Source organism: Mercurialis annua, linkage group LG1-X (genome assembly GCF_937616625.2).
Source record: "Mercurialis annua linkage group LG1-X, ddMerAnnu1.2, whole genome shotgun sequence".
Classification (NCBI taxonomy): Eukaryota; Viridiplantae; Streptophyta; class Magnoliopsida; order Malpighiales; family Euphorbiaceae; genus Mercurialis; species Mercurialis annua.
The window spans coordinates 60,892,262-60,954,067 of NC_065570.1; the positions used below are offsets into that span (position 1 = coordinate 60,892,262).

The following is a 61,806-nucleotide window of genomic DNA, read 5'->3' on the forward strand; positions in this document are numbered from 1 at the left end:
AATAATAACAAAAAGTGAATCATAAATAATCTGTAAGCATGTCCATCACCCAAAAGTTTTTTCATTGAAGTATTCTATTGAAAATGTTAAATAGCTCAGTATCTTAAGCTATCAAAAGTTTTAATTTACGGTATTATATTTTTATTACTAATTAACGCAGTTCTTAAATTTCAATAATTAGAATATATCTAGATTATACTTTTACAGTGCTCTCTTATCTTGTATTAATAAAATTACTTTTTTATCAAAATAAATTGATTCAATAGTCACATGAATGTTTATATGATAAATTCTTTTACTTTTAAAACATACATCACATTAAAAATTTCATATGACGCCATATAAGATCTGACATGAGTGCCACGTATGACTGTCATATGGCACTTTATCTCCTTTAAACATTAAAAAATTCATTTAGTAGGATTTTAAAAAAAAATTAAATAGACGTTTACGTGATTGTTATTTCGGTTTAATACAAAACAAATATTTTATTTTTATAAAAAAAAGGTAGCTGGAGTATATTTTAACTATGAATTGAAGTTTAAGTATCTTGATACTGAAGCAACAGAAAAAATCAGTCACCGTACGAAAGTGTATAGAGTCGATAAATACTCACAAAAATCAATGAGCCATAATTGATGTATTTGGACAATGTGTGCATAGGTATGCAATATGCATTGAATAAATTTTAACTATTTATTAATTGTAAAAAAAAAAGTTTTAATTCATCCGAAAATTAAAATTTGTGAAGGGCCAACTATTTGAAAAACTGTAATATTTTCTTTGTCTTTTTGTTTCCTATAATGGACAAAGGACTACCGCTTTATAATGAATACTATATAGTATAGTAGTAATAGTAGAGACTAGAGAAGAGTAATTAAATTATGCATCAGCAGCATGTGGGTTATGCGTGGACGTTGTCTATATAGATCATATAAATAATTATTTAATTTATAAATTTAGAATATTAAATAAAATTACTACTTTATCTACTTTAATTTATTAGTTTTTTTATTAATAAACATAAATATATTATTTTATATATTTAACTATCTAGTAAAAAATAATTCATTTTATTTATTTATAACCAAACTTTTAGTGCATTTCAACTAGTCAATTAAATATATTTGAAGAGAAAATAAATTATTTTTATTTAGGATTAAATTTAAAAAATACTTATTAAAATTTGTAAAAAATAAAATATTTGATTTTTTTTTTCCAAAATAAAAGTTAAAATTATTATTTTTAATAAATCGAGGCATAAATGAAAAGATTAAGCTTAAAAAAGCTGAGGTTCGCCGGTGGGTCATGTCAATATTTACTAAATCCACCAATAACTCATTTAGATAACCCAACCCATCGTCCAATCATTTTAGGGTTTGTGATGTTGCATGCATCATGCATGATAATGATCAAAGTTGGAAGTCCAAATAATTTTTCTATATATATCACATAATTAATAAATATAATATCTATTGCTACTTGCATTTTTCCCTCTTCAATCGGGAAACGCCTAATGGTCGGTTGAAACTTCACTATAAATAATTGAAAAGGCAGAAGAAAAGCAAAGAAGAAGAGAGAAATTAATTGGTATTATATCCAATCATGGATCTCTATCTTTTGCTATCTTCTTTTTGTGTTCTAGGATTGGCTTACTTGTTCAAACAAATCTTGATTCCATCATTTCAAGTGAAGAGACAGCTTCATGTTCAAGGTATAAAAGGTCCTTCTCCTTCTCTTTTTTATGGAAATATGTCTGAGATGCGCCAAATTCAATTCGAGGTTAAGAACCAGCAGCCTCCTACTCATCATCAGATTGTAGCATTAGACTACACTTCTATGGTATTTCCTTATTTTGAACATTGGAGGCGACAATACGGTACGTACGCTTTTACTAGCTCTTACTCTTATAATTTATGTTCGTTTTTACGGATTTCAAAATGATGAACCATAATCGAAACTGTTTCTTGACTGCTGATTACTACTTATTTTTTATTATTTTTCTATTTATATGGTATGTTTCTACTAGCTCTTAATATAATAGTTTATATTCATTTTTACGGATTTCAAAACGATGAACCGAACACCCATAATCGAAACTGTTATTTGATGGTGATTATTTTTGGTTGTTTTTCTATTTTGATATTATTATTATTTTTATCTTAAATCTTCTCGCTTCGTTTTCTTTTTTTTTTACTTTCTTTGTTTATTTATTTTTTGATTCTGTGTTAGCGTTTGACTATCAAGTCTTATTGGAAGTCTGATCTTCCTTTTCGATCTGATGTCAAATAAAATTATTTTTTCTGCTACAATAGAACCAAATTTGAGCAACTATAAGATTTTTTTTTTGTTACCTGGGGTTGATAATTTATAAATGATTGCTATGTATATCTATAACATACGATTGGGGACAATGACTTGCAAATAATGCGTTATATATGGTACAACATAGAATTGGCCCATATAATTTAATAAAGTTCACATTTGATTATTTCTTTTATATTTTGATTTTTGTAAGGGAAAACGTATATATCATTACACTACCACTATAAATGTTTGGACCATCCAAGATGTAGCCTACTCGTTGACATTGAATTGTTTACGATAAATAATTTTCAATCCATAATTGAGGAAAAGATATTGAAAGCTACTACTAATAATAAAAAAGAGATCTTCAAAAAAATAAAAAAATAAAATAATTAGGTGGGAAATGTGAGAGGAAATATGTATACGAGGTCCAGGTGGATAGAGCTGTCAAAAGAAGGGGACCGAGTAGATTCGGTCCAGTCCAGAAATAGCCAGAATCAAAGTTGGCCCATTAATTATTGTTTCATTAAATATGGTTGTTACATTATTCTTTGTGGCCCATACATCATTGGATCACTGTTACACCCAATTATTGTTACATTTATTTTCGGTCAAAATTTTGAAACATTGATAGTATATGATTCTGGGTATCTTATCAAAATATGACTGTTTGTAAAACTACACTCTCATTGATTTTTTTTATGATCATTAGTAGATTTTTGATAGATTATATAAAAAGCGTGTTTTTGTAGAAAAAAATTAAAAAAACAATCAGAGCATATTTTTATGAATTTTTTTTTAAAAAAAACATACAAGACATAATGTGCTCTATAATTTTTGGTGTGACTAGGCTAATTAATGATGAATATGCAGGTTCAGTATACACATATTCAACAGGATTGGAGCAACATGTGTATGTAACAGAGCCAGAATTGGTAAAAGAATTGAACCAGTGTAATACTTTGAATTTGGGGAAGCCTCGTTCTGTGACGAAGAGATTTGCACCCATGTTTGGCAATGGAATTGTGGGCTCTAATGGCCATCTTTGGGCTCTACAGAGGAAAATGATTGCACCAGAATTTTTCATGATCAAGGTCAAGGTAATAAATATGTGGAATTTGAGTCAATAAAGTATATTTTATTAATGAATCCTAAATGAACTTACGTGGATGTGCCGTGGTTGTATAAATTACTATCATATTTTAATCATACAAAACACACGTCACTTAGAGTTCCACGTAGCATCATATTAAACTTGGCATGTGTGCTATGCTACTGCCACATGGAGTATAAAAAAACTGTTTATGTAAATGATTTTGTATAGCCACGTCACTGTTATCTCAATATATTTTGATGGGAACAGAAATTTATTAACATAGTGTTAGAATTATAGTTGAAGTATATTTTACTTAAATTGAAGTTTAAGGACTGCGTTGGGAGAGGAGAAGGTTCAGACGCTGTCAATGAATTTGTTCCAATTTTTCATATGTTGAAAAGATTCTTATTTGTGATAGAAAAGATATCTATATATTTAAGTCAATAAATTCAAAAAAAATCAAAATAGTAGTATAATATTGAAACTTGGAGCATGTATTGCAGAGCATGGTGGGGCTAATGGTGGAATCGACAAAATTATTGATAGAAGAGTGGAAGCAGGTGATTGAAACCCAAGGGGGTCTCGAAGCTGAAATTACAATTGACAATGATTTGAAGGGGCTGTCAGCAAATGTGATTGCAAGAGCTTGCTTCGGTAGCTCTTATTGCAAAGGCAAACAAATTTTCTCCAAGCTTAGAACTCTTCATACAGCCCTTACTGAGCATGCCTCCCTTTTTGGCTTCTCTAATTTTCGGTAACTTCATCTTCCATACTTATGGTTATGTTTGGTTTGACGCTGAATAGAATAGCTATTCCGTATAAAATATATATTTTTTACTTTACTTCATATGATTATATGGAATAGCTATTTCATTTTAAAAGTCGAAAAGAGTTATTCTATTCTATGAACCAAACATGACCTCTGTTTTTTGTTTTACAAAATTCATTCATTTTACTTGATTTATAGTAGTCTTAATCACTAAAAATATTGGACATTTTCAAATTTTTTATATTTAATGGTCCATTTTTTTAGAAAGGTCAATATTAACTTAATCTCTCTAGCTACTTCAACAAAGAAAACAATTTTTTTATTTATCACCAAATTTAGTTTTTCTTTTCTTTTTCCGTTCGAACGGTACTTTTTAAAATTTATGACTAAACTTTGTTAATAAAAATAATACTACAAGGTATAGGAAGACAACCAATAACTTTCGGTCAGAGGCAACTGTTCATCCCTTTTCTTTGTTTCCAACCCTATCTGTCAAGTAGCGATCTCAAAAGAATTTATGATGAGCAGTTGGCTATTTTAATATTTTAAATATTTGAAAAAATATAAATAATATTATAATTTTTTTGTATTGTCCACCTTAAAATTTATATTCTATTAATTTTACTAATTTTATAAACTTTCAATATAAACTTGTCCACCCTATAAAAAATTTATGAGTCTGTTGCCAAGCATACGAAATGAATTTTCCAATACTAATAATTGAGTGATGAGTATTGTATTGATCAATAAAATTTAAATATAAATAAGAATACAAATAATTTACTTATTAAAAGATTTAATTAATTTCTTGTGTGTCCATTATGATTTCAGGAAGAACTATAAGGAGATCAGCAACTTGCAAATGGAGATAGAGAGTTTAATATGGGAGACAGTTCAAGAGAGGCAGAGACAAAATTTAAGTGAAAAGGACCTAATGCAATTAATACTTGAGGAGGCTGTGAACAATAATAATGGAGAAAAGCTATCAGCAAAGCAATTTGTGGTAGACAATTGCAAAAGTTTGTATTTTGCTGGACACGACACAACTGCCATCTCGGCCTCATGGTGTCTCATGCTTCTTGCTTTACATCCGGAGTGGCAATCTCGGATTCGAGCTGAAGTTTCCCAATGTTCCGATCACGGATGCCTAGATCCAAATTCGCTATCCAACTTGAAAACGGTAAATGTGGTGTTTTTTAATATTCGTATATGTTCTAAACTGTCCATTAATTCGGCTTGAAGGGAGTAGTAATTGAATTGGAATTAAACACGAAAGATGATACCAAGAGCCACATAATTATATTGGATTAGTAAATTGACTATCTTATTGTAATGTTATGATTGTGTATAAATAGGTGACAATGGTGACTCAAGAGAGCTTGAGGTTATTTCCACCGGCAGGATTTGTGGTAAGGGAGGCACTTGAACAAGTCAAAATTGGAAACATCACCATACCAAAAGGTGTATGCACTTGGACTTTGATTTCAACTTTACATAGAGATCCAACTATTTGGGGAGAAGATGCTAACAAGTTCAACCCCGAAAGATTTGCCGATGGAGTCTCTAAAGCTTGCAAGTATCCGCAAGCTTATATCCCTTTCGGCTTCGGGACTCGGTTGTGTGTTGGTAGACACTTTGCTACGGTCGAACTTAAAATTGTTATCTCCCTTATTGTCTCCAACTTTAAATTATCATTGTCTCCTGATTATGTTCATTCTCCTGTTTTTAGAATGCTTGTTGAACCTCAACATGGCATGCAACTTCTAGTCCAAAAGATTTAGAGAGCGGATCACAAAATTTGAAGTTGATATTAATATAGTATGTGTCTGCTTGTATATAAGAACTTGTCGTTGGTATGAAAATGTTTTGTCTTTGGGCCTGTTTGGTTCAGTTGTTTCTTATAGCTGGTGGCTGTTAGCTGTTGCTAATAACTGATAGACCATAAGTGTTTAGTGAGATTTAATTAGTTGTAGCTGTTTATATATAAAATGACCGTAAAGGGCATAATTTTTGTTTTTATTTATTAAATTATGAATATATTATATCATATATTATTTAATAAAAGTATTAATAATTATTTTTTATAAGAAGTAATATTTAGTTTAAACTTATTTAGATATTTTTTTGATAAATTTGAAATAAACTTTTCAAAAAGATATTAAATTATATTTGGTTTAATATAACTGAAATAATTTTATATAATTTATAAATGATTAGAGTATTTAAAAATAATTTAAATAATTTTATATATATAAAAATGATATATTCTAATAAGGGTAATTTTGTCTAAATAATGAAACAGCTATCAGCTGTTGGCAAAAAGCTCCAAAATGGAGCTTTTCAAACAGCAGCTGCTGGAGGTTTAAAAAGCTCCAAAAAAACTCTGAAAAATTTCTCACCAAACACTTTGGTGGAGCTTTTTGAAAAGAAAAAGCCAAAAGTTCCACCAAAAAACTGAACCAAACACCCCATGCATGTCGTGGTTATATCTATTTTTTGGGAAATTATTATTGTTTATTTAAGGTTGAGTTACACATTTTTTTTTTTTTGAAATATAATTTTGGAGTCTAAGAAATAAGAGAACGCATTTGAACATTTTAACTAAGTTGAGGCTATCTTAATATTTGCATCATTTTTGTTGCCAATAAATATAAAAATAATCTCAAAATTTAAAAAACATAAATATTCCATGAAGAAAAACTTTCAAAAATTGAAAGATAGCCGAATCTGCATCTTTTTTTTGGGCGGATCTAATTGCTGAACTGGCTGAACTTAACAAAAAAAATTAGAATTAACTAATTTAAAGACTAAAGAAATTTGGATAGAGTTAGGCCAGGATTTTTTTTTTTTTGAGAAAAAAAAAATCTGTACCAATTAAAGCATTAAAATGCTCTACAATCACATATGGCTAAAAACTGGACCAATTTCAGAGGAAAAAAAAAACCAATTACTATATCTATAGTATAAAGTTGAACCTAAATTGTGGGATTCCCTTTATACCATTGCTAATTATATAAACTTCAATGAATAACAACTTACTTTAGGAGAAAATTTTAGATAGACTCAGTCTACTCCGTCATCCGTAAACTATACCTATTACATTATGACACTTTATTAAAATAATGGCACTATCGTAATATTACTATTCAAAAGTGTAAATAAGTAATAAAGAAAATTACGATGGTGCCACTATTTTAATGACGTGTCATAATATGATAGGTTAGTCTACAGATGACGTGGTAGACTGAGTCTACCTAAGAATCTCTCATTACTTTAAATGCCCTTATTAGCAAGTGTAAGGGCTTTTATGGAGTCTTTTTGTTATTTCCCATTTATACCCTCATCTATCCTTTTAATCAAATACTATTATGTTGCCCTTTTTGGAAAAATATAATGGTCCCACATATTTGTTGATTTTTTGATTCCCTTTATGCCCCTTTTAATTCTTTATATTTAATACAAATTACATTCCCCCTTATGGAAAAAGAATAACCATCACATATTCAGAAACCAACAAAAACCTAAATAAAAATATTAACATTTTATCTTAAAATTTTCTTTTTATCCCATCCCAACCTTCACCTATGCCACCTTTGAGTTTTTTTTACAGTGCAACATAATTTAATAATTTATGTTTCAAGTAATATAAAGTTAATTTTTAATTTATAATTTGAAATTGGATAGTTTAAAATAAATATAGAATAGTAAATTACAATTTATTGTTTAAAATTAACATTAAAAAATGACATAAAGGTATAGTTAACAATAAATGATGCTGATTTTTTCTTAGCCAAAAAAAATTTCTCTTTCGGATTTGAAAAGAAAATAAACTGAAAAGTTGTGGCTGAGAAAAATAAATAAATAAAAAATATTTATATTAATATTATTGTTATTGTTAAATTTATGTCTCTACTTATACAACTTTAATGTTAATTGATGCTTAATTGCCATATTAAAATATATTTTCTTAATTTCATAATTTTTTATCCGTTATTTTTTCGTTGAAAAATGGCTCAGCTGAAGCAAAGCGAGGGTTTCGTGCTAGTTAAGAATGAAAAATAAACATATACTTTCCCTCACTAATATATATATATATATATATATATATATATATATATATATATATATATATATATATAAGTGCTTGCTATATATATTAAATTTTTTCTTCATCATATAAAATTTATGGATCTTCCATTGGGTTGACTAGATAACATATACTCCCTCCGTCCCACTTAAGAAGGGACATACCCCTTTTACACATAAATTAAGAAAATATTAATTACTCTTGGTTTTTCTTATTTTACCCCTATTAATTATTGTCTTATAGTTTGTGTGAAGAGTATTAGCTTTAATTATAGAAAGAGAAAATAGGGGTATAAGAGAGAATTCTTTGTAAAATAGCACAAAATTCATGATTTGGCCTTTTTATGTAGGACAAAAAAAATTGAGATATGTCCCTTCTTAAACGGGACGGAGGGAGTATATTTTTCAGCACTAAATACCTGAGATGGTTGTCTATTCAGATATTATCCAATTTAGTATATTTGATCGGATATTCTTACTACTAAAATCAAAGAGGAATGGTCGCAACATGCAAATTTATTATTGCTAATCTCAAGATTAAAATAGTAAATATTCTTTGCAAATTGAACCAAATTGATGGCTTATATCTTATTGCAGAAAGTTTCAGCTTTGCTCTCTTTTCTTAATTTTGCAGCTGACCAGAAATAAGAATTTACTTATATATTTTGATCCTAATTCTGGTCAATTTGAATCAATTCTAGCTATGTGCTATTTCAGTCATAATTGCAAGTGAAAGAGACTCATAACAAATTTCATATTATTAGATGCAAATTTTTAGGTAAATAAGAAAAATTGGACCTATAAATAATTTTGTTTAACAAATATTTTATGTTGAATTTATCATTTTGCTAATTAGAAGGTATTTTGAAAGATATAGGAAAAAAGTTTGTATAAACCTAGTTCGCCACGTAGGATTACAGATCATCTGTTAAATGCATGACACATGACGTAATTAAATGCGATATCCAATTAATAAGTTCACATAAGTATTTCTCAAGATACAGGGCATGGTATATTTCAAGTCTAGCATGTAGATAGTGTTTTCTCTTTAAAATGCTGCTGTTTTTTTAATCAAAAAACTTTCATAAAGCCTATCTTAGTATATAAGAAGATGTTTGAGTAAGGTATATGCAATACTATTCACAAACAAATTAAAAGTAAAATTGCATAAATGTTTAGCTATAATTATGCTATGAAATTCTTCTTACTTGTCATGAAAAATACAAGTAAATTTCATAAAAAAAAGACATAATGAATTTTTAAAAAAAGACAATAAAAATAAATATAGCAAAAAAATAACTATATTTCTAACTAAATATCTCTATCATTGTTCTTTACTCGATCAAGTTAATTCTGTTTTATTGTAATTATAATCTTTTTTTATTCAAATGATATTGTAATTAATAAAACTAAATAAAAATATAGAACATAATTAATATTTGCTACCATCAACATAAAATATATTATTTGTTATACCGTGAATGGTGGCCAACAAAATAAAAAAATACAATACATACAACTATCGATTTCTTTTGCTCTTTTAATTAATAAAACTAGATTTTTTAAGAGAAAAGACAAATGCGATTCTTATTCTGCCAAGTGGCAGTTTGCCACGTAGCAAGTAGAAGACGTAGTGGCTAACAAGAAATTTCCTTCGCACAAGGGAATCGAAAAATTATTATTAAATGGCATGAAAAAAAATCAACTCAAATTAAAAATCGAAAGAAATTGATAAATTCAATTGAAGATTATTTGTATATAAAATTTAATTCTTGGTGTTCTTATATGATTTAACCACACTTTTTAAATTTAGCATAAAATATCTCAATTTTTTTATTTTTTTAGCATAAAAAGTCTAACCTTTTATTTTTGGGCATTTTATAGTCTAAATGTCTTGTTCGATGTCGTTTTAGTTACTTAAAACGTTCAAAACTACATCAGATTTTGCGAAAGAACACCTAAAATAACACAGGTTTATAGGATGAGAAAGTTTAAAAAGGTTGAAATATGAAATGCCGCGTTTAAAATAACGTGCTTAAATCACGAAAAATGCAAAATGCCAATTTTTTGATACAAATAACCTTTTAATTTATTCGATAAAAAACTAAAATTTCACTTTTTTGTTTGGTTTGAATTTTGAACATAGATACATTTTATTTATATTTCCGCAGATAAGTTTTCAGTTTAATTTGATTTAGAAAAAATATAATTTCAAGAGTTTATATTTTACTTAGATCACATGTAATACAAACCTCTTTTAATATTATTATAAATTATGAAAGCTACACTTCATTAATGAAAAATCGACTACAAGAGTCTCGCTTCTAGCCACACCGATTGGGCTAGAATGTTACAACAAAAGGCCTCATCTCTAAGGGATTTCTTGGCTAAAGAATGCGCCACCCAATTACCGTTTCGTCTAATGAAATTAAAAGAAACAGCACGAAAAGTTTTAACTAAATTGCGACAGTCTTGCAGAACCACCTCACACGAAGGTTCTATCGCCACATCCGTGTCCATAGCTTGAATGATGTTCTTGGCATCTCCTTCAAAGACAACGTGTGTGATCTTCATCCTTAAAGCTAAGAGGATGGCTTCACGTAGAGCGAAAGTCTCAACTAAACTTGGGGAAGTAACATGGCGGAACATTCGTGCATAGGATGAAACAATTTTACCTTGATGGTTTCTCACTACGCACGCCCCTACCCCTCTGCTTGTGGCTCGATGGAAAGCTCCGTCAAAATTCAGTTTAACAAAGTTCAAAGGTGGTGGATACCACACCACTGCATTCATGACTGGTCTAGGAAGATTCTTAGTTCTTGTGAAAGCTTCTAAACAGTCCGAATAGCATTTAACTGCTACCTGCAAAACCCGCGGAGGGTCGCTATCCTCCCCCCTGAAAATGAGGCTGTTTCGAGCGAGCCAAAGTGCCCAACAAATCCAGGCAGATTTTGCAAGTTCATTCTCTGAACCTTCATTACTTACATATCTCATGAGGAGGAAAAACCAGAGTTCTTTAAGGGAAGTAAGGAGCCTATCCTTTAATACTAGTCCCATGGATGAACCCAGCCAAACTGTTCCTGCAAAAGGACATAGGAAGAGGGCGTGATCAATTGTTTCCGCCTCATAGCATCTTGGACAAAGACTCGTGCTAGTGATAATCCTTCTGTGAATGTTGTCATTTACTGCTAGGCCATTGTTAAAAGCTTTCCACAGGAAGCATTTCAAATTTGGAGGAATCTTCATTTTCCATAGAACTTTCCAGTTAAGGTCATTTCCCCTTGGCCTCACAGTTGGACAACTGGAATTCAGATTGGACGAGTTGGCGAAAGCGAGATGGTATGCAGACTTAACTGAAAAACGACCTGTTTTTGTGTAATTCCATAACAAATTATCACTTCCACCCGTGATGCTAAGAGGGAGTGAGAGGATGGCGCTCGCGTCAGTAGGTGAAAAAACCGAATTCACCAACTCTTCATTCCAAGAGTTTGCATTTGGTCGAACTAAATCCGAGACATTTTGGATGTGGTCGGGAATAATCGTGCTAGCTGAGACTGTGAAAGGGTAGTCATTAGGTATCCATGGGTCGTCACGTACAGATGTCTGCTCCCCGGTTCTGATTTGCCATCGAAGACCAGTGGCTAGAACTGAACGACCTTTCAGAATACTTTGCCATGCCCAGGAGCTGTTCGAATGAATATTTGCCTCAAGAAAAGAGCCGTGGGGATAGTACTTACCCTTGAATACACGGGAGATTAGAGTTTCCGGCTGATTTAACAAACGCCACCCTTGTTTGGCAAGAAGGGCCAAATTGAATTTCTCTAGATCTCGAAAACCCATACCCCCGCTTTCTTTCGGTTGACACATCCTCGCCCACGAAACCCAATGCATACGCCTTTCATTTTTCCTTTGGCCCCAACAAAAAGTTAGAAATAATAGAATTGATCTCTTTATGAAGACTTTTGGGGAGGAGGAAGCAAGACATGGTGAAGACCGGGACTGCCATGGCAACGCTTTTTATCAAGACTTCTCTCCCTCCATTTGACAGTAAACTGCCTTGCCAACCGCTTACTTTCCGACGAATTTTATGGCTGATTTCTTTGAAGGTTTCACTCTTGGACTTTGATACCAGGGCTGGAAGACCGAGATATTTATCTTGGCCTCCATAGTTTGCGACCACGAGATCGAAGGAGAGTTGATGCTTCAGTTCGGTAAAAAAAAAAAAGCTACACTTCATACCTTTAGATAAAAGAGAATTTTTAAATATTAAAATTTTATGTACCAAAAAATTGAATTTTTTTTATCTACAGCAGGTGCCTAAGAGATGCATGAACCGAACCAATCAAATATTAGCAAATTTCATATTTTTTACTCATTTTTTATTTCATTAATATTTTTTTAACTTCTTATTTCATTAATATTTGATTGTTCTGGTACAAATTTTTTTTATGGGATAGATTGTAGATAAGAATTTTCTAAATTGAGAATTCCTCACCTATTCACAATTCATGAGAGAGATGTATATGAAATAAATTAGAAGAAAGAGATTAATGCACCTTTTGAACTTATAAATTGTAATATAAAGTCATTTAACTCACTTTTTATTTTTTTGAACAACTAATTTTAAAGTTTTTATTTTTAAGTCAGATTAGCTCATAATTGTATTTTTAAACCACATAATTTAAATCAGAATTAAAAAATTTTCTAATTGTTGCGATAAAATTATCATAAATCTATTTTTTGCAATAAAAATATAAATTATGGAATAATCTGATCAAAAATGGAAGAGTTTTGGAGTTAATTGCTCAAAAAAATAAAAACTGAGTTAAATGCATGTGTCACAAGTTCAGGAGTTGAACTTTTATTCGAATAAATTATATAGCAATTTTTCAAAATATATTATATTAAATGATTTTGAAGTAACTTTTTTAATTATGCAAGCTATTCCATCTATGTGATTATCCCATAAAACAATTGTGTTAAAGATAATCCCACATTACTTATAAGAACAAATATAAATGAGTTTATAAGTGTGAAGGTTCAACCACCTATTAACTAGTTCTAGTTATTAGGTCATGGTTGAACCTAAACACTCTCATAAGCATGTGAGTGAATTGTCACATTTTCATCAATTTATAATTAATTACTCCCACCAATATTTCTAATATGGTATCGGAGCGGGTCTGGCCCGGGTTCTTAATTTGCAGGTTGTCCGTCTGGATGTCCAGTCCCAGCGGCCCGGTCCGGTGTTGCCGCTGCGTATTAAATTAAAATTTCAGTGTCTGGCCCGGATTCTTAATTTACCGGTTGTCCGTCTGGATGTTCATTTCCAGCGGCCCGGTCCGGTGTTGCCGCTGCTTGTTAAATCAAAAATTTCAGTTTCAGGTTTCAGGGGGAGTCAATTTAAAGTGACAACCGGATGTCCAGTCCCGGTTGCACTTGAGGGGGAGTGTTAAAGATAATCCCACATTGCTTAGGAGAAAAAATATAAATGAGTTTATAGGTGTGAAGGTTCAACCACCTATTAACTAGTTCTAGTTATTAGGTCATATTTGAACCTAAACACTCTCATAAGTATGTGAGTGGATTGTCACATTCTCACCAATTTATAATTAATAATTACTTCCATTAATATTTCTAATAAATTGTAATGATGTTATTGATTTGAATTTTAAAGATATGGGATATTGTTTTTATAGTTAAGAATTTTGCAAGAAAAATTTCAATCGTCGGAGATACTAATGCTTTAGAGATCTGGGAAAAAAAAAGAATTCTAGCTAATTATACCTGTTTATGGTCGGGCTAGCCGGGCCTATCGGGCTTTTTTCAACTTTTAAATAAGATCAAATGCTGTTTGAATTTGGACCAGGTTTTGTTGTTACTACTCAAACCCGATATTTGTATTTTATTTTACGGGCTTAAGCGGGTGGGACAACATATAAAATCAATATGCAAAAGGTATAAGAAAATCCTCATAGTTTTCACAAAAATATAAATCAGCCTTTTTAATTTTTTTAGAGTACAATAAAGCCCTCTTTATTTTCAAATAAAATAAATAACCTCTTTCATCCAACATAATTAGAAATACTCGTTAATGACTGACATGTCTCTCATAATCATATAGAAAAAAAGTTCAAAAATAATTTTAATATTTAAAATATTTACTAAAAATTTGAGGGGGTAAGTGTCCCAAAAGTAAACTAAAAGGATTTATTTATTCGATTTTAAAATAATAAGGGTTTAATTGTTCAATTTTAAAAATACGAGGGCTTAATTATGCCCAGATAAAGTAAAAGGGCTGACATGTACTTTTGAAAAAAACTCGAGGGCTTTTTTTTAACCATCTACCAAATTAATAAAAATAGGACATCAAATAACAGCCTGTAAAGTAACCGTCTTTTTCCGTGCTCACGCTGGATTTGAAACAAACTCAATGTTAAAGTCTGACCCTATTGCTGATACAATATTGTTATTTAATTTTTGAAAGAGATTATCAAACTTTTATAATTGTAATTATAATATTTTTAATTTAGATTTAATTTTAAAAATTAGGTTTTAGTATACAAAACATAAACATGATGATTATATGACCTATGTTGTACAATAATCATCATTGTAGGGTTAAATATATTTACTCTTATTAAATAATAGTTTTATTTTAATAAAAATGAACTGTAGATTTTTTTTAGTCTAACAATTATCAAATTATAAAAAAAATTATAAAACAATTGCTAAGCTATAGTTTCTTTTACAAAATAGATATTAGCTTGTTTCCTAAAATTTGCCTCATCTACATTAGTAAACTAGTGTCCAGATGAGCAAGCTAGTGTTCATATTAGTAAGTCGATAACTGTTTTATAAAAATTACAATTTGATGACCATTTTATAAAATGATAATTAAATAATTGTTTTATAAAAAAGTTATATTTTGATAAAAAAAAATCTAAATTTTATAATTTAATAACCTCAAATGTATTTAAATACTATTACTTTATTTTCGAATGGCTCATTTCAAATTATCAAATTATATTTCTCACATTTCAACAGGGATAGCCAATTAATACCCAGTGTACTTGCCCAAAAAACAATCGCTTCGTTCTGTCGGACAGGCATTATAATTAACATAACATGCTAAAATTAAATAAAAATACATTTACACAACCAAAACAAATTGAAGAAAAAGAAGAAGAAAACAATTACATTGGCTGGGCTTCTTATCTTCTTTATAATACAATTTTTAATAATTGTAAAATCTTTTTAACATTTCCACTCAAAGGTACCACTTCTCCTACCTCCATAACTTTACAGTTGATAAATTAATTTACCTCAACAGATCTACTGCATAAATCAATTCCATTTTATTTTTTCGATTTGCAGATCGAAAATTATGGATTTCATCAAGGTTTTTGACCAAACTGTCCGCGAAATGTAAGTAATTTTTTTCTCCTATGGTTCTTGTTTTTTTGTTGTTGTTTGGAGATTTATCTTTGTGTTCTCCATTAACAGAAAGAGAGAGGTTAATCTTAAGGTCTTGAAGGTTCCTGAGATCGAACAGAAGGTATTAATTTTTATTCTTATAACAAGATTTCATTTCATTGTTGTTTGGTAGATTTATGATTGAAAATTTGTAAGTTATTGTTAATAGTAAAAGTAAATGACCGATCGGAGTTAAGATCTGATCATGATTAGTTAATGAATAACTAATGCTATTTTTATTTTTATTTAGTTCTTGATTTTATGCTTGAGATGATTACAATTTAATTTAAATTCTGTTTAATAGAAGTTCCACATTTGGGAGTATTACTTGTTTATCGTAATATTTTGAATGATTGGATGGCATTGGACTTGTCATCTTTGTTAGATCTTAGGCCATGTTTGGTTCATGGAATAGGTGCGGAATGGAATAGCTATTCCGTATAGAATGACAATTCTTTCCTTTGGTTCATGGAATAGGTATTCTATGAAATTGCTATTCCATGATTTTGTGGAATAAGTACTCCTCTCAAAAACTAATGAATGGCTATTCCATTTCTTATGGATTAGCTATGCTATGCCTTAGTCTATCTTTTGGTTCATGGAATAGCTGTTGAATGGAATAACTATTCCGTATAGAATGATTATTCTTTGCTTTGGTTTATGGAATAATACAGAATGCCTTATGGAATAGCTATTCTATTCCGTATAGAATGCCTTATGGAATAGCTATTCTAATTCCGTATAGAATGCCTTATGGAATAGCTATTCTATTCCATACTATTTCATTCCATGAACCAAACTAGCATTAGGGTTGATAATGTGATTTTATGTTAATCTTATCTTTATTGAGCAGTTTTTCGTTTATTGATGAAAAAGGTCTTAGATGCAACTGATGATGCTCCTTGGGGTCCTCATGGTACTGCTTGTGCTGAAATTGCGCAGGCTACTAAAAAATTGTGAGTTTGAAAAAGTTAATTGTTTTTTTCTCTTGTTTTGTGTTTAAGAAATTTGTTATTTTGTGAAAGCAATAATGACATGTTTCTCTTGGTCTATTAGCACTGAATGCCAGATAGTTATGAATGTTCTATGGACAAGATTGGGAGAGACGGGCAAGGATTGGCGTCTTGTTTACAAGGTAAATTTTTCAATTTTTAACTTTGTATTGTGGAAGCTTGAATAGTATGAGTAGAAGCTGTTTTTTGGACATCCCTATCCTTGTTGTCTTGTTGACCTTTCTGATGCCTGTACTCAAAATATGTGGACTACTTTGATCAGGCTTTGACTGTCATAGAATATTTGGTGGCACATGGATCTGAACGTGCAGTTGACGACATAATAGAACATACTTTCCAGTTATCAGTGAGTTCTGTTTGTCCTATTTATGTTTGAAGTTCTGTTCCTTTTTTGTTCATTACTATGGCGTTGGAAGTTAAACAATTAGCTGACTTGTGTTTTCATCTATTTCTGCTGTATTGGCAAAGTCACTTACAAGTTTTGAATATGTTGAGCCAAGCGGAAAGGACGTTGGACTTAATGTGAGGAAGAAAGCAGAAAATATTGTTGCACTCTTGAATAATAAAGATAAAATACAAGAAACCAGAAATAAAGCTGCTGCTAATCGTGATAAGTAAGTAATAAAGCTGCTGCTAACCGTGATAATTAAGTTTAATTGTCTGGTAACAGCATTATGTTTTTTGATTTTTTGCACTTCTGGTTAATTCAGTGTTGCATGCTGCTATATTTAGGTATGTTGGTGTTTCATCTTCTGGAATAACTCATAAATCAGGTTCAGCCTCATATAGCAGTGGCAGCTTCCAAAGTAGCAGCCGTTATGGAGGCTTTGGTGGTACAAGGGATAGTGATTATTCTAGGGAAAGTTATAAAGACAAGGATCACTACGGGCAGGAAAGGACTGAAAGGGATGCATATGGAAAATCACATCAAGGGGGTACTGGTGATGATGGGTACATCAAGAAGGGTTCTATACGTGCCGGAAGGTTTGGTTTTCTTTCATTGTTTGATTGAAACAACATTTACTAGACATGATCATGTTCTTCTGTGGACATATATAAAGATATGAATATATGTGGTTATGGCCCTTATGGGCGAATAGGTAAGTTTTTTTATATGATGATGTATGTTTACTACTGTTAATTTTGATGCTTGGTAACTGTGAGCTATATATGTGTTACGAAATACTTTTGTGATCCTTGTCTTGGTTCCAATGTATTAGTCATTTTTGACATAGTAATGTTTTACGTCTTATGGTGTGCCATTTTCTGTTTGTTAACATTATTTATAAGGCAAGTGACACCGCATACCACTATGTTCCATGCAACACTTATATGGACTTGGCTCTGATCTTTTTGTTACTTTTTCTAATTGGTGATTGCTTTCCTTTTTTCCCCTCAGCAGCAGCAATCAGAATACTACTTCAAAGTCATCATCCAAGATAAAAGATCCTTACATGAAAACTTCAGTTCCTTTTCAAGGCTCAAGTGCCCCAACAAGCAATTATGGTGATGATTTTGATGATGATGATTTCGATCCAAGGGGAACTTCCAGCTCCAGTGAGTAAATTTTTTACTTAAAAAAAGAAAATGCTGGGGACTTCTACACTTGTTACTTTCTTTGGTGTATATTTTACAATGTTACATGTATATTTTCGCAATCATTAGATTCATTACTATTTTAAACCTAATTGTGTCATCATATCAGTTCCTATTAGTTATCCTTTAATGATAGACAGTTATACTGTGCATTATGATGTGTCATCATATCAGTTCCTATTATCCTTTAATGATAGTCATACTGTGTGCATTATGAAATTCGTGTCTGATTGTAGTTTTATTAGTCCAGTGCTTTCTCTTTAAATGCTTATTCTTAATGTAGTTTTTATTTTTCCTTTTTGACAGAGTCGTCTGCCCAACCGTCTAACCAAGTTGATCTTTTTGGACAAAGTTTAATTGGGGACTTCATGGATGTACCGTCATCTGCTCCCCAAGAAACATCAGCCATGAATGGAAACTCTTCAGAGGTTGATTTGTTTGCTGATGCAACCTTTGTATCAGCACCATCCCAGGCTGAAAAGGCAGCGAGTCCTCAGTTTCAGGTCAGTTACCTTCCTGTCTTTATATCCAAAAATGATTTTGAATTATGATAATCTTGATCTAGTTCCCTTATACATTTGAACCTGGAGAGCTATTATGTCATTAAATATGGGTGCCTTAATGCAGGGATTTTCTTAAAATTTTAAAGATCTGGTCTACTTCTATGAATGGATATTTTTTCGGCATCCATGCTATAAGCTTTTAGTATTTTATTCTCTCTCCCTCCTCTCTAGGCTAATATTACTTGCAACCTTCCGCAGATGCTTGTTTAGTTGTTATATCACTTGGAGTATCCAATTGAACAGGCAATTTAGATTTTAATTAATTCAGTTTGAAATACTAGAGATGTGTGATTATACTTGCACAAAATTTGAAATATTACAGTTGTGTGATTATACTTGCAAAAAATTGAAATGCTCGAGGTTTATGATTATACTAGCATAGAAGTTGAAATATAGGAGGTACGGGATTTTACTTATAGAAAATTTAGAATATATGTATTCTCAGTAGGTCTAATGTATTGTTCACTGATGGTTTTGTTATGAGCATTTCTGCAGACTCCAGTTGATTTGTTTGCTTCCCTACCAGCTGTCTCTCCAACTATTGATTTATTTCCTACTCCTGATCCAATTGTGCAACAAGAGACCAAGGCTCAAACGTCTAACTCAACAAGCAATAACTTTGTTGACCCTTTTGCTTCAGTTCCATTGAACAATTTCGATGGATCTGATCTTTTTAGTGCATTCTCTTCTAGTTCCAATTCAGCTTCTGCAGAACCCACACAAATTTCTATAAATGACGAAAGCCTTAACAATTCTTATGTGAATGCTTCAGAAGTGAGGTCTCCAGCAAAGAAGGATTCATTCCAGGTGAAGTCTGGAATATGGGCAGATTCGCTAAGCCGTGGGCTGATTGATCTTAACATATCTGCTCGTAAGTAAATCTCTGTTTACCATTACTATTTGCTTTAGTTTATGGACAACCTCCTTTTCGATGAGGAAGTAGGTGTGTGCAAAAACCGACTGAAACCCAATTTTTAGACCGAACCGAACCAAGATAGTAGTGCCATTCGATTTTTATTTTAATTTGGTCTGGTTCGGTTATGATTTTTATAAATCCAAACCTAAAACCGAATATATAACATTTTTAATTTTGCTAAATATTACTCAGAAATCTAAAGTGTCCAAACGATATATCTAGTTATGGGCTTGTCTACAGTCCTGGGTTTGAAACCCAAAGTCTTCAGTTTTATCTCTTTTCTCTACAAAAATGAAAAATAACCACTGGGATTTGAACTTGGGACATGACACAGCATTTAAATGGGCTTCACCATCACACCAAGGTAGGGGTGAGCATTAAACGGTCAAAACCGAATAACCGAACCGAACCGAACCGAATTAATCAAACCGAATTATAATTTGAAAATATGGTTCGGTTACGGTCCGAATTTTTAAAATTTTGACTATTCGGTTCGGTTTACGGTTTTTACAAAAAAATAACCGTAATAACCGAACCGACCGTATTTAAAAATTACGTTGTTTTAAACTTTCATATACTCACATTTATATATTAAACTTGTTTAATTTTATAGTTTTATAATAAAAAAATAATAAATATAGATTTAATTTAAAGCACATGTACTCTCTAGGTTAAATTTTTCCATTTTTTTATTTATGTTTTAAAAAACTGTTTTTTTTTTATTTCTAAAAACCATACAAAAAATATTACGGTTTTCGACCGAACCGAACCGAACCGTAATATTTCGGTTTGGTTAATACGGTTTTGATATAATTTGGTTAATACGGTTCGGTGACCAAAAATTTTTAAAAAACCGAACGGTTTTGAATTTTTGGGCGGTTCGATGACCGAACCGACCGTTGCTCACCCCTACACCAAGGGAATTCAACTGTCTATTTTCAGTATTAACTGTCTATATCGGTTATCAACCAAACCGAACCAATTTTTTCTCCTCAATTCAGTTCGGTTTTTTAGTGGCTTTAAAAACCTATCAGTTTTAGGCTTTATGGTTGGTTTGGTAACCGAACCAGTGGATGCACACCCCTATGAGGAAGGGTTTTGTTTATCACAGGGAGAGTATTTCTACAATTCGAACTGTTAAACTTCCAGTTCTCCGAAGGTGCAAACAGTCTCATAGTGCTAGCAGTCGCATATGTTTATATTTGTGCTTAGGGTTGAGTAAAACCGTACCAACCATTAATTTGAACCAAACTGAATTGAAAATTATTTTGGTTTGGTTAAAAAGATTGATTTGGATACGAATAATTAAAAAAATTGAATTTTGGTTTTAGCTTGGTTTTTACCAGTGGTTAAATGGTATAAATAAATGAATACATGTATATATAAATATATAAATATAAATTAGTAAATTTTAATTTAATTACCATTATAAAATTTTATCTAAATTCGTATTTTTAAAACCAAACTGAAAGAGTTGTAAATTTTGGTCAATTGAACCAAAATTATAAATAAATATTTGGTTCGGTTTGATTTTTAGTTGATCCCTTAAAATAAATTTGACTTTAGATTTTATTAAACCGAACCAAACCATTCTCACTTCTATTTGTGCTATAGGGCATCCAGATGCCATTGCTACAAATTCAAAGTTTAAATGCCTATTTGAATATGTTGTCTAAAATGCATGAATGCATGGAGTTAGGGCTGTTAAGTTGGGAAGTTATCTGATTATTTGTGATGATTGGTGTAGTTCACTAGTGACTTGTCTCAAACTTGAAGGATGGGTATTGTTTTAAAGAGTTAATCCAGAAATCTCGCATTTAGATAGGCGGATAATCCTGACTAATTTGTTTCCATCTCTTGTGTTGTCAAAGGGTATATAGTTGTATCATGAAACTTTACTGGGCACTTTCTCTCTTAACTGCTCGAAACCATTTATGATGACTTCTAAATTGTAACTTGGAAAACATTTTGCTTAAACTTGCATACTTGCATCTGCGTGAGAACATGCTTGAAGGCCTGACTGTAACTATTTTTGTCATTTGATCTAACTTGTAGCTAAGAAGGTTTCACTAGTAGATGTTGGTGTGGTGGGTGATCTGACTGTTGGACACGATGAGAAGGAGAAGGGACCTTCAACTGCATTTTACATGGGAAGAGCCATGGGAACAGGGTCTGGTCTTGGAAGATCACAACCACGGCCAACACAGTCACAGCCAATTAGCGATGATGACTTCTTCTCGAGTCTGGGGAGCCAACAAAATCAATTTGGTAGTTTTCAGAAGTGAAATTTGCTATTCATGTGGGATTTTGCTCCTAGTTAATATTCTTTGCCCCATTTGGCTAAAAGACAATTCAAAGCATTGAGCATATTAGTATTCTAAATCTTGTTCATACATGAAAAACAACATTGTGATACTGTGAGTGGAGTTTCTTGCTTAGGTTATGCTTCAATTATTTGCAAGATGGTGCCTCTGTAAAGTTTACTATAGTTCTGGCGATCTGGCTGTTTGTTGCGGACCTTGCGGCTTATTGTAATTTTGTTTCTTTTCACTGGTTCTCTTGTTTCTGTGGGTTTTAAAGATGGATAAACTGTTGAATTCATTGTTTATTATCACTTTACTTTTACCATTATTTTCTTTAGTATCATACGTGTTTGTTTGGACCAAAATTTGAACTATACTTAGATCTACGACGTAAGTGGCAATTTGTCCCTTCAACTTGTAAGCAATGAACAATTAACATATAAATTAATTTTGTTGGCAAATTAGTTACGAACTTATTAATTATGGATCATTAATCCCATTTTGGCAATTTACCCCCTCAACTTGTAAGCTAATAGTTCCTTAAATTGACAATTTGCCTCCTCAACTTGTAAGCTAATTTGCTCAAATGGGGTTAATTGTCCATAACTATCAAGTTCGTGACTAATTTGCACACAAAGTTAATTTATATGTTAATTGCCCATTGCTTACAAGTTAAGGAGGCAAATTACCACTTAAGTCCTTGATCAACTTCTTGCCTCGGACACACTAGCATTTTAAAAGTTTAACGCTTTACCTGAAATGGAAATGAGAATCATTCTTCGTACTCCATAAATTTATATATCAAGTCAAATTTTAGCTATTTTAATCAAGAATAATATATTTTATTTTTAAGTAAAATAAGGACAATATACAATTTTTCTTTAATTAATATAAAATTAAAGAATAATATTCTTAATTAATTAAAACAATTAAGTGCGTGTTTAAGACTGGATGACCCATAGCTCATTTACATTCAACCATATGCCAATCTTAGACTCACGATGTGCCTTGGCAGGCATAAGATTTTGCCGATAAATACCAGCCAAGCTCGAAGGTAAAGTAATAACATCAATAGGTGTAGAATTTTACTCTACCGATTTCTCGTTGGATGAGTTCGACATTTTAACATCTGTATGTAAACAGCATCTATATAACAAAAAACAATGAGAGTCTGGGAGGTAATGCCTTCAGAAAATTCTAATACGGGGAACTTAAGATTTCCAGAAGATTCAGTTCGACATGAACAGCAGAATAAGAGAGGAGAGGAGAAGACTCGCAACCAAATACGCCCGTTCTAACATTTAGCACAAACCGCAAACAGACGTTTCCTAATAAATTTCCAGCATCCTCCCCCTCAGGATGGCCTCTGCTTTTCTCACCTGTCTAATCGGTCCAATTATGAATACCTGTAACAAAAATACCTGCATTAGGTACTAAAATGAAATAAATCAATGTTAAATTGCATATTTTCTGAACTGCAACTACTCTTGCACAAAAACTATAAATTCTACTCCCTGTGCCTCAATCTATAACAAGATTTCTATGCCTGTTGTTTAGAATAGTCCAATAAATAAATAAAGTCTTAAATATAGTCTATACCCTTTTATTACATTTTACTCAAAATACATTTCTCAAAAGATATTAATTAACGAGTGTAAAAGAGGAAGAATAAATCAAACATATTCCATATATGGAAGTTGTCAATTAGAATAGGATATTCAGAAAAGAAAGGTTTGTCAAGTAGATCGGAACAGAGGTAGCATATTACAAGGGATGTTAAAATGTTAGACTTTAACATATTTCTCAGTCATCGTCCTAGTTTACCGCACAGATAAGGAATGCAAAACAAATAATAAAAGAACTGGCAAAAGTATCCGCAACTAGATCAAGTGACAACTGTCAGTCAGAAAAGCTGAAAGACTTACCTTGTCAGGTGGACCCTTTGAACCTCCAATGAAAATTTCAGCACTGCACATAAATGACCTTAATGTAAGGAACAAGGTAAGAAATTGCTAGATGAAAAAACATAAAGGAGCATATGAGTTTGAGCCAGAGAGAGATATAAGAGTGATCTACTTGCAAGATTCCTTTATCGACAATATAGTGGCTCCTCGTTTTCCAATAATAAGCCCCATCTTCCCAGGAGGAATGTCGAGAACTGAAAGGATTTCTTCCTCTGGGGCACTACCATCGCCTATAACGTCATCTACACAGACAAAAAAATAACTGTCAGTTTTCAGTTCACTGTAAAACATTTATTTTCCAGGAAAACACCGGCAAAAACTTACATTTATTAGTAAACAATGCATGATGGTGTTATACATTTTCAATGCTTTTGTATAAACAATATTTCTCAATGAAGAACCTCATTTAATGTCAAAGATTGAGAAGAGAAAACCAAAGAATCGAATACACTCCTAGGTTGAGTTAGAAAATAGAACCTGCAATAGGCGGGATAGGTGGCCAGTCAGCACAGCTATTGTCAGTGATGCAGAAACATCGACAATATAATGCACCACGAACTGCTAGATACCGCAGTGATCTTTGATTTAGTTTCTTTATCATTTTATGATAAATGCAAAGAAGAAAACGAACATCATCCGTTGCTGCTCGGATCATTAATTCCGATAATGGTCTGTATGCCCAGAAATTAGGATCCTGATGACAATGTGGAGGACACAACATTCATGAGAAATTACAAACTAAAGGATACAGCACTACTCTGTGTCGTAGTGACACAATTAGGTGTCAGGCTACAGCATATTGCTTGATTTCTGTCTGCCAATTGGGATCATATATGGAAGAAAACGCTGCTTTTCTTTCTTAAGTCTCGGATGAAATAAGATCACTCCACCTAAAAGCTAATACTGGTCCAAATTCCAATGACACCATTCCAAATTATGCAATCTATAGCAGCTCAAACTCAAAGTTAACCGGTGTTTGAGAGAAAAAGAACTGAACAAGGAAGAAAGCGTCTCCAAGCTAGTAAAAATAACAGCTTACTACTATGTCTTTTAACCTAGGAACTTTAACAATAAATCAGGGACCATACAACTTTATAAAATTAAGATGAATGCAACCTAGATAAAAAGACGTATTAGCTTAGATAATCATAAAAAAAAAAAAAGAGAACTTCACAAGAATAACAAGATGTTTGGATTAACCTGTCGAAGGAGAATACGGACTTCTTCCTTCTCTAAATATGACATACCTGCATTCAAGTGCTCCATTTGTTAAATCCAAGAAATAAGGTGAATGCTATGCAAAAATCACAATTGACTAGTTTGTAACATTGGTTGGGCCACAGCACACCCAATCTACTATGTCCCATCCTATCTAAAGCATGAAAATTACAAACATCTCCCGGCATACAAGTTTTTTATTCTTTCTCAAATAAAAGAACAAAACTAATAGTCGTTGCAATCAATAACTGAAACAAATAATTTCAAGTTTAGGTCAAGGAGAAGAGAAAGTAAGATTAGAAGAAACATGGCATAATCTTCAAATTAGTTAAGCTTATGTAAAATAGGTAACTAATGCAATTGCAGCATGAGCTTTTAAAGCTGCCATTAGCTTCTCTCCACTCCCAGGAAAAGGAAAGTATAGTTAACATATGTAAGATCCAAATACTATAGTATCATGTATGTCGAGCAACGAAAGAAAACCAATTGAAAACAATTTTCCATAATGAGAATCCAATGCGAGTAATTTATACAGAAAATTTAAAACAACAATCCTGTACGGGTCAATGTCAACTGCATATAGAGACCACAAAAGTCCTTCCTCGATATTATAAACCTATTTTCTACCTGACAACCGCCACATGCACTTATTAAGATTGTGGGACATGATTTTAGCATGCATAAGCAGTGCACCAAAATCTAGAAACAAATACACAAATAATATAGCATTAGAGTATTTGTAAGAAATTTACATGAAGTTACACATCCTGAAACAAATAAATTCAAATGGACACCACAGCACATAAAATACCACAATAGCGTGGATCCGCAAGGAGGCTAACGAAGGATATATAGTCATTTGGCAACTTAGCACGTCCTTCTTGCTCCTCTATTAGATAATAAGCAATCTACAGGAAAATAAAATAGTAAATATGCAATCACTTCAAGTAGCAGTTGTAAACATACACCACCAGTGCATAATGTTCTGTTATGCATCCCCAATAATGCTTGACACTGGATATTTAACTACTAGTTAACCTAAGGTTCTGAAATACAAGTCTAAAGTAGCAGGATCACCTAAACCAGCATTTCTTAGAAGAATTTCTAGATATTCTATCAGGCCCAACAAACTTGACTTTGCTTCAAAAAGCTGATCAAACTTAACAAAGCAATCAATAATTTTAAAACACACAACTGTATCCTTAAATAAGTTTTTCTTCTTGATTACAGATGCTAGAAGGTCAAACAACAGTATCTAGCAGACTCTTAAAAGCAACGCTACAGCATTACACTGATAAACTTCTATATGTAGCTTACCTGAGTATCAAAAACATTGTGCAATTTGATGCCAAATTGGAAGTACAACGCCTGTAATATGACACTGATATCAAATATTGTAAAAAAAAAAAAATAACAGGTCATAATGCACATTTCAAACAAGCTTATAGGCAAAGTAAAGAGAGACCTCACTATCTCGCTTGCAATCATGAATGACTTTAGTGATGTAACTGGATTCCAAAGCAGGCTTACATGCTTTCACAAGCGTTTCTCCACCCTGAGTAGCATCAATTAAAAATATTGCATCTGGAAATGCAATCTGTCCAGCCAACATCAAATGACAAATCGTATCAAATGTGTAATTCTTAGGGCTTGTTTAAAATAAATGATGTGCAAGATTTCAACTGAACAGAATTATAAATTAAAACATGCCAGTTTTTTATTTTATTTTTTATGATTGAAAGAACTGGATTCCAGTAATAGGCTCCGTAAACATATGAACAGACTAAACAAAACTGAAATATAATTTGAACTCTTTAACATTTCTATTAGATGACAAAAACACACTCTTAAGAGTAAACTACGAATATTTTACCTGCATAATACAAAGAGAACCATGCCGACAAAGATCAACACCCTCGCAGTCAAAGCCGATAATCAAATGCTTATCAGGCGAAGGGTTAAGGAATTCAGGTGGAAGTTGAGAAGCCTTAGTAACAACATGGACGGGAACCAGCGACGTCTGCGCTTCTTGATCTAAGGGTTTACTGCCACCTGTAAATGCAACATCATAGCACAGCAAAACAATTACACAACCTCATATCAATTAACAATACTTCTTCCATTACTCAAACACATGCTGAAACTCGATATTCAATGTCCAGGAAAATAAAACAGATTAATCCAAACAGTAAAAATATCCTAATCAAACAATCACTAGTTTAAAATTGTTTATAATTGAAATAGATTCTATTTAAGTACTCACTAGTTTTCTTTAAGAGAAAAAAAACAATCTATTATTCATGGCAGAGAGGTGTAGTAAAATGAAAGGAGAGCACGTACAATTACATTTAATTATGGTTATATAGCTGCTAAAGCGTATGGTTGTAATCGAAACAAATTTCATTCGATAATCTAATACGGACAAATAAAGAGAAATACCGGAATCAGAATGGATAGGAATGTGAGTCTGATGAGAGGAGGAAGAAGAAGAAGCCATTTGATCGAACCATCCAAGCTTTTCTTTTTCTTCTTCTCTAACTTTTGCCTCGTTAGCTAATTTATTTATTAATTATAGGTTTTACCTTTTTCGACGAATTAAGTAACAATCTGCCCCTTTAACTTGTAAGCAATTACACATAAATTAATTTTATTAACAAATTAATACACGAACTTGATGATTATGGACAATTAGCCCATTTAAAAAAAATTAACTTACAAATTAAGCAAGCAAATTGTCAAGTTAAAAGATAATTAACTTATAAATTGAGGGGAAAATTGCCATAATTACTAAATTTATGTATTAATTTACCAATAAAATTAATTTATGTGTTAATTGTCCATTACTTACAAGTTGAGGGGGTAAATTGCTACTTAAATCCTTTTTTGACATCGTTTTGGAACGAACAAATGGTCATTTTACCTTCAACTTGGCAAAAGTATTAAAAAAATTCAAAACTAAAAAATAAGATAAAAAATAGCCCGAACTGGTCCAAACTGGCTAAAATAAATCCTATGCTAGCGTGGCACCTTAATTGGAGAATGAGATTTTAAATTTTTAAATAATGAATAAAAAATTTCTACAATCATTGACATGACATTTGTTGATTGGCCTCTTTCAATACATTTAATATATTTATAAAGTTATAACTTTAGTTTTTATATTTTGTTGGAAGTTATATCTTTAAATTTTATTTTATTTTTATTTTTCCAAATAATACTCCAAAACTATAATTTTTATTAACATTTTATCATGAATGAAGAATTAAATTAATAAAAATTAACTCATATATTAATAATAATATAGTCTAAATTTTAATTTACTATTATAACAATTATTTAAAATTATTTAAGTGTAACTTACCATAATTTTAAAAAATAAAAATGGATATAATATATGTTTATTAAAAAATGTATTATTTTAAAAAGAATTATTAATAAAAAAATTTAGTAGCTGAACTTATAAAAAAAATTTAGTTAACTATTTTAATAATCTTTGTTAAATTTATTTTTTAATTTCATTTTATTATATGCGACACTACGGCTAAAGAAATATATTTATTTATATCGCTGCTGACTTATTATGTATTTTCTCTTATAGGATTATCATGTCAAAATAATTTACTGATTTATAATAATAATGTGGAAATTTTTCAAGCTATTTTTATTTTTTAAAATCTTTAAAAATGATAAAACTTTCATCGGAGGCCATATTCTATTAATAATATAATAAAAATCAGTCCAACTCAGTCATGAATATAAATATATTTCCTTATTCAAAAGTATAATTAATATGTAATCAAAATTAATTTTTTATTAAATTTGATAAAAGTTGCAGAAGTTTATCAGTATTATTTTTTGGATCCTTAGATCTTAAATGTTTAATCATACAAAATATTCAAACCCCACCACACCACATACATACAATTGTATTTTCCAAATCATAATACAATTAACTCATCGTCATTATCCTAATGTATGATTAAGCCTAATAAAAGATTTTATCATCCACTTTTTTATTTTGGCAAATCTTTAAAGATTTGAATCAACAGTGACTTTTCATAGAAAAAAGGATAAAAAACAATGACTGGTTAAATAATTAATCAAAGTAAATGCTAAAAATAAATTAAAATATGGCAAAAACATAAGCCAGATCAGATTGAGGACACAAAAGAGAGTTTCTCGTCCTATCCGAAAGAAGGTCCCACACATGAAGCACTTTATGCTCTTTACCTTCTTAATTATATGCTCTGGATCTTCTTCTTCTCCACTTATTCTTCTTCAAAAAAAAAAAAACCCTAAAAATTGACCAAAAATCCCTAACAATTCATCCTCTTATCTTTATTCTTCTGACAAAGTGCTGTATTTTTAATTTCAATTTTTTAAACTTCTTTGACCTTCTTTTACTTCACTATTAATTTCTGTCTCAAGTTATAAAAGTAGAACCCGCTTTTGGCATCTGGGTCTTTCTGATTTTTTCGGGTACTAAAGGGTTTCTTTACATTGCTCAAAAAGTGCAGTTGGTTTTAATTACTTTGGAGGTTTGGATTAGGGTTTTTGTGGTGGGTTCATGAGTGAGGCAAATGGGTAATTGAGGCTTTTTGGGGATTTAATTTGTTGAGTTGATTGTGTTTTTGTGTGTGAGAGAGATAGATAGGTAGAGAAAATGAAGAGAGGGAAAGATGATGAGAAGATGACGGGGCCTATGTTTCCCAGGCTACATGTGAATGATACAGAGAAAGGAGGGCCAAGAGCACCTCCCAGGAATAAGATGGCTCTTTATGAGCAGCTTAGTATTCCTTCTCAAAGGTTTAATGGTCATGGTTCTTTGCCTCTTAATCCAAGTAAACCTACCAACTTAGCTCCTGCAGCATCCTCAAGCCAGGTACCTGTTTAAGTCGATGCGTGTTCTTTGATACATTAATATTTTTATGATGGATGTTGCTGTGTGGATATTAATTTTTGCAGGCATCAGAATTCTTAGTCGGGATATGATATGCTTTCTGAGAATTATTGTTGTTGATATTAGAAGTCTTATAATCTGCATTTGTATTTTGTTATACATAAATTACTTGTTAAGTTTCTTTGCCAAATTATGTCAAAATTGATATTATAGGGGCAAAGGATGACAATGAAAATTGAAGGGATCATTTTGCTTTCTTTCTCATAAAATTGTTACTGGTGATGGAGAAGACTATATTTGTACTCTAAAGATTTAGTGTTTGTACTACTGGAATGGGAACCTCAACCTGTATTTATTGTTTTGTATACAACGGTTTTATTTTTGCTCCTTCTTTGGATGTGCATGCTAGCGTTCATAGCTTTTCTGCTCTCTCCTGCCTGCATGCTCGCGTTAATACGAGTAATTTATCTATTATTTCTGATTTCTACGAGCATTTTATTTGCAGGGGAGCGGCTATGAGAGAAATCTGCGCTTTCCACTTCATGTTCCTTCTTCTACACCCTCTCATGTGCCTGAGAATCTCCATGATGGAGGAAACTTTAATTCTACATCACCACAAATTGAGCAGAGGAAAAAGGCGGGAAATGAAGATGACTTCAGTGTACCTGTATTTGTTCACTCTGGGATGGACCAAACTCATGGTAGAAGTCAGAGTGTCAAAGATAGGGAGAATACTTCTACCTTTAGCCAAAATAATTTGGGTCGTTCAGCAATGCAAATTGTTGGTGATAAGGATAAAAAGAATAGTAGTTCTAGAGGTTCCAATGTAAGACAGGAAGCAAGAGACCAGCGAGAGGCGTGTATTTCAAGTAAGGATCACTCAGCAAGTTTTCAAACTAAGGACAATATAGCCAGACCTGACAGTGCATCTCCTAATCCACAAAATCCATATCAACCTGTTGCTAGTTTTAGTAGTTTGCGCGAAAAAGATGTTTGTTTGCGACAAGAGGCTTCTGCTATGTTGCAGGAAAATGGTAGTTGTGGTGAAGGTGTTCCTGTATTGACAAGGGAAACAGAGAGAGGAAATGCTTCTCAGTCAATAAGTGACTCGCATTCGAGGGAGGATCTCAGTGGTCCCGATGAGCCTGAAATTGACAGTGAACATCATGGAGAAAAGACTTATAGGTCACTAAGATTTGAAAATGGCAACAAATGTGATGATGTCTCTGAGACTTCCATGGTGGATTCTGTATCAGCACTGGATATATCTCCGGATGATGTTGTAGGACTAATTGGTCAAAAACATTTTTGGAAGGCAAGAAGGGCAATTGTCAAGTAAGTCTTAAAAATATCACTGTATTCACAAATTCGAATTTGGGATGGTTCAAAATTATGATTGTTACTCTGATTGCAGCGACTGATATACACACTCATAAATGAAGCACGCTTTAGTGTTTTTTGGCTTCTAATTTCATTCTGCTCCCTGCCCTTATATTTATATTTGCGTATAAATGAGAAAAGTCGAGTTGAGAACCTGGGAATAATCATCCTGGATGCAGTTTATATGATATTTCTGGTTTTCATTCTCTTTAACAATTTTAATGAGGTTGATTTAATGACATCTTTATTTTATTACTGCATTTCAAATTCTTGATGCTGTTTGGATTTCTCTTCCTGCCCAATATACTTTAGTTTTTTTATGGTCTCTTCTTTGCTTCCATCTAATCTAATCTAAATAAAGGGCACCTGGGCACTTTCGGTTTTCTACTCTTTTATGAAATTAAGTTTGAGAAACTAGAAATTTCTATGGGACATGGACTTGATAAAGTGGCATATAGGAGCTTCCTCATTTTGCTGTTCTTGGTATAAGTACGCATACCTAGTTTAGACTGTTGAAATACAATATGGCATAGACTGATTGTCTGTTTTGAATGGATGAGTTGTGTTTATGCTCTATGCTGGAGGAAAATGTAATAGTGTGGGTGTGATGGTGGACTCCTAAGATCAGTTACATATGGCAGTTGTGTATCCAAAGGCCATCGACGCCTGGTGGATCATCATACAGCAGGGAGATGGAGAGTACTAATTGAGGTACTTTGCGCATGGTGCCTCCGAGACTGTGGATCATCTCATTGGCATTGTTCTTTCACATCTTTCTTTTCGATATATTCCTGTCTAGGTTGATGTTGCTTTATATTCCCTATTACCATTCAAGATTTTTCCCATCTATGGCACGAGGGCTTGGAGCAAGGACGCAAAGAGTGGTGTAAGAAAGTGTGGGAATGATTATCGGGTGAATTATGTGAACATGTGGAGCGGCGGGCATGGTAGCTGGCATACTTTGTCTCTTAGTTTCTTGGTGTTCTTACTTGGATTTAGTGGGGCTCATTGTTCTCACCCACCCATGCTTCTATGATAATCTTTCTGTATTCTGCTGCCATATGTAACAATGTCAATCTCTGCTAATTTAGTCAGTAATATATTAAAAAAGTAGTTAATGAGTTGTATATATGTACTTGTTGCAAAAAAGGAGCCCTCTCTCGCATTTAGCTTTCTACCTGATTTGGTTGTACTTGTCCCACAGATTGGTTTTGGTATACAAGAATGTACTCCATTTTCTTTTTGCAAGTTATTAGTGTATTTAATGCTTAAATGTACATGTATATAATTTAAATCACCGAATATTTATTCAAAGCTAGATGTTTTATACATTTAAGTTGTCACAGTAGAATTGCGCTATAGCTTGGTAGTGTGCTGGCACTTTGCATGATTGCAAAAATGCCAAAGCTTTGTAATTTTCGCTTTCAAAGTTTCCTTTCTCTTCCCTTTTTGTACCTTCTCGTGAATAGTGATATGATTCCTATGCTCTCAGTCTTATCTTTGTTATGTGCAATAATTATTCCAGTGAGTACTGATTTATGTTTTTTTATTTGAGAAATGAGTACTTAGTGAGTGAGTTGAAGATGGCTTTAAGGTTTTAGTTTTTTCTTTCCAGTGATGGTAGTGAGTGAGTTGAAGATGGGTTTAAGAGTATAGCGATGAATAAGCCTACTTGATGAATCCTGCTGTGAACCTTAAACCTTCTACTTGCCTTCTACCTGCAGTAGAAAGAGATAAGGTGCTCATACACAATGCTTTTTAGACAAGGTGCACTATGTTAATCGTAAATATCACATTTATCTGCATAAAGGTTATCTAGATGGTTCCTAACAGAGTGAACATCAGCATGTTGTACCAAAGTTGTGAATTTCAGAATTTCTGTTCAACCAACCACTTCCCGTGTCCTAATTTATGCTTTAATTTGATCTCTTAAGAACTATTTCATGTCGTTGAGCTGATCCTCTATTTCCATCTATATGCTTACTCTGAATTCATTTGCCAAACTTATGTAATTCCTGTTCCTGATCAGTTGTTGCTACTTCTTACAGTCAGCAGAGATTATTTGCAGTTCAAGTATTTGAGTTGCATAGACTGTTAAAGGTAAGATTTTCTTGATTCCTAGTTTCTTCTTGTTCTGAGATTGTATTCAGGGAACGCATTCATTCATATTTGATCGATCAAGAAGATTAAACGTTGAGCTCTTTTCTTTATGCAGGTTCAACGACTTATTGCTACATCTCCGCAATGTTTACTTGAAGAAAGTACTTATCTGGGGAAGCCATCTGTGAAGGACTGTCCTGCAAAGAAACTTCCTGCCGAGTATGTGGTGGCACCGCCAATGAATGTTTCCAAGTTCAAAGATGATTCTGAGAAACCCAATCACAAGTTGGAATGCTCTGCAGAGAATGCAGTTGGGAAGACATCATTCTCTAAAAGTGGTAGTCAGCCTTTAAATTTTATAGGCAACTCAACACCAGTTCCTATGGCTGCTGATCCCAAAATGGCTCCTTTGTGTTTCCATCATTCACTTGGACATCAATGGCTGGTTCCTGTAATGTCTCCTTCAGAAGGACTTGTATATAAGCCATTCACTGCTCCGGAATTTACCGGAGGAGGATCTGGACCTTATGGCATGACTCCTCTAACAGGGAATTTTATAAACCCGAACTATGGGATTCCAGCTTCTCATCTTCCCCATCAAGGAACCGTACCCATACCAGGTGTGCCTTCACCTGGTCACGGTTACTTGCCTCCATATGGTATGCAGTTCATGAATCCAGTCATGTCAGGTTCGGCTGTTGAACAAATGAACTACGCTGGATCAGATCCACACGGTCAATTATCTGGAAGAGGAGCAAACTTCAATATGCAGCATCAGAACTCTTGTAACGTGCCATTGCAGAAGAGAGGATCCACTCCGCAAGTTACTATGTTCCAAGCATCTAAAGAGAGTGAGCTACATCGAAGCACTGCTAGTAGTCCCAGTGAAAGAGCTCCAAGGAATCCTGAACGAAGAGATGTACTTAGAGCTCCAAGGGTTCCTGAACGAAGAGATGCACTTACACTGTTCCCAATGGATCCTGCTGGTTCAGCTCAACCTCAAAAGTCTGACCAGCCTAGAAGAGTGATTAAAGTTGTGCCTCACAACCGTAGATCCGCTACCGAGTCAGCAGCTCGAATTTTCCAATCTATACAAGAAGAGAGAAAACAGTACGACTCTATGTAGCTTGCAAGCTCAAAACTCTTTCTTAACTTGCAGATAATATTGTCTTTCCTTGCTATACCTTGTTAGAGTGGCACACTGTTCTTTCTCCGTGTTTTTGGTTGACCTGATTACATGTAGATAAAGCAACTGAAGAAATACAGGTAAGCAATGTAATATGAATTGTGTTGGGTTTCATACCATTATGTATACAACGATTTAAGGGCATTCTTGCCAGGACCTCCATAGTACAACTCGGGTTTGTCAATGTTATCTCCTATATAATATGTTCTGTAGCAGTTTGGGAACTTTAGGATCAGAGAATTTCCGCATTCTCCTTACAGTTCCTGAATCGCCTTCAGGATACTGTCCTTTGCCCATGACTGATGAGATTTGCAATCTCGTAAATATTGAGTTTAAGCAAATGTATAGATTTTATCCAATAATTTCACAGCAAAATCACATTTCTTATTGCTTGAGGTGGGTAGCCGTCCTTCGCCTGCATAAAAAGGCCAGTGAAAATATTCAATATCGGAACATCCGGTTTGATACGGGTGGTTGTATAGCATGTGCATTATGCCATGTCATTAGTTTATAAATGTAGCACATGCCACATCATTGTAGCTAGTTATCATGTGGCATGCGCCATAACATTGTGATCGTACTTGTGGCATGAACCGCACATAGCCGATGTAATCTTACATCATCAATAGCGGGCATGTGGCCTTATAACACTACACCATACTTGCGGACGTGTCAAATTCAACCTTGGACACATTGCCGTTGTCATCGACAGAGTACATGTGTCATATGCCAGATCATCAAAGTTTTATACACCTATCTTCCACGTCATGCGTATCATATGCCAAGATAGACGTTGGACTAATCAAGCAGCCACCGTGGGAGTCTTTGTTGAAGAGCGGGCTTGGGCTAGATGTAGGCCCAACCACCTATAAAATGGTCAACATTTATCCACTTATTCTCCATTGACAACATGTCATCTCATCATTAGTTTAAATTACTAAATTATACAGCATGGAAGCTCTAAATTCCGAAGTATAAAAACAGTCAAACGGACCTCATGAAAATCCCACGCCATTTTCATTTTTGACAACACAAAATCAGAGCAAAGAATAGAAGCTTGATACCGACGCTGAGATAAGGCGGTGAAAATGGTGAACTACATGCTAATGATAACCGCCGATCTCGATAGCATCACCAACCTCCAACCTCAGGGCGGTTGCGACGATGCTTCTTTCACTTACCTCTTCAAGGTTCTCATCACTCGATAGCATCTCTTCTCACTCTATTAATCATCATTTCCTTTTATGCATAGTAGCATCTGATTTTTTCCTTTTTTATTCTTTTCTCGTTTATCGCTTCTGATTTTATTTCAGTTCTTACTACTTTTCATTTGTGTGATTCGTCTCTTATTTATTCGAATTTCTTAATACGTTATTGCTTATAGATTCCTAGTCTTCTTTTAATTCATAAGCTTATTATAGCTCCTTGGACTTTTTTTCCTTTTAAAAATATTGAGTTCCTGTATATTATCTCATGTATTTTAGGTTTTCGTTTCAATGGCTCTTGTCAATACAGAATAACGTGCTGTACTTTTATTATAATTTCATGTGCTTCGCGGTTCTCGCATTGTTTGTTTGTGGATTTTGCCTTCTTTTGTGCTTAGTCATTTTCTCTGCTGCAAAATAATTTTAGTTTGTTTAGTTTATTTGTATTTTTAGGTTTTCAAGACTGTATTTAACTTGATCTGCTTTTGTTTCCATCTTTCTCTTCCTTTGCTCAGAATTAACACTAATTTTATCTTTTATACTGTTCACATACGTCATAGATCCTTATCTGCTCTCGTCTTATCCACATTTGTGTATACATTTTGTTTACTGTCATGAAAACTAGAATGTAACATTTGTTTTATTTCATTCTCATCCAGTTTGTTATTAATCTCAATTCATAGGTGATATCTCCTTCTTAGGTATTTACATACAGATTCTGCTTTGTTACTTTTTTTAATATTACTTTCGCTTCACTATTAGTATTAATTTCTGCTTTCTTGTTTTTCTGGCTAATGTTTGCTATCTCTGTTTGTTTGTTCATAATTTTACTTGATACATTTTTCTTTTCATACACTGTCGGTGACTTGGTGTTTGGAAAATCTAAAAACGAAAGAACTTAATTCTATAAACTTTAATGGTGCGTTTGGTTTAAATGAATTTTACAAAGTTTATTTTTAAATGAATATAGTTGTGTTTTGTTTATTAAACTATTACTTAATTTAGTTATTTTATAAGTTTTGTAGAATTGATTTGCAAATGAAATAAATTCTAGAGTGACACTGAACCAAATCAAGGAAGTCATTTTTCATATTGGAAGATGTTATGGCTGTTAGCCTGTTAGAGTTTATTTATTTTTCAAACAAAAATTGCAAAGCAATTAGAATGAATTTAATTCCCGTAAATGATCTATTCTAAACAATGCCTATATATTAATGCTCTTAGTGTTTTTTTTTATATGTAGTTGAAATGTGGAAGGTGCGGAGAGGTATCCCAGAGGGAAACATGTTTAAGCTTGAATGAAACTGTTCCTCTTCCTAGTGGCAAGGGAACTGCTAATCTTGTTCAGAAGGTAATAAACCTTTTTCTTCTGTGGATAAAACTGATAAAAGGAAAAATAAATGCCAGGAGTTACATTTTTTCTCTTTTTGTTGTTTTGTATTATTCATTTATTTGTGCCTCAACCAAGTGGAATATTATGTATCTTGTAGATTCCTTACAGCAACATTTTCGCTTTCTCATGTTGATTTCTTTTGTTTTCCTATTTCATTGCTGAGGAGAAGTCTCTCAAGTTTTACCCTTTGTTTATTCAATATGTAGGACTTTAAATTTTGTGACTTCTTTGAAGTTCTTGATCAGTATCATATTCTATTCATTTGAAAAGGAACCAAATAAAAAGCTATGATTTTGGTGAATCATACTTCCCCTCTATTTATAGTACTATTTGTTGCATCCCTTTTCCTCTCTGTTTGTGCGTGAATGTGTGTATATGCATTTCTATTGTAGGCTAGTAGCAGTATTTCTTTTGAGGTTTTAAGTGGCTGTCTGTTTGTGTTAATTGTAGAACTTTAATAATGGGCAGTATTTTAATTTTAAATTTCAATGTGCTAATGCTGAGTGATGCTTTTGTGGCCTTGGCCATCTGTAGTGCAAGTTCTGTGGCAGAGACGGAACTGTGGTAATGGTGCCAGGCAAAGGTAAACCACTGATGATTGAGTCGAGTGAGAAAGGGGAATATACGCCAGTGATGATCTTTGACTGCAGGGGTTATGAGCCTGAGGGTTTTGTTTTTACTGGTGAATGGAAAGCTGAATCTGTAAGCTTCTGATCCTGAATATATTTCGTCATTTCTAGCATATACTGTTTTCTAATTTATTTTTTTGCACATGCACATATCTGTCTTGCATCCACACTACTTGTCGAGCTTGCTAGAATTTAAGGCTTGGAGGTTGTTTCAAGTTTTCATCCTTGTTTTTAGTTGCAGCGAGGCATGAAACAATCACTTTTTTAAAATTGTTGTTGATCTGAATATCAAGATTGCATTTGACACCGATGATTCTTTGAATTCTACTTATTTTTTGAGGTTAAACTGCACCTTATGTGTGTTCTGTTGTATATTTGAATCGTCTTTGGAGTGGTGGATAGGAATATGAGTGACCTGTCTCTTTGCGTTCTTGAACTGTTCACTTTGAACGCTGTGATTGCCCTGAAAGAAATATTCCATGTTTAGACCTTTGCATTATGCTTTGGTGCAAAATGCACATGCCATATCCAATAGGACATTACTCCACTTGTCAATCAGCATTCTGTGTATATCTTGATAAAAGTATCACTACCAGTCCACCACATCCCCAATGACGCAGGATAAGGTCTTTTACTTTGTCTTTTTGCCATATAATATTAGAAACTAAATTGGGATATTTTTGAAGTGTTTGTCTATTGTCAGTTGAGAGAAAATAATAAGTCTTATTGCTTTTCAAAATAGACCTCTCTGGAAATATTTTATTACTAGAGTTAGTATTTATATGAAAAACATTTATAGACTTTGTATTTCAACTTTCATCTTATAGTATGTCATTTGTGTAGATTGCTGGGACAAAATTTGAAGGCATTGATTTGTCTGGTGATGAATATTCTGAATATGATGAGAAGGGGGAATGCCCAGTCATGATATCTAACCTGCGTTCTCAATTCGTTGTTGTGAAGTAGATCCTGCATATGTTTGTCTTGATATATATATAATAGAACTAACTGATCTCTTCTACTGAAAGTGTATCTATTGCGCATGGAACTAATGTCTGCTAGTTTGGTTTTATTTTTTCAAGTCTGGAAACACATATAGTGTGTTCCATGCTGTTCACTAATTAACAAGTCATCCTATTTTGGGATGTAAAGGTGCAATATGTTATCTGTCTGCACATCATACCATCATAATATGGCCATACATGTTGCAGAGCATTCTATTTTCAGGATCTTAGTGTTTTTTTTGTATTCTAAATGTACTTGAATTATTTCCATCACACTTTATTTTTGTTGTACGGAAATGGAAATGATGATTTGGAGTTCATTTAAACATCTTTTATGGCTTTATTATTTAAAACCTTAGCCTTGTGATAAAAAAAAAGGTGAGTGAAGTACAAATTGAAACAACGCGTCACTGTGTTTTGACAGCACAGAAGAAATTAGTAGAACACCAGGGTCGCCCTACTCGCTCCAAACGTTAAAATCAATTTGGGTAGGCATGATTTGCGCGTCTCATTTCACACACTAATTAAGCGTTGGTTGTTGGTTACTGGTGCCCATTAAGGCGGTGGTTGTGGGCTACAACCCCTATTTTTAAGAAAATTACACCAAATCACCCAAAAACTCAAAAGTTTATATAAATCACCCAACTTTTTTTTTTAAAAAAAAATCTCTCAATTTTAAAAGATTCTTTTCATCTCTACCTTTTAATAGTTGTGATTACTATTTTATCCCAATGGTGTATTTTACCTATTGTGTTTCCATTACACCTAATAATTTCTCCTCATTTTACATAAATCGGGCCAATTCTAACCGAACCACCACCGGTCATACCATTATTGGCCGGTCAACAGCCGGACCACCGCGGTCAACGCCGGTCAACCGCCGGACCATCAAATCACCCAAAAACTCAAAAGTTTATATAAATCACCCAACTTTTTTTTTTTAAAAAAAATCTCTCAATTTTAAAAGATTCTTTTCATCTCTACCTTTTAATAGTTGTGATTACTATTTTATCCCAATGGTGTATTTTACCTATTGTGTTTCCATTACACCTAATAATTTCTCCTCATTTTACATAAATCGGGTCAATTCTAACCGAACCACCACCGGTCATACCATTATTGGCCGGTCAACAGCCGGACCACCGCGGTCAACGCCGGTCAACCGCCGGACCATCGCGGTCAACGCCGGTCAACCGCCGGACCACCGCGAATTTTAGTTAGATAATTAAAAATTAAATAAAAATATCATTTTGTGATTGAGGGGATTTGAACCATTGACGTCTTATAAGAGAGAGCTTGTACTTTGCTATTAAGGCAAAGGCTGATTGTTGTCAACATTTACTCTATAATATATATATATAACTGATTGTAAATTTAGATTAACTTATTAGAATGAAATTAATTTATAATGTAAATTAAATATCAACTAAATATCAACTTAAATTAAATTTATTATAAGTTTAATATTCAATTAGTCTAATTAAATTTATTTATTTATTAAATATTTATATAATAAAAAAATAAAATATACATATATTTATATTTTATACAATTTATTAATATATAAGTAAAACTAGTAAAAATATTTCACTTTTTAAAATTGAAAAATATAATGGTTTAGTGGTCGTGGTCGGATATGTGGTAGTGGGACCCCCGTGGTGTGCGAAAACTCAATAAGAACTCAATAAAAACTCAATATAAACTCAATGACGACTTAATGTCAATTCAATGATAACTTAATATCAACTTCATTATGTATACTATTAAAAGTAATTTATAATATTACAAATAAACTAATAGTAATTTGAAAGTATATAAACTCAAAGTAAACTTAATTTGAACTCAATATAAATTCAATATAAATTTAATGTTCACTGAATGTCAACTCAAAGTAAATGTTTTGATAAATAATTATAAATTTAAAATGAAATTATTTTATATTATTATATAAAATTATTTTTCTATAATTTATACTTTCAAAAATAAATTATAGTAGATTGAAAGTAAATTATTTAAGTTTTTATTACAGTAATTTGTGTAAATTTAATGTCAACTCAATATGGACTCAATGTCAACTCAATGACGACCCAATATCAACTCAATGTAAACCTAATGTCAACTCAATGTAAACTTAATGTATTTTAGTAAGTATAATTTTAAAAATTAACTTAATATCAGCTCAATGTGAATTTAATATCAACTCAATATCGACTCAATGTCAACTCAATGTAATCCTAATATCAACTCAATGTAAACCTAATGTAAATCCGAAGTAATTTTTTAGTAAATTATTTTAATTTTAAAATGTAAATTAATATCAACTCAATGTAAACTTAATAACTCAACATCGACTCAATGTCAACTCAATGTAAACCTAATATCGACTCAATGTCAACTCAATATCAACTCAATGTAAACCTAATGTCAATCCGAAGTAATTTTTTAGTAAATTATTTTAATTTTCAAATGTAAATTAATATCAACTCAATGTAAACTTAATAACTCAACGTCAACTCAATTTAAGCCTAATGGCGACTCTATGTCAACTCAATGTAAACCTAATGCCGACTCAATGTCAATTCAATGTAAACCTAATTTCAATCCAAAGTAATTTTTTAGTAAATTATTTTAATTTTGAAATGTAAATTAATATCAACTCAATGCAAACTTAATAATTGAACGTCGACTCAATGTCAAACTAATGTCGACTCAATGTCAACTCAATGTAAAGCTAATATCGACTCAATGATGACTCAATGTCAACTCAATATAAACCTAATATAAACTCAATGTAAACTTAATATAAATTAAATTTAATATCAACTCAACGTCGACTCAATGTCAAGTGAATGTAAATCTAATATAAACTCAATGTAAAATTGATGTAAACTACATGTCAATTCAAAGTAAATGTTTTAGTAAATTATTATAATTTTAAAAATTAACTTAATATCAACTCAACGTCGACTTAATATCAATTTAATGACGACTCAATGTCAACTCAATGTAAACCTAATGCCAATTCAATGTAATCCTAATGTCAACTCAGTGCAAATCTCATGTCAATGCAATGCAAACCTAATGTCAACTCAATATAAATTTAATGTCAATCCGAAATAGTAAATTATTTTAATTTTAAAATGTAACTTAATATCAACTCAACGTAAACCTAATGTCAACTCGATGTAAACCTAATGTCAACTCAATGTAAACTTGATGAAGGTTACATGTCAATTTAAAGCAATTTTTTAGTAATTTATTATAATTTTAAAAACTAACTTTATATCAACTAAATTAACTTATATAATTTATTTTGAGTTTATATCGAGTTGACATTAAGTTAATTGTGTTTCTAATACATTAATTTATAAATTTATTTTAACTTAATTTACTTTAAGTTAATATTTAATTTACACTAGTATTAATTTAATTAGAATAAATTAATTTAAATTTTAACAAGCGTAATATTTTATTAGTATTTTATAATAATATATTATTTATAATCAACCATTTTAATATGTTTATATTTAGTTTAAATGCTTTATTATACATTATTAAAGAGTATATGTATATATATTAAAGAGTAATTAAAGACAACAAACATGTCTTGTCTTGATGGTTAGACACATGGACAAAGAGTGAGAGGTCATGGGTTCTATTTCTACTACTAGCAAATTTGTATTTTATTTAATTTTTTTAAAATCTCACCATTATAGTTGACTGCCGTTGACCGCGGGTTGACCTTCATTGACCACGGTGGTTCGGCCGTTGACCGCGGTGGTCCGGACGTTGACCGGCGTTGACCACAGTGGTCCGGTCGGGCCGGAATTTGGCCGGTGGTCCGGCCGGTCGGACCGGAATTTGGCCGGTGGTCGATGGCGGTTGGTTAAATTGTCTAACCAAATCTACATTTGACACGTGTCATCATTTGATTGACTCAAACATAGACCAATGAAATGTTGACAAATACCAAGGACAATATTATCTTATTTTCTTTTATTTTGGGTTATGAGGGATTTTTATAAATTTTTTATTTTTTTTTTGAGAGATTTTTGCCAAAATTAAAATGATGAGGGAAAAGTGAAACACCATATCACTTTTAGGGGATTTGTGTAAAAAACCCTTTTATTATTCTTCTAATTCACATTTTTGATAAATACATGTTGAATTTCACTGCTACGCCTACGTTGCACTTGTGCTATATATATAATTTCTTTTTGCTAAAAAAAGATTATACACAAATGAAAAGTTTGTGTTATGCGATTTTCTACTAATTATTGTTATGTATCCAACTAGAATAACAAAGTCTGAATAATACAATGTTTTTGTTTTCATTTGCCAATATTGTTTATTGCCTCTTAGCATCTAAATGTTAAAAATTTAAAATTATGTTCTCAAATGGCATATGTATGTCTACCTAACATGCATTGGAACCGGATAAATTAAGGCTAAATTCATTTTAAAGTCTCTAAACTATACGATTTTGGTTCAATAGGTCCCTCAACTTTTATTTAGCTTTTTCAGGTCCCTAAATTTTTATTTTTTGGTTCATCGAATCCTTTTTGGTTCATTAGGTCTTTAAACGGAGATCCATTTAAGGACCCAATGAATTAAAAAAATGAACGTTTAGGAATCCATTGAATTAAAAAATGAAAGTTACGAGATCTGAAACAGCCAAATAGAAGTTGAGGGATTTAATAAATCAAAATCGTATAGTTTAAGAATCTGAAAATAGGTTCAGTTATAAATTAAAGATAAATATGATTCTTTCTTTACGGAGGAATAAGAATATCTTCTCCACCTCAGTATTGCCCAATTAATAATATGCATCTATTTTTATATTAGAATAATCTTATTTATTCATAATGTACACTCTATTTACTATTTAAATTTTCTTATTGGGTATAGTATGTTTTATATATAAAAAATTTCTTCTATATAATCATCACGTACTATAAGCGTAAAAGTATACTTTTGTACGTTCCATCTAAAATATCCATATCATTGTTTTTAATATTATATTATATGACAATTTTTTTAAAAACTAATAATAATAACTTTAAATATAATTTACAAGACACAATTAATAAATTTAAAATGAAAAAATTATATTAATTATTGTCTTCTTAATTTATGTGCAAAAGACATTTATTTTCTTTTAAATGAGATAAAAATAGTACCTTTGTTGTTTTTTTATTTGTCCATCATGTTCTAAATATAAAATTTAAAACAACTATATCAATTAAATTGTTAATTAATAAATACTTTATAAATTAAATCATAAAGTTATTTATTAGAAAGAGAAATTTGGGAGATACTTGTTAAACTTATTTAAAAATCTTAAACGGACAAGTATTTGTAGTTAAGTATTTTTTATTATTTAGATTTGCTACTAGTTAAAAATAGGTTAAAGGTACAAATTATTCAAAAAGAGCTTATAAATATATTTTTTTTGGCTACTCGGACTTTCAACCTTATTAAATATAGTAATAAGAATAAAAGGTCAACACGCCCCCTAAACTTGTGACACGGGGTCATTTAATCCAATTTATACTTTTTTGAGTAACTAACCCCAAATTTTTTTTATTTTTGGGTCAAAAAACCCCATAATTTATATTTTTATTTCAAAAAATAGATTTAGGATAACTATATCGCAACAATTAGGGAAGTATTTAATTACTTTTTTGCATCCCTCACCTCCGATTTGTATTTTACGCGTTTTAAAAATACAATTATGCGGTTATTTGACCCAAAAATTAAAAGTTTTGGAGTTAGTTGCTCAAAAAAAGTATAAATTGGGTTAGATGATCCCGTGTCACAAGTTTAGGGAGCGCGTTGACCTTTTGTTCATAGTAATTTTATTTTAAAAAGAGCACTTAAACTTTCTTTGTTTATTTTTTTAACACCTAGAGCCCCATATTTTTTACTTATGTGGATTTTTTTCATTTGAAAATATTAAGAGTCCGAATAGTTAAAAAAATTACGAGCTCTTTTGAATATTTTAAATGTTTTTTTTTCCTTCTGCACTAAAAATATTCATTAGTAGTATTAAAAAAATGAATGGTATTTTCTCAAATTTAAATAAATTTGACGGGTCATGTTCAACTGATCAACATTATGCATTATAAAATCAATAGTATATATCAAAAAAGTTCAATTATTTAAAAGTAATTAATACCATACATTATATAATAAATGGTGTAGATTGCTGAACATAGTGTAAAACTTAACAATGAAAATGTAGGTTTCTCTTTATTTGTATAACCGTAAAAAAAAGTGGACTACTATTTACCACCCCTAAATTACTAAGTACCGCCTCTATTTTTACCTAAATAACCTTTAACCTTTTTCAAATTCAAAACAAATATTCAAATCCTCTCAACTCATACTCAAATCCGACGAACGGAAAGCACCATTAATAGTAAAAATGTCGGAATCTAGCCAGAATCGAGGACGGCAACTTCAGGTAAGTGTTTGTTTTTATAATTTTTTTACTGTTTTTTACATTTTTAATTTTTTTTTTAAAATTTTGTTTCAAGACCTACGCCTCCGGATCGCGCCGGTCCGGGTCGACGACGTCCGCGGTGGACACCGTCGACCTGGACCGACGCGATTTGTAGGCGCCATTCTAGGGGGGAAACGATTCCCCCAAATGTTTCCCTTTAAGGAACCGTTTTCCCATTGGCGCACGTGTTCCACAGACGTGCCCCCATGGCGGCGGCGGCCGAAAAAGTCGACGCTGCCTGAATTGTTTTTAAAATTATTTATTTAATTAAATAGTTAATTTTAATTAGTTTAAATTAATGATAAGTAAATACTTTTTTAATAAAAAAAATAAGTTTACGTATTATTAGTTTAGGGTTTAGGGTTTATTAAAATAAAATTAATTGGTTTAGATATATTAGTTGGTTTAATTAGTTTAAATTAATTATTTGAATTTAATTTTATTATTTATTTACTCAGTCTAATTATATTAATTTGATTTAACTAGTGTAATTTAATTAATTGAAATTGAAATTGATAATTGCAGAGAAGCGAACCTGGTAGAGGTGGTAAAGGAAAGACAAATTTAGATTCGGTTGATGAGGGGTCAGGAGCGCGACATGTTCGATCGCGTGTTATGAACGCCTCAGCCCGACAACAGAGACAGCAGATGCAGACTCTTGCTGTGGAGAGACCTAGTGGGACGTCAGAGGATGATCAAATAAAGGATGATGATTTTTGTAGTTCAGAGGACGAGAGTTCAGAATCAGACTACATTTCTCAACGGAGGAAGGGGAGAGATGGACGGTTCATTGGTGAATCTTCATCAAGTAAATATAATTCAGTTATTATATTAATTTAGCAATATTGATAAAAAAAAAATTATGTCAATTCTTATAATTATAATTTCAGGGTCGAGCAGACGAAATAGGACTAATGATGATGTTTGGACTGTTAGTGGCCAGTGCCAGGTGGACCCTAGGAGGTAGTGTGATTCCCAATTTCCTTGGACATATCGCTTATGGGATCTGATGTATTGTTCTCAGCACACAACCACACTGAACGAGAATATCGCAACTCAAGTCTCTCATACGCCTAGTTCACTCGCTACTAAATCAAGACTGTAATCGGACGCTCTGTAGGTTACGTAGCCGAATGGAAAACCTTGACGGTGGACGCCTATAGTCCGTCTTGAGTCCTCAAATGTTTTCCTGCCAATATGCACAACATTTATATTAATGATAATGACAACATTAATTTTTATTATTAATAATAGTAATCATAACAGTATCATACCGAATATCAGTCTGCTGGGACTGTATAACCTTGTCCACCTTCGTCCAAACTGTGTCAAGAGCATCAATACTAGAGTTGAGCCACTGCTTTAGCTGAGCATGTGCACTCTCTACTCTACACGTAGTAGTGTTTTCAAAATGTAGGACTTTGTTCGTCTAGCAAGATATGAACTTCTCTCTATGCACCAACCAAGTACGCTCAATATACTGTATCACTGCTGGAAACGCTCTAACCCGATCTCTCATGGTCTTCACAGCTGTCTCATATTGTTCCTCTGTTTGTGCCCTAATAATTTTCTTCCACGTCCCATTCTTGAAAGTTTCAGCAAAGGATTTGTCTTTCCCACATATTTTGTACACTGTTTTCTACATCCTTGTTTATGTGCCACGTACAAAGTCGATGAGACGTATGTGGGAATATCTCTAATAATGGTCTAAGCAGCCCCAACTCCCGAACAGTAAGAATAACAGTCGGCTGCACGTGGTCGCCAATCAAATACCTCAGCCTATCCAACACCCATATGTAGCTCCCCTTAGTCTCATCCTTCATAATTGCATATGCAATTAAGAAGTTCTATTGCAAGGAGTCAACCCGATAATCTCGAAAAAAGACATATGATACTTGTTGGTCTTGTACGTGGAGTCCATACTGATCACCCAGTAATAGGATCAGAGTAACCTCACAGTATCAGGATGCGCCATGAAAAGGCGGGTCAGCACACCTGTACCCGGATCAGCAAGCGTCCACTGTACATAATTGTTCGTCACAACTAAATGATAAGACTGACCCACCACATCTCTATCCTCAAAGCTGGACTTCCTCAAATTATCTCTGTAGTTGTACATTTGCCTTCTTATAGGGTTGTCAGATGGAATTGTTTCTTGCAAAGCCGCCAACATAGCACAGTTTAGCTTATGCAGCACTCATATCCCGCACAATCAGTTTGGTCGCAACACTCAGTCCACTCATCTGACAGTATCCATCGGGATACACAACTAAGGCATGGTTGTGCATACTCGTAATCCCATGCTTTGTAAGAACAATCCATGCATTGCCAAACAATTTCACCATAATCTTGAAACTGCATTTGCATGCCTTCGTCTTCGTATTTTTCTGTGTAAACGAATATGAATTTGTGAACGATCCTTGTACCGCTCACCCCAGGCACATTTCAGAATTCTTTGTGCCCCCGCTCTTGTGAGACGAAATAACCAGCTCAAACCCAATCCGTATAGCAATTCCTTTTGCTCACTTAATTTTTTCGACATCACTTTCAAACACGTTATCAGAAAAGAACTGTCCACTATAATCGGTATCGTCACCGTCAAAATCTTATAAATGAACCTACAAAACGTAAATAATTAATATCAACAATTGTAACAATTTTCTGTAAATTAAATTAAATTACACTTGTTAAATTGAATTACACTAATAAAATTAAATTAACTAACGGATTATAATCATAAACTCTAAAGTAATACTAATAACATTAACTAACGGATTATAATCCTAAATCTAAACTAATACTACTTAAATTTAAATAAACTAACGAAGTAATTAATTATAATTGCTCTTATCTAATGAATTTTATCTCAATTAATAATTTATTTTTTAATTTTTTTAAAAAAAATTTACTGCTGACGGCAATGTTTCCGGTCGCTGCCGGCACCTCTGGGGAAGCATCCCTAGAGATGTTTCGCCCAAAGGGAAACGTCTCTTGGAGATGTTCCCTGTCTGAGCCAACGCCATGGGCTGGCGTCGGCCCAGACAACATACGTCCCCAGGGGGACGTGTGTCGTCTAGGCCGACGCGATCCCAGGGCGTCGGCTCAGACAGAAATTCGAAAAAAATTAAAAAAATTAAAAATTTACCTCGGGAAATATGAATACACTTGTTTCGGATTGTCGACACTTGTTTCTCGACGAATTGTAAGTGTTATCCGTTATAATAATTAATGTATTCGAGTCAGGTTGAGAGAATAATTGTTTTTTTTAGTTAAAGAGCGAAATGATAATTTTTAGGAGCGGTACCTAGAAAAAAAGTACGTGCCGGATCAAAATAAAGGAGTAGAAAAAGAAAATAAGGAGACAAAGCCACCTCATTCCTAGAGTGTGAAAGCGTGACCAAACCAAATAAAAAAAACACAAACATTCTTAATAAAAAAAATTGGGAATTAAGCATCATTCGTATTTCATGTATGTGCCTTAGATCTCTTATACGTAACTGACTTCTCTTCATCAGATCAAACCCCACTCTCTTGGAGCTAATCTAAAACCTCTTCGTTCGTCAACTCTTTTTTCCTTTATTTACCTATTTTCTCAGTAACTTCGCCCTTTTCTTTGATTAAACCGCCATTTTTGTCTATAACTATAACTCCATCTGCTAACTTACCCAGATTTCAAAACTATGTTTCCTACTCGGTAAGCTACAAAAATCTATCAGCTTCTAGATCTGCTTTTGGTTTTTGAATCGAACCCAGTTGCCGAATTGATCAAGTTTTGAAGATGCAATCAAGGGTAGTCCCGTTAGAGGAGGGCAAGGACCCTGCAATTTTGATTAAAACGACACAACCCAAGGCGTTTCCGTTAAGGTTACTCCAGTTGTTCCTGCTCTTTTTGGCTTTATGCATTGCATTTTCAGTTATTAGTACATATACAATCAAACACTTTGGAGTTAACAATGTTATTACCACTCTTAAACCTACTTTTCAATCTTGTCTCGAAGAACCTAACACTCTGGACCGTTGGATTAAATCTCCTTCAAACGCTGCTCATAAAATGAACGATGAAGAGCTTTTTTGGAGGGCTGCTTTTGTACCTAAGATTAAGAAATACCCTTTTAAGAGAGTTCCTAAGATTGCATTTATGTTCTTGACTAAAGGGCCTTTGCCTCTTGCACCTCTCTGGGAAAAGTTTTTGAAGGGTCATGGAGGATTGTATTCAATCTATGTTCACTCATTGCCCACATTTGAAGCTAAATTTCCACCTTCATCTGTTTTTCATGGAAGGCAAATCCCAAGTCAGGTACTTTTTTCTTTCTTTCTCTGTGTTTGTGTTTTGTTTTTACATTCATAGATTTGATTAACTGTGAATTTATTAGCTCTATTATTTTGCAACTTGCCTGTAAAGTTTCCAAAAATCATAACTGTTGAACTAGCTCTATCGAATAGGCGAATACCAAATTAAGTGAGATTTTTACTCCTTTGTGCTGTGGTTAGTTCTTTTAAATTAGATCTAGGAAGTCAAAAAGGAATCTGTTTTAGTGGGTTTCGGACATTCGCTCCGCAACTCTGAAATAAAACTCTTGGAAATTTATATCCCTGTTATGCTACGAACTGGAATCTGATTCTCATTTTAATAAGGGTGGCATTAGACTTGAATGAGGAAACTTGATCCGGGAAATTGGAAGTTGGTTGAAACATTGGTGAGTTTTGCTAATAAATTTTAAGGTGAACGTTCCCCGGAATTCCATTAAAGATTTTAGTTACAGATTGCTACAGGCTTGAGTCAAATCAGTTGGACAAATGCTACCCCATAACAAGCTGTGATGTTGTCACATTCAGTTTAGTTGGTGCTCTCTGTTTTCATTATGAAATGTGGATGTGAAGGTAGAGAAAAGCTGGTGTGAGGAAGAAACGGATGGAGTTTTGTTGCAAAATGCAATGTTTTTAAAGATTAGGTGATTATTGACAATTAATTGTGTTTTCATGGCGATAAGTACACACTATGAGTGGATTTCTGATAATTTAGGTATTAAGGTTAATCCAAGTTACACAGAAGTTCTTTGTTGATTAAGTTAAACATTTCATTTCCTTGCTTACCTTGTTAACTGCATTGATGGTGCTGGATATGCCAGAGAAAGCCACAGTAATATGCAATTGCATCTGCTTATCTTGCATTAGCAATAGCACGGACACGGATACAAGGAAATGGGACACTTACACGGACACGGTGAAAGGTGTTACTTTAAAGTTTCTTAAGATAAAAATGAAATTTGGTGTCTGAAACGCTAAGTTTCCGACACGTTTCCGAAATGGAAAACGTTGATTGAATGGTGTGTCCGTGCTAAGAAACATGACAATGCTAAGTCTGGATTTGCATAGCCTGTTAGTCTATGGATAGGTTCCAAGTGACCCCTGAGTTCTTGTGTCTTAGACATCGTAAATTAGCTTTCAAGAGACCTATATCGGGAATAAAATTACACTCATCAAATGAGAAAGTTATTGCGTAAAAATTGCACTGGTCTGATGACCAGTGCGGAGACATTCATGGAAATTTTGATTGCAGCAATGTAAGTGTCTATGATGGTGAAGGGGATGCATTTTTGGGCTCTTCGCTGCCTTAAAATTGATATAGAGTGAAATAAATTAATCCCAGTTGGTTTAGCAATTCAAGGTGACCAATAATACAGAATGGATCCATCTCCGAGATGTGAAGATAAAGCATGTAACTATGTTACACAAAAACTTGTCGAGTCATTGTGTTTCACCATTTCGCTTTCTTTTCCAGAAACGCTCATGAAACTCAGAAACTGTATATTTAAAACCTATTCTTGTAAAACATGATGTTTTACTGTTATCCATTTCAGGATTTTCCATTTCAACATTTCCGTTTCCAGGCAACATAGCATGTAACAGATGAAAATGAAATTAACTATGCTTTATTTTTATCTGCTCTTATCCCTTGTTTGTTGAAAAAGAACCACTTCAGACATCCTTGGTTGTTTTTGCTCTATACAAAAAGCTCTTACAGTGTTGAAGAGCTATACAATGTCACATGTAAATATACTTTTGGGGAATCTTTTGTGTTCTTGCGAGTGGTTGAAGTGCATGTTAGTTCCAATTGTGTAGTTTTTGGATTGTTGGTAGCTTAGTGTTATTTGTGATTCACTTTGCAGGTTGCGGAATGGGGTAAGATGAGTATTTGCGATGCGGAAAGAAGGCTCATTGCGAACGCCTTGCTTGATATCTCCAACGAATGGTTCATTCTACTATCTGAATCTTGCATTCCTCTCTATAATTTCACTCTCATCTACAACTACATAATGAAATCCAAATATAGCTTCATCGGTGCATTTGACGATCACGGTCCATATGGTAGAGGACGATATAATGAAAACATGGCACCGGAGGTGAATATTACCCAGTGGCGAAAAGGATCGCAGTGGTTTGAAATTAACAGAAGGCTTGCAATCAACATAGTGGAAGATACTAAATTCTATCCAAAATTCGAAGAATTCTGTAAACCGAATTGTTATGTTGACGAACATTATTTCCCGACTATGCTAACAATTCAAGCGTCACATCTCTTAGCAAACAGAAGCATAACTTGGGTGGATTGGTCGAGGGGTGGAGCTCACCCGGCTACATTCGGAAGAGCGGATATTACAGAGGATTTCTTTAGAAGACTGTATGCAGGTCAGAACTGCAGTTTCAGCAATCAGCCAACTTCAACATGTTTTCTTTTTGCAAGGAAATTTGCGCCTAGTGCTTTGGAACCTCTATTACACGTGTCCTCCAATGTTTTGGGATTCTGATAGATCCTTATGGAGCAATTCTCGTTGTTAAGAGACGTGCTTTCTCACTTGTACACTTTCTTTGATATTAACTATGTACAGTGAATGTTTAGCCAGCTTAGCTTCCTGTTTCTTACAAATTTTGTTTTAGTTGTCAAATATTACCACCGATAGTGACGGATTCATAAATCTTGTAATATGAGCTATATTAGCATATGGGTGAGGAAAGATTTTTACACTCCATTATTTTTGGTATAGACTATATATGACCCTCACGTATTCTCATCATTCATTTTTCATTTCTATTTTATTTCTTTCGATCTATTTTTCAACTTAATAAAAATTATATATTTTTCCGTTTCAAAACAATTGTCCATTTTATTATTTTCATATGTTAAAAAAAAATTAGTATTTTAAATTTTTACAAATTTATCTTTAAGTTTCTGTTATATCATATGATTAATTCACTTTCTTGGTATAATGACAATATACAGTGGACTTTAAATCAAGGAAATATAAGAAGATCAGACAAAAAAAGAAAAGAAAAAAATCGACAATTGTATTGGAACAGATGGAGTAATTTGTTTGGAGTCTCTATAGTTCAATTTTTTGACATTGAATTTTTATGTTTTTTTTTTCATTAAAAATTCAGATTCTTTTCTTGATAAAGTTTTATTATATTTTATGATATTTAAATGAATAAGTTAACATTTGAAAATAAATTAATAGCAAAAATGTGATGAAGTAAAATATAATCTTACTAAGAAAAATTAAATTTAATGCTATTAAGAATTTATGAAATTAAATTGGCAATAAAATTATCAAAAAATTAACTAATGTTGAAAATCATATGCAATTGTTTTGAATATTGGAAATTAACAATCAAATTATGGAGTATGAAATAATTCATAAAAAAAAATTATTTTATTCATAAACAAATATGTGGAGTCCGAAGGCGTTTGGATTTATTTGTGCAAAAAAAGAAAATTTGAACACATGTGTTAACATATTCATTTTTTTCTCTATAGAATTATATTTGTGAACTGACATATTTATATATGTTAGTAGTTAGTTAGTTTGTTATGCTGATGTGGCAAATTAGTCAATTTTAGCTGAGCTGGCAGTCAAAACGCTTAGTGTGTGTGAGGCAGTTATTTCTTGTTTACTTTAATGAGCTATAGTATAAAGCTCAATCTGTGATTCATTTCTCATTGATTTAATCAATAATAAAAATTCTTTTCTCAAATTCTCTTATTCAAGAATATTTTTACTAAACTAAAAAGTTTGATGGTTATTTTTATATATTTTGTCTTATTGTTAAGTTAATATATAGTTTATGCAATTACATTAATTAATTTAAATAATCATTTCAGACCTTAACTTGATAGTTTTAGGCTAATAATTAGAGTTAACAGATGTATTAAATTATTTTTCGTGGAATTGACATTTTTCTTACTCTATATTATTTGTGCACTTTCATATATCTAAAGGAAACATCAATACTTTGAAAGATGATTTTGATTCCTTCTTCAGTATTGAAATTCGTTTATCTCATTTCATTTTTCTCATAATTTAAGACCATTTGAAAGCTGTTTACTTTGCCCTTTTAACAGTTTTTTATTCATTTTGAGGCAAGAGTTAAACCAGATCATGGAAAAAAAGGAAAAGAAATAAAATAATGTAGTTTATTAGGATGTAAAACAATGTTTTAGTTTGTCAAAAAATAACAATTGTTGACTCTTAAACTTTTTTTTTTAACAGAGATAAATTCATATTAAAGAAGAAGATCAAAGTATAAATATGAAAGTCATACAACAACAAACAAATATATGGTTTTTCAAATACTCTAATCTAATAAGAAAATATTAAACAATAAAAAATACAAGCAAAAAATAATAATCGAAAAAGAAAAATTAAGAACCAAATCCCGCTAAGGTGACGCAACGAAGAACAAAATTTCGTTGGAGCGGCGTCTTAACTTGATTCTCGATCGACTATGCCGTTAAACCGCTTGATCCTTTAAAGCTTCAAATCTTGTAGGCACATTCTTCATCATGAATTTAAAGTTAGAAAACCATCAACAACCATCAAAGCATATATTAAAAAAAACAAACAATTAAAATAAAATATTGAAGAAAATCTTCAATATTTAAAGGTTCATGGATCATCATTTAGACAAGAAGCTTTTAACATGCAAACCATAAAAAACTTCAAAAATTCTTCTTTAGATCAAAGATCCTTAACATGCAAATCAAAAAATCTTGATAGAACCGAGATTTTTCAAAAAGCATCAAAAAAGAACCCACAAAAACAAACCAAATTTCATCTATGAAGTAATTATTTGAAATAAAAACAACATAACAATAAAAATTAAAGAAAAAGGTGGTGGAGGATGTGGTTTTCCAGCTAAAAGGCCAAAAAACCACCCCCTCTAAATTAAGTTTGTTGAGTTTTTAGTTAGAGAGAAGGAGGAGGGTTTTTAGAGAGAGAAAGGTTTTTTCCTTAGACCTTTGTCTTTTTATATTCTTTTATTGTGATTTTGACAATCAACTATAAGTGTTTTAATTATATTTAGGCCTAATTACTTAAAGACCACTCATCTTTTAACTTTTTTTCATTTATACCACGATCTAAGAAAATTTTCAATTGTACCCTATTTTCGATTTTTATGTTTCGTTTGTACCCCAAGAGTAATTTTTTTGATAATTTAATTAATTTAAAGATGAAAATATTAAAAACAAGATACATAAATGATTAACATTAACGTTTTATTAGAATATAGGTTAAAAATGAAGGACTAATTTAAACTTTTTTTCAAAACAAAATAGGTCAATTCAACTCATTAGGATAGAGATGAAACATAAAAATCAAAAATAGGGTACAATTGAAAATTTTCCTAGATCATGGTATAAATGAAAAAAAGTTACAAGGTAGGTAGTTTTTAAGTAATTAAGCCTTATATTTATAAGTGTGTAGGAATTCATAGGAACACTCAGTTGTCAATCCGGAATCTTCTAACGAATATCGAATTGTCAATTTTCCAAGTTGTTCAGTAGGATTTCGTACCCGCGAAACCAGTAAGTCATGGGCGCGAAACCTTAGTCATGGCGCGACAAGGTTCTGTCACGGGTGCAACCTATTCAGAGGCGAAAACCCCAACATGATGAACAAGTTTCACGGGCGCGAAATGGGTGTCACGGGCGCAATCTTAATGACCGTTGGATGCCCGGGATATCTTTGAAAACCCCCAATAAAGTAGCAACATGTGGCACTCGTCGTTGAAGATTTTGACGAAGCTCAGAATCAGGATAGCAGGCGCGACTTTCATGCTAACAACAAAAGCTGTTTTGTTTGTTTGTGCTTTCTTTGTAGTTTGCTTTGGGGGTATATATACAGTCGACCCTCTAATAGTTAATATTCTATAAATTAATAATTCTAATAATTAATAAAAAATAGAGAGAACCAACTTCGTTCCACGTTGGATAATTAATAATTCTATTATTTAATAATTAATAAAATTTAAAATATATTCTACATGAATATTAATTATTAGAGAGATTTTTTTAAAGAAATATATAACAATTGATGATTTATTTGAGGGAATATTAATCTTAATTCATAAAGTGGAAGTTAAAATACCATCAAATTATGACTTTCTTATTCCTTTAAGAACTTTTAAAAGAAGTTATTAGATAAATAAATTAAAATAAGTAAAGTATCTCTAGTATAAAAATATTAAAAATTATTTTACTTTATGAATACAACTTCTTAATAATTATTTTTTACTTTGATATGAATTGATATTTTTTTAAATTAAATATAAAATTATTTCTTTTAAATTGAGTGATCGTAAAGTGTATTTATTTAGTTTTTTATAATATAATATTAATATTAGGTCTATTATTGTAGATGCTTTAAAATATCTTTTATAATTTATTTTTTATACAAATTCAATAAATTAATAATTCTAATAATTAATAAATTTTTGATCCTCCATGTGTATTAATTATCAGAGGGTCGACTGTAAACTCATTTGCAATGTTCAAGGCGCATGATTTACAAATCTTGAAATAACAAACTCTCATCTTCAAATCAATCTTTGTGTGGTATAGTTTTGGAGTAAACTTGAAACTCCTAATTATTGTAAGTTAGAGTTTAGTTTTGGAAAAATTCAACCCTTTTAAATTAAAAATTTACTTTGAAAAATCTCAAAGTTGTGTTTAGCTATAAAGCACTAAATTTAGAATTAGTTTAAATTTTTTTTGTGAATCTCATTTAATAAATTCTAAATCTTAATCTTTAATTGAGTAGAGGAGTAGGATCGATTTGTGATCTGAACCACTCTAAACCCTTGTGTCAATCTTCTCTACTTTTAAATTTTTTAAATTTTTTCATTCCGCTAATAAGAATTTAAATCTTTCATTTACAATCAAACACCAAAAGTTTGCCATACTGTATAGGAATTACAACTAATTTTTGTCAAATTTTAAAATTAACATTATAATTATAGATCATATTAAATTGACATTATAAAGTTAGATATTCCCTTAGTTTCATTCAAATTGATTTTTTTATGTAAATTTCTTAAAAAAATTACTCCATTCATCTCATAAAAAGATAGAAACTATGGTACATTTATAAGAATTAGAAAATTTATGTTTTCCGTCTGATAAAAGTAAACAAATGTATATATTTACAAGAATTAAGAAATTAGTTAGCTATAGTTAATTTATAATGAAATTTATAAATTATTTTTTTAGTTTTTTAATTTTTAAATGTGAGATTTACCGAATCCAAAATCGCTACATAAATTTTGTCTAAAAGAATTTCACATATACATAAAGATCATATATTGAAATTATATTTTAATAATGTTGATGATATTAATTATTTCATAATTAATTAAAACTATTGTTTGGCTAAATGCATATTTATGCCTTTAAACTTTAATAGAATAGTTACTTACGCACTCCAACTCTAACAATAGCCATTTCAACACCTAAATATAATTTTTTTTAATTCTAAATTTAACTTTTTATTGATTTATTCTATTTTTACACCTAATTCAGTGTGTGTTGCTCACCTCCAATAATAATAGTTATGCTAAAGTGGTGCAACTTCAAAAAAAAAACAAATTTAATATTTAATTGGCCATAAAATTAAGATATATACTGAGAATTGACAAAATAAATTACAGTTAAAATCGTCAAAAAATATTTTTAATTAAAATGAAACAGACTAAATAATATGTTCGAATAATGCTATATAACCCTTTTTTTAACCCACTTTATTGACGTGACAATAAAATAGTGGATGGATTAAAAATTGGGTTTTTAGATATACGCTTTTGAAGAGGAATTGGACAAATGAAATACTAACACGTAAGAAGGGACATTTAAGCTGGTACAAAATGGTGTACTAAATAACTCCGTCCCGTTTAGGAAGTCTCATATTTCATTTTGGGATGTTCCATTTTAAAAAAATTATTTATATTTTTAGAGTATTTTATCATTCATGTAGTACTCTCAAATAAATTTTATGGAAAATACTTTGCTTTAAAAATCATTAATTTATAAAAATGTTAGTATTCATTTAGTATTTTATCATTCAATTAGTCATCTTTTCTTGAAGCAACATTGGGTTCGAACCCTAGTTTTGTATGGCGAAGTATTTTCGAAGCTCAAAAGGTGATGGTTGAAGGAGCTAGAATCAAGATTGGCAATGGGCGTAAAAGAAGAGTGCGGGGCAGTCCATGGCTTGGTGATGCTGGGAATGGTTGCATCTTTATAACTATAGCGGATAACCTTGTCAATTCCACTATTAACAATCTCACGGATGTGGAGGGTAGATCTTGGGATGAAGGTTTACTTAGGGGTGTGTTTGATGATATTATGTGGTTAATATTTAGAATATCCCGATTAGTAACAGTGACTTAGAGGATGGGTGGCGATGGCGGTTTGATTCGAAAAGGAAGTTCATTGTGAAAAGCTGTTATCAAGCCATTTGTGGAGAATATTCTGGTCATAGCAACGAAATATGGGGAGAGATTTGGAAGCTTTAAATACCTCTCCATGTTCGCAATTTTCTGTGGCGCGTTTGCAAGAATTTCCTTCCAACGGTAGAGGCGTTGGCTAGAAGAAAGGTGTTTATCTTTGATTAGTGTTCAGTTTGCTTTGCTGGTGTTGATAACGCAGATCATTTGCTGGTCTCTTACTCAGTTGCGGTGGAATGTTGGAGGTTAGTCAAGGTTCCGTCCATTTGTAGCAGGTATGACAGTTCAAGACTAGATTTGCAGCTGGCTGTCTGACCTGGAAATGGATGAAAAATTGTTGATTGCTATGGAACTTATGGCTTAACAGGAACTCCATTGTTTGGCAGCAAAAGGGGGGTTCAGCTGATTCCATCCTTGCAGCTGCTGCGTCTCAGTTAGCAGCGTGGTTTGTTGCTTAGATTCATGGGGACAGATTCAGATCGATGGAGCTGTTGAAGGGTGATGGTTGTATAAGCTGGCTGCCTCCAAATTAGGGATGGCTGAAAACAAATATTGATGCAGCTATTTGTTTTCCAATAATCAAGGTACGGGTTTGGGTATTGTGGTTCGTGATTCTATTGGCAGTATAGTGCAAGCAAGACAAGTGAGATTTAATGGCAATGTCTCACCGAGAATGGTAGAAGCTATGGGAGTTCGAGAAGCTTTGAGCTGGTTGAAAGGTCGTCAGAATTTAATTATCGAGTCTAACGCGATGGAAGTTATTTTGGATATTAGGAATCCTGATGATTCTGAAGATTTTCTAACAAGTGACTGTGCGTATTTTGCAAAACAGTTTAGTAATGTTATTTTTAATTTCGTAAGACGATCTGCGAATCAGGCAACATATGTTTTAGTGCGGAATGCCCGCTCTATTTCAGGTCATTAGAAGTGGTTTTGTCATTTTTTTGAGTTTTTTATAAATATAACTGTTTTGAATTATTAATAAAGTTGGATTTGATTCTTAAAAAAAAGTTTTTATAGAAAATTTTATTATTAATAATAAAGATAAAATATGAAAAAAATATAAAAAAGTAAAAATAATAAATATTTTTTTGATATGTATTTAAAAATATGTATTTAAAAGCAAATGGATTATAAAATGGAACGGGGGTGGCATTTTCCAATATATTTATCTGTCTATGCTTGATGTTGGACCGTTGGTGGTTTGAGCCGATAAAGCCATCATCAGTATTGGTCATTGAGATGCCTAATGACAAAACATGCCAGCAGTGGCAGCGAAAAAGAAAATGCCAAATCATTTTAAAATTCAAAAAATGGAACCTCTCAAAAGTTAAAATTAATACTGCTGTATACGTGTCTCTTTCCAGTGGGGGCTTCGCTAGTGTGGGACCTACTCTGACTTCACCCATGTTTAGTTTTATGCTCTATGAAATATCGCGTAATTCGTTGCGCTAAACATTCATTCAACAAACCAACAAGCACAAATCCACGCGCAGATATTTACATGTACATCTCAACACCGTCGATTTCTGTATCACCAGCAACGAGATCCACACGTGTAATACACTCTCCATTTGTCAAGGCTACATTTATTATTCCAACGATAGGATTTTATTCCATAATTGATCTTAACCAAACGGCGCCGTATGTTAACACAAAACTTCCAGCTGTCCTTTTCCAAAAGAATGACAAGCTGTCACTACACTATTCGCCAGCCTGTAGTAAGCTGAATTTACAATATTACCCTGCCTTACCATCATCTCCCCGCTATATAAATTCGCCAACCAAAAAATATCAGTCTCACAATAATAATAATTTTCTTTGCATTTGAAAATTCAAAGAAACCCTAAACTCGAAATAAACTTTTTCTTCTCAAACAATCAAATCAATGGCGCCTATTTCAAAGTCATTTCTCATTGCTGTGATCGCTCTTTTGGTGGCTGTTGTCTCTGCTCAGGCCATGACACCGGTATCTGCTCCTGCTCCGGCACCGGACTCTGCTGCTGGCGCGATCTTGCCGTCTATCGCCTCAGTTTTCGCCGCAGGAGTGGTCGCTTTATTCTTCAGCTATGGCTCGAAGATCTGAAGAAAAGATGGATTCACATTGATTCTTTTAGAAATTGAACTCATTATTTAGTAATGAGTTCAAATATTTGTTAGGTTAGTAGTATTGTCGGTGGATCTAGGGTTTTGAGAGTTTAGTATTATATTTCTTATTATAAGTTTTTTTAGGACTATATGAGAGTGAGTCTATTTTCTTTTCTTTTTTACATTTTTTATTAGTGGATGTTTTTGGTGGTGCACAGAGATTGACGTATTATTAGTATTAGTATTAGTATTAGTATTGTCATCTTTATTATAATAAATATGTGATTTGTTTTTCATTTCTCGTGTGATGTTGATTTCGTTAGTTTAACATTGAATTTTTTGTTCTTTTTGTTGGCAAAATTGAGTTTCAATTCGCTGAATTGAATTTGCAAAAGAAACATAAAAATTGAATAATTTAATTCCATTTTAAGCCAAAAGAAGAAATGGATTTGTTCAGTGTAAAGTTGGCGCACTAATTGAAAGAGCTGGTTTGCTTAGCAGTTAAGTTGTTTTGAAAGTACAGCACACCTAGAAAGGTAATCTCAACTAAGCTCTTGTTGTTTTTTTATAAGACATGCTAATTGAGTTCTATGCCAACTCTGTTTCATCATGTATCGGCTAGTTTTATTCTTGTAGTTGACACGCACTTGGATTCTAATTGGTGTAATTAGTTACCATTTGATTTTATCATTAATTGATCAAGTAAATAAATAAGGTAATTTGATTTTATCACCAATTGATCAAGTGGAAAATTAAGTAATTTTATTTTTATTGGAACTTTAAAATTTAACCCTTATTTTTATTATACTAATGGAGATAACCAAGTTAACAGATCCTGTCAAGCCGAATTGATTAACTTGAGATAATAACATCTTTTTATTATTTTATTATAAATAATAGTCAAAAAAATAACAGCCCTAAAACTCAAACCATAATTACAATATGAATATTTTTAAAGTTTGCTTCCTAGATATAACTATTTGATAAAATTATTTTTATATTATCTATAATATATATTTAACATTTAAATAATTTACTAATTCTAGCCGAATGAAACTGAAATTTTTGATTTGTATAAGTAAATTTGAAGGTCATTCCATGATTAAAATGTCCTCGTATATAACCATATTTAAAATAATAATTATTTAATCTTTAAGTGACTCACTATTATTTTTGAAAAGGTTATTAAAATATCCTCGTATATAACTATATTTAAAAAGTTTAATATCATAAAAATTCGCAAATTTTATTAGTTTTTCAATTTTATCACACCTTTTAAAACTTATTATAAAAATATATCAACTTTCATTTTTTTTTCTTTTAAATTCA

At 32.1% G+C, this 61,806-nt stretch overlaps 6 protein-coding genes across 8 annotated transcripts; 5 read left to right on the forward strand and 1 right to left on the reverse strand.

Moving 5' to 3' along the window:
* Positions 1–1,448: 1,448 nt before the first annotated feature.
* LOC126666085 (cytochrome P450 714A1-like) lies at positions 1,449–6,046 on the forward strand. Its single transcript, XM_050359044.2, has 5 exons — positions 1,449–1,879; positions 3,181–3,407; positions 3,907–4,157; positions 5,004–5,352; positions 5,528–6,046. The coding sequence occupies exons 1-5, from the start codon at positions 1,606–1,608 to the stop codon at positions 5,951–5,953; spliced, it is 1,527 nt and encodes a 508-aa protein (XP_050215001.1). The 5' UTR covers positions 1,449–1,605; the 3' UTR covers positions 5,954–6,046.
* A 9,348-nt stretch (positions 6,047–15,394) lies between these two features.
* LOC126657043 (clathrin interactor EPSIN 1) lies at positions 15,395–22,372 on the forward strand. 3 transcript variants are annotated; one of them, XM_050351670.2, is made up of 12 exons: positions 15,395–15,534; positions 15,636–15,686; positions 15,765–15,816; positions 16,611–16,690; positions 16,791–16,869; positions 17,010–17,093; positions 17,216–17,361; positions 17,480–17,731; positions 18,147–18,304; positions 18,650–18,846; positions 19,402–19,777; positions 21,878–22,372. In XM_050351670.2, the coding sequence occupies exons 2-12, from the start codon at positions 15,646–15,648 to the stop codon at positions 22,105–22,107; spliced, it is 1,695 nt and encodes a 564-aa protein (XP_050207627.1). In that variant the 5' UTR covers positions 15,395–15,534; positions 15,636–15,645; the 3' UTR covers positions 22,108–22,372. The 3 variants fall into 3 exon arrangements, with proteins under 3 accessions (XP_050207627.1, XP_050207623.1, XP_050207631.1); XM_050351666.1 differs by lacking the exon at positions 15,395–15,534 and having other exon boundaries at positions 15,541–15,686; XM_050351674.1 differs by lacking the exon at positions 15,395–15,534 and having other exon boundaries at positions 15,541–15,686; positions 18,150–18,304.
* A 649-nt stretch (positions 22,373–23,021) lies between these two features.
* Positions 23,022–27,870, reverse strand: LOC126665346 (uncharacterized). The gene is made up of 10 exons (XM_050358117.2): positions 27,747–27,870; positions 27,181–27,359; positions 26,773–26,904; positions 26,625–26,675; positions 26,119–26,215; positions 25,290–25,336; positions 24,567–24,783; positions 24,202–24,331; positions 24,051–24,093; positions 23,022–23,531 (listed from the first exon to the last, which is right to left on the reverse strand). The coding sequence occupies exons 1-10, from the start codon at positions 27,802–27,804 to the stop codon at positions 23,454–23,456; spliced, it is 1,032 nt and encodes a 343-aa protein (XP_050214074.1). The 5' UTR covers positions 27,805–27,870; the 3' UTR covers positions 23,022–23,453.
* A 1,610-nt stretch (positions 27,871–29,480) lies between these two features.
* LOC126682750 (protein EARLY FLOWERING 3) lies at positions 29,481–35,057 on the forward strand. Its single transcript, XM_050378505.2, has 4 exons — positions 29,481–30,189; positions 30,713–31,542; positions 33,636–33,687; positions 33,803–35,057. The coding sequence occupies exons 1-4, from the start codon at positions 29,971–29,973 to the stop codon at positions 34,811–34,813; spliced, it is 2,112 nt and encodes a 703-aa protein (XP_050234462.1). The 5' UTR covers positions 29,481–29,970; the 3' UTR covers positions 34,814–35,057.
* A 758-nt stretch (positions 35,058–35,815) lies between these two features.
* On the forward strand, positions 35,816–39,430 carry LOC126682758 (uncharacterized). Its single transcript, XM_050378517.1, has 4 exons — positions 35,816–36,063; positions 37,322–37,429; positions 38,006–38,173; positions 38,944–39,430. The coding sequence occupies exons 1-4, from the start codon at positions 35,962–35,964 to the stop codon at positions 39,064–39,066; spliced, it is 501 nt and encodes a 166-aa protein (XP_050234474.1). The 5' UTR covers positions 35,816–35,961; the 3' UTR covers positions 39,067–39,430.
* A 9,563-nt stretch (positions 39,431–48,993) lies between these two features.
* Positions 48,994–52,685, forward strand: LOC126665769 (glycosyltransferase BC10). Its single transcript, XM_050358668.2, has 2 exons — positions 48,994–49,906; positions 51,780–52,685. Exons 1-2 carry the CDS (start codon positions 49,388–49,390, stop codon positions 52,416–52,418), a joined length of 1,158 nt encoding a protein of 385 aa, XP_050214625.1. The 5' UTR covers positions 48,994–49,387; the 3' UTR covers positions 52,419–52,685.
* The last annotated feature ends 9,121 nt before the right edge of the window (positions 52,686–61,806 follow it).

What these genes read in the sequence shown, in the direction of transcription:
- LOC126666085 (XM_050359044.2), top strand. Translation starts at nt 1,606, where the DNA reads ATGGATCTCTATCTTTTGCTATCTTCTTTTTGTGTTCTAGGATTGGCT. An exon ending in ACATTGGAGGCGACAATACG is followed by an intron (nt 1,880 to 3,180) that starts GTACGTACGCTT and finishes ATGAATATGCAG; the next exon opens with GTTCAGTATACACATATTCA. An exon ending in CGCTATCCAACTTGAAAACG is followed by an intron (nt 5,353 to 5,527) that starts GTAAATGTGGTG and finishes GTGTATAAATAG; the next exon opens with GTGACAATGGTGACTCAAGA.
- LOC126657043 (XM_050351670.2), top strand. Translation starts at nt 15,646, where the DNA reads ATGGATTTCATCAAGGTTTTTGACCAAACTGTCCGCGAAAT. An exon ending in GCGCAGGCTACTAAAAAATT is followed by an intron (nt 16,691 to 16,790) that starts GTGAGTTTGAAA and finishes TTGGTCTATTAG; the next exon opens with CACTGAATGCCAGATAGTTA. An exon ending in CAGCGAGTCCTCAGTTTCAG is followed by an intron (nt 18,847 to 19,401) that starts GTCAGTTACCTT and finishes GCATTTCTGCAG; the next exon opens with ACTCCAGTTGATTTGTTTGC.
- LOC126665346 (XM_050358117.2), bottom strand. Translation starts at nt 27,804, where the DNA reads ATGGCTTCTTCTTCTTCCTCCTCTCATCAGACTCACATTCCTATCCAT. An exon ending in TCCTATCCATTCTGATTCCG is followed by an intron (nt 27,360 to 27,746) that starts GTATTTCTCTTT and finishes TTGCATTTACAG; the next exon opens with GTGGCAGTAAACCCTTAGAT. An exon ending in ACCTATCCCGCCTATTGCAG is followed by an intron (nt 24,332 to 24,566) that starts GTTCTATTTTCT and finishes TTGTCTGTGTAG; the next exon opens with ATGACGTTATAGGCGATGGT.
- LOC126682750 (XM_050378505.2), top strand. Translation starts at nt 29,971, where the DNA reads ATGAAGAGAGGGAAAGATGATGAGAAGATGACGGGGCCTATGTTTCCC. An exon ending in GCAAGAAGGGCAATTGTCAA is followed by an intron (nt 31,543 to 33,635) that starts GTAAGTCTTAAA and finishes TACTTCTTACAG; the next exon opens with TCAGCAGAGATTATTTGCAG. An exon ending in AGTTGCATAGACTGTTAAAG is followed by an intron (nt 33,688 to 33,802) that starts GTAAGATTTTCT and finishes TTCTTTATGCAG; the next exon opens with GTTCAACGACTTATTGCTAC.
- LOC126682758 (XM_050378517.1), top strand. Translation starts at nt 35,962, where the DNA reads ATGGTGAACTACATGCTAATGATAACCGCCGATCTCGATAGCATCACC. An exon ending in CTTTCACTTACCTCTTCAAG is followed by an intron (nt 36,064 to 37,321) that starts GTTCTCATCACT and finishes TTTTATATGTAG; the next exon opens with TTGAAATGTGGAAGGTGCGG. An exon ending in GTGAATGGAAAGCTGAATCT is followed by an intron (nt 38,174 to 38,943) that starts GTAAGCTTCTGA and finishes TCATTTGTGTAG; the next exon opens with ATTGCTGGGACAAAATTTGA.
- LOC126665769 (XM_050358668.2), top strand. Translation starts at nt 49,388, where the DNA reads ATGCAATCAAGGGTAGTCCCGTTAGAGGAGGGCAAGGACCCTGCAATT. An exon ending in GAAGGCAAATCCCAAGTCAG is followed by an intron (nt 49,907 to 51,779) that starts GTACTTTTTTCT and finishes TTCACTTTGCAG; the next exon opens with GTTGCGGAATGGGGTAAGAT.